The sequence below is a fragment of the Euleptes europaea genome, chromosome 9 (genome assembly GCF_029931775.1).
Source record: "Euleptes europaea isolate rEulEur1 chromosome 9, rEulEur1.hap1, whole genome shotgun sequence".
Taxonomy (NCBI): Eukaryota; Metazoa; Chordata; class Lepidosauria; order Squamata; family Sphaerodactylidae; genus Euleptes; species Euleptes europaea.
Genome location: NC_079320.1, coordinates 52,922,044 through 52,994,132, shown reverse-complemented (window position 1 = coordinate 52,994,132; position 72,089 = coordinate 52,922,044).

The window sequence follows — 72,089 nt, the reverse complement described above, 5'->3', positions numbered from 1 at the left end:
CCCCCCGCCCTGGAAGGGCCAGGGGAAGCCGGCTGCTGAGCGCTCCTGCCTCCCCCCGCCCTGGAAGGGCCAGGGGAAGCCGGCTGCCGGGCGCTCCTGCCTCTCCCCGCCCTGGAAGGGCCAGGGGAAGCCGGCTGCTGAGCGCTCCTGCCTCCCCCCGCCCTGGAAGGGCCAGGGGAAGCCGGCTGCCGAGCGCGCCTGGCTCCCTCCGCCCTGGAAGGGCCAGGGGAAGCCAGCTGCCGAGCGTGCCTGGCTCCTCTCCCCCCGCCCTGGAAGGGCCAGGGGAAGCCGGCTGCCGGGTGCTCCTGGCTCCCCCCGCCCCGGAAGCCTCCTGCGCGGGGCCCGCCGCCGCCGCCACCGCCTTCGCCGGGAGCCCTGTCAGGTAAGCCTGCGGGGGGGGAGGGGTTATAAGCCGACCCTCGGCTTATATGCGGGTGCCTAATTTTCCCCCATTTTTGGGGAGAAATTAGGCACCTCGTCTTATACGCGGGTCGGCTTATACATGGGTATATACGGTAGCAATGCAGTGCTACACTGTCAATATTCAGATGCTTGCTGAATGATGGCAATACAGGATTGAATTACTATATTGGTCTAGTGCTACAGTGCAAAAGTTGGAATTGAAAAAAAACTAAAAAGAGTACACTGCAAAAAAGGGCAGGGAAAAAGCAGCGCTGTTTGAAATGGCCAGAGTGCTTCAGAAACAGCTCATAAACAGATTTAAACAGATTCAAACAGATCCGGACCAGTATGCCATGTGAAATATTTTGCCCGAACTAGAGGGGGATATGCTGTACAACCACTCCCCCCCACATGTCCCAATGTCAGTTTCCTTGGAATCAGGCCAACAATGGATAACAACTGGTTTAGAATGGCAATGTGAAAGGGGTATGTGATCCTATGACCTGTGCCCTGAACACAACAGCTGAGTAGAAATTGTGATATATGAAGGAAGCTGCCAAACAATAGCTTTCCCATTATGCAAATGCCTTAGGAATGGGTTAGGTCTTGCTAAACCTTTTCTGAGAAAGCTGTGTAAAACCTAACATCTCCCTCTCCAACCTTTTCCTAATATATTTGCACCTCCCCCTTACTGTGTATTACACACAAAAAATGGGAAGGTCATTTTTGGTCTGTGAGTTACTTCACCAGTTTTCAATGCCAATGTAATCTATACCCAAATACAAAAGTGCACAGTCTCCCACAAACAGATAAAGGCCTGACATTTCACATATTGTCTCACCATTTTGGTGGGATTTGCAATACTAACAATAAACAGTAATGCCAACTCTGTTAAATATGGAATGGTAATTAATCCAATTTTCTCTGACTTTCAGATCTGAACCAACATCTTTCTGGAAGTACTCCCATCTCTATGAATCGTTTTATTCCCATTTTCCATTTCCCCCTGCTGTGAGGAGTAGGGGAAGTGAGAGCTGGGTGGAGAGAGTGACTCAGCAGATATGTACCTGGCAAGTATGCCATCCAACCAGAACACTTAACCATATCTGTGCCACACAGCATCAACCTGGATTAGTATCTGTCCAGACCAACTCCCACTCTTCTACATTGCTATCTCATTGCCTTGAGAAAGGCTTTCATTCTATATAACCTGAGCCTGAGCTATTAATGCTATTAAGCATTAGCCTGAAAATATTACAGATGACTTATTTGTGGCTGAAAACAGAGTGGAACAAGGACAACTTGGAAAATGTCCCATTGAAAAATGCGAAGCTGCACCAGGGCAAAAGGGGTTTGGAAGCTGACTAATGTGAGCTCCGCCCCCTGGAACACCCCAGGAATGCCTCCCTGATGCTGACAGCTGCTGCCTCTTCCGGGATTTTGCTCCTGGCGTGGCTGCGCTGGTGGTGGAGGCTGGCACAACTCCACAGCTCCCACAGTTTGTGCCGATGTGGGGTCACGCAGGCTCCTCAAGACCTTCAGCCCCCCCCTTCAGCCAGAGTCACAGTCCCAAGGACTCCTATGGGAAAAAAATGACAAGTAACTCCATTTCAATCTGTGTTTGAGCTCTTCTTGACCAGGGGATATATATATATATATATATAATTCCTGCACAAGGGAAAGTATTGTGTCAAAAGAAATAGGACTCTTCTAACAGCATCTAGTTCGTTTTATCCACAGAAATTCTTTTTTAAAAACAAGAACATTCAATTATTTATGAGCACTTATCTACAGCATAGTTTACTATTATCATCTCATCCGTTTTTACTGATAGCTAGTTTTCAGATGGGAAGAGAAGCATTCTGGTTTTAAGATGCTGAACAGGAAAACATCTGAGGGAAAATACTTGAGAGACAGTTGGGTTATGTGTGATTAATTTGTAGGCCTAACAGCTCATTCCTGAAAATGCAACGTGCAGAGTAGGGCCTTTCACCCCATAGGAAACAGCGAGGCTGCACCAGCTAAAAAGCAGGTGCAGCACCATCGTTCCCGGCGCTGGCAGCAAGGGCCGAAATGGGATAGGAAGCCGCCTACTCGGCAGCTCCTCCCCCCGGAATGCCCCCTGCGCCAGCGTGGTCTCTTGACACCGTGGCCTGCGCCACGGAGAGGCCACGCCAGTGGAGGGGGGAGGCGTGGTCCCACGGCGCTCTGCCACCAGCCTTGCTGCCAGCATAAGTGCATTTAAACATGCAATTATACACATGCTGGCGGCGAGGTCACACTGCCTCCTGAAGACTTTTGGCCTGATTTTCAGGAATGGGCTATAAGAGTAGAAGTGCACAAAGAGATCTAATTATCATCAGCATATAATTTTTGGCTCCATTGCATAAATGTACGCAATCTCTATATGACAGGAATGTATACCTTATAGTAAGACATGTTAGATTATGTTGGATATTCTGATTAGTGAAGATTCAAAAAGACCAATGATCACATTAACCTTTTGGTAACCATGTGACAAATTAATCTCTTCTGAAGTTGTATAATAAAGCAATGAAATTATCTTTCTGTGTAATAGACTAACATCAGTTTTTCTTTACTGAATGGTTTGACCGTCAAATGAACAAGTAAACTAATCAACAAAGATTTACTGCAGCATATGCATGAAGTAACAAATGCATGTAATAAAACCTTCCTTGACATTTCATCGAAGGAGTGGAGATGTGCAATTACTGCGATGATAATAAGACATTTTAAAAAGTGCTTGTAAATGTGTTCCCAAACTAATTTCAATGTCAAAATCAGTGCTCATGTTCCCTCTAACAAAATGTAAATGAACAGAAGCATCCAATTCAATCTACTGAAAGGTACTAAATTAAGGAACTCTATTTTTTCTCTACTGCTACTAATAAACCTTTAAATTTGGTGCTATCAACATAAAACCAAAGAGTAAATTAGAATTGGAAGTGAAGAGGCCCACCACTGCTAACAGGTGTGTGGCTGAATTCGTTATAATGCTTGCTGCTGCTTCAAGCTATAACTTTCCCTTTCTCAGTTAAGAAGATGGCTCCAGCATTCTTTTTTTCTTTAATTCCTCAAGTCTTGTCAAAAGGATGTTGTAGCGTTTAAGAGCTTTGAAAAACTCCAGTTATATCAAAATCAAATCCATGGGATATGTTAAACCACTATTTTAAACAGCTTTCCTCAAATATTCAAGAGCTTCACAGGGTAAGTGAAACAGGGAGAAGTCGTCCCCAATGACTGTTGTTGTGAAGTTCAGACCTTACAGATATTTTAAATTTATAATGCTATGGTCAGAGACTGACTAGGAGAGGGTTTGTTTTTTTTAAAAAAAAAAAGACAGTAAAAAGCCTATTAATATTTTTGTATTAAAATGATCATGGAGCATATTTGTGAGCATCCCCCATATCAGCCTATCACAATGGTTTTTAATTGTGTATTTGCATATGTTTTATTTGCAACAGCCATGCCAAAAAGACAATATTATATTTTTATAATTTTCTAACAGATCCAATTTTTTCAACATCCTGTTGCTAGATACTTGATTACAATTTTTTTTCTCCTGCTCAGATAATTCAGAATACCTTAAAATACATGTCCAGATCAGATTATACTTTGCTAGAATGTCATTTCTTTGGTACACTAACAGCCCATTCCTGAGCTGTAGGCGGCTAGGGACGGCAGGGAGGAGGCGCTGCTGCGCACCTCCTAACCCATTTCCTGGGCACCAAAAGCTCCCAAAAAAAGCCTTTAAAAGGCTTTTTAAATTTTAAATGGGGCTTTTCGCCCCATAGAGAACAGCAAGGCTGTGCCTGCTAAAAAGCAGGTGCAGCACTGCCGTTCTCGCTGCCAGCATGCCAGAATGCCCCCCAGAATGGCGTCATGGGACTTTACATTGGTGGGACGCTGGCAGAAGGCCCCGTTGGCATCCCAGGAGACCAGCATCCAGGCCTCCCTGCCAGCATTGGGGCCACTTACAGTGGTGTAAATAACCCAGACGCTGGTACGTGGGGGCCCAATGCTGGTGCAGCCCCTTCTTGGCCTTCTGTGGACTTTCATCCTCAGAAGTCAGAAATACACTGTAAGGATAATTAGCAATGAGGAGGGGGAAGCAAAGCAATACTTTTCAATACGAGGAAGAATATTGTTCTTCAGACCATCCTAATCTTTCCATACTGTTATAGCACAGATCTCAATCTCAGTCTTTATTAAAAAGACCAGCACAGCTCTTCACAATTTACCACTAAACCCCTTAGTATTAAGCTCTACCCACAAGTTTATACAAATAGTAAAAAAAGTTGTTTGCACTCTTTGCAAACTATATATACTATTCTTTAAAATTATTGACTTACCGTTCTCAGCAGCATCTGACGGATTCTACAGGCCGCTGCACAAAACCTAGCCGTTCCTACTGTAACCTGTGTGTTTTTGTCTATAAGCAATATTTTAGTGTACTCCTGATCTGAATGGCTGGAGTGCCAACTAAGCCAGGGGGAGATAAACTTAGAACGGACCTCTTGATATAGTGGACAGCGCAGTAGAATGTGCTCCGTGGTTTCAATTTCCTTTAGAGCACAGGGACATACCCTCTCCTCCAGGGGAACCTTTCTGTATCTCCCATTCACCACCGCCGAGGGAAGAGCTTGGCATTTGGCAATGGTGAATGCTCTCCTATATCTGAAGATCTCTAATTGGGAGAGGTAGGCAGCAGGAGTGGCTACATATCTGGATTGTTCTGCTGATAGAAAAGTCGGTGCCTTCTCTAGATCTTTTTGGCATTCCCTATCCAGTATCCTTTGTTTTATAGCTTGCCTCGCCTGATCATATCCCATTTCCAGTAGCACAGATCTAAACATTTACTGTTTCTTCCTTCCACTGCCAAATAGTAATACTTATCAACCAAAGTCAATAGTGATATATTTGGTGCTTCAAGGATCATTTTTGGAGTTATCCCATGAGCACAAGCATATGAAAAAGTTATTTCACAGCCAATCCTAAGATTTGATACTCCTGTCTCACGTAGGCATATTGTGAATTTCACCCCAAACACGTCTGACAGTACAACTTGTCCCATTTGAAGGTGTTTGTGCTGGTCTTTGACCACAATAAATAATTTAAGTCAACTCAAAGGTGTTGATCAGATGTGAGTCAATCATCTGATCTGTTTGATTTATACCAAATAGCCGTGAATGCCTGCTGAACTGGTTTCCATCAGGATTTCACAAGTCTCAACATGTGCAAAGATGCTGCTGATTTAAAATGATCAGCAGCCATTAGTATCATGGGGGAGTGGATTAAAACCCCACTCTAAGAGTCGGTTTTTAATCCCCCTCCCAATGGCTGTGTTTGGAGAAGACTGAAACATAGCAAAGTTAGACATCTCATAAGAACATAAGAAAGGCCCTGCTGGATCAGACCAAGGCCCATCAAGTCCAGCAGTCTGTTCACACAGTGGCCAACCAGGTGAACAGCCTCTGTTTGGCAGGCATTCATATTGTGAGAACATGCATGCTCAAAAAAGTCAATTACACTGTACATTGCAGAAGGAATATAGTGAGACAAACTTTCAAATGCTGACAAATAGATTGACAACCTATCAAACCATCATTAAAATTTCAGGTCCCCATTCACAACTAGTAAATAGGATGTGAGCTAAACTGGCAGGTGTTCATGAATCCCTAGTCTGGTGGAGTCACATTATCAGTTTCATAAATTTTTGGCCTCAGAAGCCCCATTCTTCTTTCTGCTCATTAACTTTGAAATCTTCCTTATATTCTAAATGTCCAGCACTAACTATACAGCTAGAAGTCACACAAGTATAATAAACATCAAATGTAACATCAGAAGAAAGCCCTCTCATTTTGGAAAAGATATGAACCTATTTAGCCAATATGTAATCTGGGACTGTTGGGAGAGGAAATAGTTTATATTGCAGCACTGTGCAGTAGCTCATCCCATTCACACATTACATTTTACAGGGTTTGTGTCTAGGTTTCCCACTCTGCCTTTCAGTCAGACATAAGCTGTTAGTTCCCCCTAGGGCTGTTGAAAAAAAAATTTCGGTACAGTTCAGCTTTGGCAAAATTCAGCCCTTTTAAATTCAGGCCGTGCCGAAGTTCGAACTCCCCTGCTTTGGATCCGCGAAATTCGGCACGAGATCCGGAGTTCGGGGGGAAATTCGCCCCCCGTGTGCCTTCACGGGGCTTCCATGAAGGCGCACGGGGAGGAAACAGATCTGCGCCTCCCAGCTGGGAGGCGCAGATCTGTTTAAAGGGCCCCCCGCACGCCTTTAGCGAAGCCCCGTGAAGGCGTGGGGGGGGGAGCCTGACGGTTATGCTGCTGTGCCAAACCCCGAATTTGCCGAATTTATTTGCCGAACACCCCAAAGTCAGGGAATTCGGCTCTCCTGTTTCCCGCCTTTTTTGGAATTCGGTTCGTCCCGAACCGGAAACTGCCGAATCGGGGGAAATTCAGCGGTTTTTCAGTTCGGGACAAACCGACTTGTCAGCCCTAGTTCCCCCTAAATTCCTATGCACACAGTGCCCCTTTCAGATGGGAAATATGGTATGGTTGCCAACATCCAGATGAAGCCTGGAGTTCTTCTAGTATTACAACTGATCTCTATACTACAGAAATCCCCCAGAGAAAATAGCAACTTTGGAGGGTGGAGTCTATGGTATCACATCCCTGCTGAGGTCATTCCCTTCCCCAGATTCCACCATCCTCAGGCTCCACTCCCAAATTGCCAATTTCCCAACCCAGAGTTGGCAACACTAGAATATGATGTACAGGTATTAGAGGCTTCAGTCTTCAGGGAAAGCCAGTGTGCTGTAGTGATTAAGAGTGATGGACTCTAATCTGGAGAACTGGGTTTGATTCCCCACTCCAACACATGAATGGCAAACTCTAATCTGGTGAACTGGATTTGTTTCCCCACTCCAACACATAAAGCCTGCTGGGTGACCTTGGGCCTTCTTCTGCCTTCCATGCCACTTTCCTGATCTGGAATGGCTCTGGAGGGTGCCAGAATGGTATAGTGGTTAAGAGCAGTGATTTGGAGGAGTGGAGCCTGATCTGGAGAACTGAGTTTGATTCCCCGCTCCTCCACATGAGCAGTGGACGCTAATCTGGTGAACTGGATTTGTTTCGCAACTCCTACACATGAAGCCAGCTGGGTGACCTTGGGCTAGTCACACTCTCAGCCCCATCTACCTCACAGGGTGTCTGTTGTGGAGAGGGGAAGGGAAGGTGATTGTAAGCCAGTTTGAAGTCTCCCTTAAGTGGTAGAGAAAGTCAGCATATAAAAACCAACTTCTCCTCCTCCTCCTCCTCCTCCTATTTATTCCAGTGGGTAAATTTGCACTGAAAAAAGTACATGACAAATGCTTGTTTTAATGGAAGTGAAGAATCAGGTATCCATTCCCTGCCATGAACCTTCTTGAACAGGGGATGTCTTGTTTTTAGCAGCAATTTGGAGCTCAAGAGCCCTTAAACAATCACTGGATCTGTGCTAATTGTCCACTGATGAGAGATTCTTAAAGTTGCGGAATAAATATCACTCCTTTTGATATATACAATTACAAATCTCCTACATCTAATAATCAAAAGTGTATAAGCTTCAGATGGGCTAAAATAGATAAGATCCTGTGTATACACTTAAAAATCAGTGTTGTGGATAATAACTAATTTGGAATCTTTGCAATTTCATGTATGTATTTATATATTTATATATAATTGCCTCTGTTCTGTTGAGTTTATTTTGCTTTTCTTCACTATTCTCAAAGGTTCTGTCCTAAACAATATCCTCTTTTTTCCCCAGGTTTGTGCATAAATCATATGCTGAAATATAAATCTGTGTCTGTAGTTGTTCTGCTCTCAGATTGTAAAAATGGGAGGCAATTTTGAAGTCTGTGTACTTAAAACAGAATTTACAGTGCATGCATTTGAGGTGCATCTGTAGATCATGCGCCACTACTTATCTGCTTGTTCTGGCTGTACACGATGAATTATTAAAATGTACTTGAAAGCATGTAGCCATTTATAAGATAGGTCTTGCTATGGAGAAGAACTGATAAAAAGAACTGAGACAAAACAAGTGACCTTGTCACAACACAGGCTGAAAGCATTTACACTACAGAGAGGTCCATTGGCTGCAATGCTCCTTTCCTTATCCCAGTATAACTTTCCGAACTTCACTGATCCTGATGGCCTTGATTTCTTTAGCTGGCTAAAGAAGGTGTCTTGATTTATGCCGAGATAAAAGAAGCTTTAAAAAAAAATAGGATAAAGAAGGTTTTAAAATAATTTTCAGGTAATGTGATTTGTGTGTAGATCCCTTATGGAAGCACAAGGTTTCACACAATCCTCACCAATTGTACTGGGATTCCTGCCAGTCAAAGTGGCCTGAACCAAATCCAAGTTTTCCTAAGCCTAAACATTTAATTTTGGTGATATATAGAATTTTATCTCACTTTATGTGTTTGATTCCTTTCTAAGTATTTAGGTCTCTCTGCACAATGAAGTATTTGTTCCTTGCAATATCACAGCTTATTTCATTAATCACCATTGCAGCTGAAACCATGTATGTCTCATTACCACATAAGCCAAACTGACGCCTCAAGAAGCTACTGATTGAGATGTCCATGCAATTATTGTCTGGTTGTGAGTCTACTAGTGGCCTCTTCTTGCATTTTCTCCAGGGGTAGCATGGGAGCCAGAAAGTGTCTGAACCATGCCTATCATTGTACTCCTAACCTCAAAAGTCTGCACAACTCTTATGCCAACTTGTCATCTTGTGCATGGCTGGAAGGGATTCCTAAGGAAAACAAAGTGTATGTGGCACAGGGAAAATCAAAACTTTACAATTGAAAATGGCAGGTGTGACAGCGTACATATCTAGCCCACAGCTATGAAATCTCTCTACAGCCATAGATTATAGATCTCTCTCTCTCTGTGTGTGTGTGTGTGTGTGTGTGTGTGCCTCTATCAGTTGTTCTATCTCCTTCTATCTTCTCTAAACACTAGAAGCATAATAATTGTCATGTACTCTTTGAATTAATGAATGTACAGCTTCAGTCATTATTCTTCACCCTTCTAAAGTTCCTCATTATGATTTATTTTCCCAATGATTTTTTTCCCCTTCAACATTATTAAAGATAAAATTCAAATTAAAAGTGCTGGCATTTCCACCACTGACTAACACAATCCTGACCTTGCTAGAGAGAGATGTCTTGCTGGAAATATGTAACTTTTGTTTCCCAGCTATTCCCTCCGGATGTTGTTACTTTTCAATATATTTTATCTGCAGCACTTGCATTTACAATATAGAATAAAATAAAGAACAAGGTTCTGATAAATCCCACTAGACCACTCTTTCCTCTGAAGGACAGATTATGGCTGAGGAAAGCTCTTCATATTTCTAAACAACATGCAAAATATATTTCTGTTGCTCAAATTTTCTGTTGTAAAACATTTAATAATTCTCACCATAATGTGAGATTTCCTAGTATTATCATTTATTACTCCTCTTTTTTTTTCCTCCTTTGCCTGTCCTCTCCTACCTCTCTGGACAAAAGTGCTCATATTAAGAAACATGATTTTTAAAAAAATCTAGCACAGTGTTTTTTTTCTGATATGATTAAAACTGTGAATGTGAACTGGACAGATAAGAGGATTAAACAACTAACAAATGCCTATAGGCATCTACACTAACACGGTGGCTTATAGAATTATGTATGAGGGTCCTTGTGTAAACCTAAGAGCACAATTTACCCTTTCATTCTATTTCCTAACCATATGCAGTTGAGATATGCTCTTCAGAGGACACACATGGCTCTGGAAGGGTGAGTTGTGAAATGGATCTTTGTATAGAATCCTGAGGGCCCAAGCTACATATTACATGGAAGATCTGTGATATGTTCTACTGGAAATTTTATTTTAAAGTTAACCTTTCTCCCCATTTTCCTGATCCAAATCTCCCTACTAAGCTGCTGCTACTCTTGCTATGGAAAAAACAAGGTGCCTGCAGGCTAGGGCTGCCAGGTGTCCCACTTTGGCGGGTGACTTCCTGCCAGCAGCCCTATTCATCCTGCCACTGCTTGCTGGGCTAGTGGGGGGAAATGGGAGAATGGGGGTGCACATTGGTGATGCCATGATGTCATCGGTGCAACTCTAAAAGCTAATTCCCTCCTCCCCAATGATCTCCCACCACTTGGCAACCCATGCAGACCCTTTCGAAAGTTCTGGGAGACTCTGGGCTAGATGTTCATTTGAAGACACTGTTCTTCCTGGCTGTATCTCATGTCAATGTCTTTTTTACTCTAAACTGGGGGAACTAGATGTGCATATAATATTTTCAAACCCATCTGTATTTGACATCAAATTTAAAGGCAGCATCTTGTTAAGATTTTATGTCCTTAAAAATAGCAAGACAAAAACAATTAGATTCCCTTGCAAAGCATGGCACTTTCTGATTGTTTAGCAGCTTTTGAACCTCAAGTTTTAATAAAGGTGTTTAGGGAGGGAAAGTTGCCTATCAAGAATTTGAGCTGAGCCAGAAAGAGTTCCGTCTTTGACTGAGGGGGTCTGAAGGGGTCTGAAGGGGTCTGAAGGGGTCTGAAGGGGTCTGAAGGGGTCTGAAGGGGTCTGAAGTAGTCTTCAGATTCCTTGGGAGCTAGAGTAAGTGGCAGCAGGGTATGGACTTCCAAAGAGTTCTGAATAGGGCTGTCGATTCGGTTCGTCCTGAACTGAAAAACAGCCAAATTCCCCCCGATTCGGCGGTTTTTAGTTCGGGACAAACCAAACTAAAAAAAAGGCGGGAAATGGGGGAGCTGAATTTGCCGAATAAATAAATTCAGCATATTCGGGGTTCCCCCCCCTGCGCGCCTTCACGGGGCTTCCATGAAGGCGCGCGGGGGGGCCTTTAAACAGATGTGCGCCTCCTGGCCGGGAGGCACAGATCTGTTCCACCAGCTTCTCCGCTAGTGAAAAAGGGAGGGTGAGGAGCACTTTGACCACTAAAACATCTATTCTGGGGATCGTGTGACCTTTGAACCAGTGTGGTGTAGTGGTTAAGAATAGTGGACTCTAATCTGGAGAACCAGGTGTGATTCCCCACTCCTCCGCATGATGCCTTCTGGGTGACCATGGGCCAGTCACAGTTCTCTCAGAACTCTCTCAGCCCTAACTACCTCACAAGGTGCCTGCTGTGGGGAGAGGAAGGGAATGTGATTGTAAGCCACTTTGAGACTCCTTAAAGTAGAGAAAAGCAAGGCATAAAAACCTACTTTTCATCATCATAGACAAAAGCCATCTGGAATGGAGGTTGTAGTAAGACAGGGAATTGAGCAAGATGGTATGAAAAAAAGTGGCTGAACCCAACAAATTTGTGTGGCTGGTTCCACTTTCCTAGGCAATGGGGGACTGGAGAGATGGGGGCAACAAGGACTCAGTGGCAGCAGGTATGAGCATTGCAGTGACATTGTTTAATCAGAAGAGTTTGACTAAAAATACAATTCATGTGTTTTTTCTTTTCATTTTCACTTTCTGCTAGACCAGGGGTCGGCAAACTCATTACTCAAAAGAGCCAAATATCAACAGTACGATTGAGATTTCTTTTGAGAGCCAAATTTCTTAAACTTAAACTATATAGGTAGGTACACTGTTTATTAACTTAATAAACTTTAATTAAAGTTTTAAGTCTTAATTAAACTATAGGTACACTGAATAAAACTTGATATCATACTTAATAGTGATCTTATTTATTGATAAAAATGAAATTGTAAGTCCCTGCCATTTCCCCCTACCCGTCTGGAGGCCTCGTCTGGAGGCCTGGTCTACAGCCATAAAAGCCTATTGGTAGACCTGGCCTCTGGCTGAGTCCCATTGGGAGGCCAGGTCTACCCACTGGCTTTCTTGGCGGTAGACCTGGCCTCCGGAGGCCCATAGAAGCCAATTGGTAGACCTGGCCTCTGAAGGAGGACTTTTTCCCCTCCTCGGAGTCCAGGTCTACTGCCAAGAAAGCCAGTGGGTAGACATGGCCTCCCAATGGGACTCAGCTGGAGGCCAGGTCTACCAAAGGAAGCCCGCTCCCCCAACAGCTGATAGGCGGGTGAGGGGGGCAGGAACCACCAAGCCACCAGCCCAGCAATCGTTCGGCTAGAGGGGAGGGGAGGCTTTAGCCTCCCAACCATTGAGAGCAAGGGAAAGGGGGACCTGGCCATTCTCCACGGCAGGGGGGGGGAGAGACAGCGCGCCCGCTCGCCTGCTCTCTCGCGCTCACTCTCTCTCTCTCAAGCATGCCGGCTCCGCAGCCCAGCTGCTGGTGCGAGAGCAGGGGCTCCCAACCAAGTTCAGAGAGCCGCACTCAACGGGCCAAAGAGCCGCATGCAGCTCGGGAGCCGCAGTTTGCAGACCCCTGTGCTAGACTACCTCAGTGCAGCAAGTTAAAGCACAAGAAGGAGCAAGATTTCATGCATTTCAGAAATTTTTGCCTACAAATGACCCTATCCCCCAATTGCAGAGCATGGAACAAGAGGAAAAGCTCACAAGCCAACTCTATACCACCTGTCAATATAAGCAGCCATTTTCTATCAGTTACACTATATGTATTCTTAAAATGAGAGACTAGAAGTGCATTATTGAAACAGTCAATAAGAATTCTGAAGACATTGGTAAAAAATATTGGGTAGGAATACCCCCCACTCCCAAGTAATGGATAATCTGCTGTATCAAGCCTATTGGTGATCCACCAGCCTCACATCAATAGTTAATGTGATGAATGAAATTAAATGATAAATGAAAATAGTAGAGATTTTAGCTTTTTCCTGATGAAAATCAATTTTGTGTTCAACCATGGAGACAATCTTATATGTGAAACGTTCGATACTAAAACAACCCTTATTCCTTTTATTCAAAATGAGAAGCAACTTCAAATGCTACACTAACCAATAATTGTTAAAGAGTAAAATATATCCTTTCTGAAAATTATGATTATCTGCTTAGAAACATTCATATTGTGAGTAGCAATGCAAGCAGTAATGGGTTTAATCAAGAGATTAATTAACTACAGCTTTATTGGATCCATTCGTGAAGTCCCATTTTTAATTAGTAAGGGCAAATTTTAATCATTGTGGCTTGTTTTGAGGCTTTTTGTGTTACTCTGATATGGAATGAAAAAGAAAATATTCATGAAAATATTCTTGCTTTGTCCAGTAATTTTTTAAGAACTATAGTAAAAATATAGTGTGCAGTTTGGGTCAACCACTAATGTCCTTTTTGGAGCTGAACAACTTTCAGCAGAATATAGTAGAACTTCAAAAAGAGCTTTGGTGTTGGGAATGAGCAGAACTGACAACACCCCCATTTTCCCATTGCTTAGATTCTGCTGCTTCTGTCTTCCTTCTCCCTCCCTCTTTCCCACCAAGAACAATTAATTCTAGCATGGATAATTTGAATTTCTTAATATCTTTTAGCTGTATGTTGTAATTGAATCAAAAGAAGAATACCTAATTGTGTGGTTTTGCTATTTGTAAATCAGATGACAAGTTCATTAGTGTCATGCTGAACTGTTGAAGATCAACTTGCTGTCAGAAACATTAGCACTGCATTTTATTATAAAATGTTGGGGGGATAGAATTTCATGCCACAAGATATTTAGAAACTGTATTATATGACATAATATAAACAGAGTGGGGATGTGAAAACTTGCTGCATTTACAGTGAAGTTATTATAATTTTTCTCAGGTCAGGGTTAGATGCACAGAGTTAAACCATTTTAACCTCTCATTTTTATTGCTCATAAAAGCAAAAAAAAAATCAATGTTTAGCATAAATCCACCTTCTCCAAATAGGATTTCTGGTATAAAATGAATTAAGGTAATGTGACAATTATTTAAATCACTGTTTTTTAAAAAAAAACTTCACTAATTACCTTTGAGAAGTCAGTTTTGATGAAAAAGATCTTATTTTGAAAAGTAATAACTGGCAGATTAAATTATTGATAGATCTCAATGCAAGAGATCTTATTACAGAAAGATTTGGCCTACATGTGCAAAAAGAAAAACATATCTGTGTGACAAAATAACCTCTGAGCCATTATAGAACCCTTTTACTTAGCAATGAGTGGCTGATTTATTTATTTCATCCTGAAATTTCTTCATTTGTCAAATTTTGGTAACTTAAAAGAATATCATATATTATACCTTTATACTGAACAAGTTCCATATTCCGTATTTTTCGCTCCATAACACGCACCTGACCATAAGACACACCTAGTTTTTAGAGGAGGAAAACAAGAAAAAATCTGAGTCGCTCTCCTCCTCCGTGGAAGCCAGGGTCTCTCACTCTGACTGACGCCAGCTAGAGGACTCCTGACCGCTCTCCTCCTCGGCCTCTGCTCTGTTGTTCCGGTGCACCCAGCCAGCTCTGTGTGGCCCCGCCCGCCTCCCAGCTGGCCGTCGGGGCGGGGAACGCCTGCTCCCGTCGTTCCGGCGCGCCCAGCCGGCTCTGTGCGGCCCCGCCCGCCTCCCAGCTGGCCGTCGGGGTGGGGAACGCCTGCTCCCGTTGTTCTGGCACGCCCAGCCGGCTCTGTGCGGCCCCGCCCGCCTCCCAGCTGGCCGTCGGGGCGGGGAACGCCTGCTCCAGTCGTTCCGGCGTGCCTAGCAGGTTGGTCTTCCCCGGCTTCTGCGGGCCGTCCGGCCTGCTCGGCTCCTGCCCCAGATGGACCGGGCTAGGGTCCGTCTCGGGACACACATTCACTCCATAAGATGCACAGACATTTCCCCTCACTTTTGAGGAGGAAAAAAGCGTGTCTTATGGAGCGAAAAATACGGTAATCTTACTGACTGAATGCTATTGTTTCGTGGCTGAATAACTGGCTTCTAGGACAAATGTTGCCCATATTCCTGAGTTAATTTCCTTGCCATTTCTCCTTTTACATCCCTTTCCTGCTGCCTGCTCCCACCACTGCCTACTTAGCAGGGTGATGTCCTGGGAGACAAAAAAAAAAAAACTGTGTCCTTGCAGCTCAAATGAGACAGAAAGAGGAATAGTAAGATTGTAGGGCTGGCAGTGTTACCCTATGCAGGCAGTCTCCATTTAAACTGGGGGAATTAGCTGGAGACAGAGAACAAGAGGGCAGTAACTGGGATCTGTAACCTATGTATACCAGGATCGTCCCTGGTGAGAATTCTTAAATGATCAGGTGGTTGTATACTTGAAACTGGTTTTATTAAAGGATAAAATAATTAAAAAAAACATATTTCAAGCAATCTTATTTTGAAATGTAATAACTGGCAGATTACATACACACGCAAAGCATACAAGAGTTAACTTAGAGAAAAAGGAGGAAGTTGGATAGGGTTTCAGGGAAGGGTGATAGTTACCAGTTTTGAAGGGAAAGCAGAGTCGAGGAGGAAAACAACCAGCATTTCCAGGAGCAAAAGGAAGATCCCACACACAAGTGGAGGTGAGTGCATGGATCCAACACACACACACACACTATAAATGGCCAAAGGACCAATATTTATACCCCAAAATGGGTACTGGGGCAGTATGGGGTAAGTGGCAGGAAAGCCAGAGACAAAGAATTTATTGTTTTCCCGGGGTTCCAACAAAAGGATAAGAGAGGCTTGGTGGGTTGTCAGGACCCATGAGAATGCCTGGGCTATTCTCTTGAATACTGATTAATTGCAGGGATGGGTGCAGATACGGTAAGTAATGGTCTGCTTGAGCACTAACTAATCACCTTAGGGTGACACAACAGGAATTAGCTAGCCCCATTGTCCAGTCAGGCACATCTTAAGGGCCAGAGGAAAAGTTCAGCTGCCAACCTCCTCCCTGCCCAGGCTTGACACACAAGATGGATCCCAAAACCCTCTGAGAGGCATCCATTTTGTGGGGAGCAGTGTCGTGCTTTTATGTGAGTTTTTGGCCCCCATGCTTCCATGGCACTCCTTAACAGGAGGAGGGGTCCAATTGCTTACAGCAGGACTTAGCACCCATCTACAGTGGCTAGCGGCTATACAGGTTTTCCTGACATTCCATAAGGTGCAATGCTGTTTGGCCAGGTGGGAACACTGACTTGTTCCCTGCTACCAGGCCACAGGTGAGGAACCAGTTTTAGGCTCAAGTACCAATTTGTTCTGTACTCCTTACTTTGCCGCTCTAGAAGAAGAAGAGTTGTTTTTTTATATGTCAACTTTTTCTACCACTTAAGAAAGAATCAAACCGGCTTACAATCACCTTCCCTTCCCCTCCCCACAAAAGACACCCAGTGCAGTAGGTGGGGTTGAGAGAGTGTGACTAGCCCAAGGTCACCCAGCTGGCTTTGTGTGTAGGAGTGGGGAAACAAATCCAGTTCACCGGATTAGCCTCTGCTGCTCATGTGGAGGAGTGGGGAATCAAACCTGGTTCTCCAGAGCTCCAAACCTCTGCTTTTAACCACTACACCATGCTGCCTCTCTAGCTAGCTTGAAGATTCCCCGATACCTGCTCTGATGCCTATCCCTGCTGCACTAAGTCAACAGTTGTCACAATGTTCATGGTTTCGCTTTCTCTTCAAACTCAGGTGTTCTGTTATCAAACTTTATGGAAAAAACCGATTCAAAACAAATTGTATCCCCTCTACTTGCAGCTCATCCAACAGCTTAGATGTGAGCCCTTGGCCCAGAGAGGCCCATGCACAGACTCCTATATGGCAGGGAATGGATGAGAGTACACTTTGCATACCCTGCCTGCTCCACTAGCCACTCACACAGTGATGCTTGTTCAAATGTGATTTAACCAAGTGCCTATGTGCTCCACTTGTTAGGTCATGTCATAAGGTTGGGAACTGATCTCATAATACGAAACATATGCATGTTGGATTTTGTCCCATTTGAACATTATGCCACCACAACTTGGGTGCTTGGGGCTGTCACTGTCACACTGAGTTAATGGGAGCTAACTAAGACATGTTCTCATTCTCGCCCATTTCACCGCATGACATTGTCTGATCTTGTCCAAGTGGCTCTCTGGCCAACCCTCGACAGGGCCTTGACATCTCTGATGTACAAGAATGGCATGCCCTGTCAAGAGACAGGGTATTCTGTAGTGTGGTATATGATCTTTAATGACATCATACACTTAAGTTTTTTCAGACAAACCTGGACCACTTGACTGCCAAATTCACAGATGTCAGCATATAATACAAGTGGCTTTAAAAAAATCTGTAAAGTATTGTCCTTGAAAATATTTTAGGGGAATAAAAGGCTGATCTTGCGAATGCAAAATGCTATGATTGATAATGCGAACCATGGGAGGTCCACTCATTTGCAGCGTTACAATAGAACTATTGTTCAGCATGCTGTACTTGAAGATGCATATTCTCAGAACAATTCTTTTTGGCACAATGTTTAAAGGTTAATTGACTAACTGGGTTCAAAATCTTTCCTGTGCCAAAAATGGAAAGTAGCTCATGGATTGTTTCTTTTGCTTTGGAAATGTCTGAAGACTCTACCTAGTTTAATTCTGCTGACAAATTGCTTCAGGAATGAATTGGACACATTGTATTAAGATACCTGCATTCTATTAAATCACAAAGCATGTTAATGTAAACAATGATTCCTTTAACAACTTCGATAATGAAGTTTCAACAGACAGAAAATGAAAGAAATATTCCAGACATGGTAATGAACACATGAAGCTGCCTTATACTGAATCAGACCCTTGGTCCAGCAAAGTCAGTATTGTCGACTCAGACCGGCAGCAGCTCTCCAGGGTCTCAGGCAGAGGTCTTTCACATCACCTGCTTGCCTAGTCCCTTTAACTGGCGATGCCAGGGATTGAATTTGGGACCTTCTTCTGCATGCCAAGCAGATGCTCTACCACTGAGCCACTGCCCCTCCCCAATGGTTAGTACTTGGATAGGAGGCCACCAAGGAAGTCCTGGATTGTTATGTGGAGGACGGTAATGGCAAACCACTTCTGGTGATTCTTTTGTATCCCAACACCCCTTATTGTAACAATAATATTAGCTGCTCATATACTCCCCATACAATGTTTTGACTGGGGACCAGATTCTAACATTTGGCAGTGTCTTTCCCCGAGGAGCAGAAGGTTTGCTTTGTAAGTCAGTTCTACAGTAGGTGCAGAAAGGGAAGAAAAACTAAAGGCAAAGGGTCCCCGCCCTGCATATTTAGAATCATCGGTGCAGCAGATGATCATATTACCTGTGTTTGTTAAATGAACCTTTGATTACAGAAGTGTTGCCATGAAAACTGCAGTGACATATCTCAAGGAATATCATGTCAATAATGTCATTTTAAAATGTTACAATGGTGGTAACAGAATCTTTAGATTCACTTTTAAGATGATGCCATTCTAAAACTGTGATTATTCTCCAAGGAGCTGTCTATGACTTTATATGGTCCTGGTGAGTATTATATACGATACATGTATTCCATGTCAATCATGTACTATTTCCACCCCTGAGAAAACTTGCTGTCATGATGAATAAAAGGATTATGGAACTGGTATCTACCGCTACTGAAGTATCAATGTGTTATGTGTGTGTGTGAGAGAGAAGAGAGGATTCATACAAAGTATAGCCAGATTCAATTCCAGTGTTTCCTGTTTTGAATACACTTCTTCGATATGATTACTGGAGTCACACGGTTTAATTCCCGGACAACACACTTTTCTTTCAGTCATTTTTTCCCCTTTGAAGTTACAGAAATCTACAATATACCTTCTGGCTTATATTTTTGTTCTATCTAACGAGGATCATGCCTAGACACTCCTGTGGCACTACACAGACTCTTAGCTGAATTTATAACTATGCTAGATAGTAAATAAAAGAAAGTTGGGGCAAGACCTTGCAAGCTGTAGGAACTTTCTCCCTTTCATTTTGATTTTAATTTTCTTTCTTCTTCAGCAAAGAAAAAGTCTGCTTTTATATTTGTTTTGTAGCAAAAGGATTCAAAGTACTGTTTCTTTTATAGGTCCACTTTTAATAAGTGTTAGTTATTTCTTGGATTTCAATTCCTTAAATAATAATCAGCAAAAAAAATATAAATCTCTCTTTCTTTTTCTATCCCTCTTAAGAGCTAGTTCTTAGTTTTTGACTCCTCAGTTGAGTAAATTAACTAGTTTACTTCAGATGAAATCACTGAATAGCCAAGGATTTTGGTTTAAATGGCTTAAATCAGAATGCAGGGTTGAAAAAGATTACAACACGAACTATGGGTTTGCTTTAGGTATGAACCCAACAATGTACAAATGACTTGTGGAGAATGCCTTTAGACTATTCTGTATGGCTTTGACTGTAAGAGAAAAGCTTATTCTTGTTAATAGTACCTCATAGCCAGCCAGCCTTGTGATGTGGGGCTGCTGTATTTCGAGGTGGAAATTCTATGAAATAAATTAAAAATCAGTGATACTTTCATAACCATTAAAAAGTTTATCCTCCTGCCAAGCCCAAGTGAATGTGAGTGTCTATGAATTCATAGTTCAAAAGTTTATAAACTGGATAGGAGCTTTTATTTTTTTTAAATTCAGATTCTTGTATCTACTATTATTTATAATCGCCTTCTAAAGGTACCTCTGGCCTTTAAGGGCCTACTGTGCCATATTCAGAGGATTTCAGTGTTATACAGCATATTAAGATTGATAGAGATCTTGAAAAATTCATTCTCACTGCAAAGAAATTATAACTGGGCTGAGCTGGAGAGGTCACTGTAGAGATTAGAGTTTTGAGCCTTATTCATTTTCTGGGTGGGGAAGTCTAGCTGCCACTGTTTGTTTTTTTAACTATAAATGTTGATATTCTAACAAGACTCTGAAAATCTGAACAATCTCAGAGCTGTTGAAAACATTCCTTTGAGAAAGGTGCTCAAGCAAGTTTTGGCATGTCAGTTCCAAACAATTTTGAATGAAACATATTAGCTGGAGTGCTGGACCCATTTCGATTTGGTTTCAGACATGTTTTTAGATAGAAATAGCTTTGGTCACCCTTTCCTTTATTTCCTTTATTCTGTTCTTTATGCTCATGGATCAACAAGTCATGAGCAAAACAAATTCACCCTGATGTTGTTGCTTTGCTGAGATCATTGTGTGATTTTTGGTACCATTATGCATACTATCTTCCTGGATCAGCTGACTGAATTAGGTTTCAGGGGGAATGCATTCCAAATGCTTCCAGTTCTTTTTAGCTGGAATTTCAAAAGGTGATGCTAATGTTTCACTTGTTGGCATTTATGCTATGAAGTCTTTTGGGGTTCTATTTTGTCCCCATGCTCTTCAACATTGACATGAAGCCGACAAGGGACATCGTCCAGAAGTATAGGGTTAAAAGTTAGTGATATGCTAATGGAACAACAATATAACATATTTATTTATCAACACTATTTATAGTTCGCCTTCCTCACTGGGACCCAAGGCGGCTTACACAGAGTGAATCAATATAATCAACACAATGGGACATTCAATGAACAATGCAATAGGATTTGGGTTGTAGAACCAACCAGAAATCTAAAAAAAACCCAAAAAACAAACAAACATTGAAGCAAAGCATAAGTGTTAACATGATACGTTAAATGATGCAAAATTACACAACAGGAGACAACCCACAGCAAACTATACTCAGTCCCCAATAATTTATCTAAGTCACTTGAAGCCTTTTGTAACAGTGCTATCCTATTGCCTGTGTAGAAAAGTGCTCTTGAACAGTTTTGCATAGTTTGCAGAAAGCCAAGAGAGTGGAAGCCTTCCTGAATTCCTCAGGCAGACCATTCCACAAGGTAGGGGTCACAATAGAGAAGGCACATGTATGGGCAGATGTTGATTTTTCTCATTTGCAGGTTGGCACCTGTAGAAGGCCCTGCTCAAATAATCAAAGCTGTCATGGTCAACCACAGGGGGTGAGGTGGTCTTGGTTCAAAATGGACTGGACAAAGGCTAATACATTGAAGCTCAATCCATAAAAGACTGATTACCTTTGATTGGTAATACAACTGATCATGGAGTTGGGATTCAGCCTACTCTGAATAGAGTTGTACTCCCCTTTAAGGCAGAGTCACATTTTGAGAAAGCAGTTTTATTTCTCTGAAGTATTTAAGCAGTATGAGAAGTTCAAGAGTGATTTAAAAAATAGCAATAAAGGTGCTCAAATTTAAAGCTATTAAAGTTCAAACACTGATGAAAGTTAAATCTTTTATCCCGAAGACTAAATACTGCAGCTGCTAAAAGTAAGCCTTCACTACTTTGAAGCAGAAAAAGTAGGCTGTGTATTTTCACATGCAAACCGTTTTCTGTAATTTTCTACAGGATTAGCAATGCAGTCTTAAACAGAGATGCACAATTCTAAATTAGTTGAAATCAATAGGCTTAGAAGGGTATTAATGTCATTTAGGATTGCACTGTAAAACTATTAACAATTACAGTTTAAAAATGAAATATATTGATTCATCATTGAGACACAATAATTTTATGAGAACAGAAGGGTATAAATATTTAAGTAAGTAAACAAACAGCTACCACAAATGGGCAACTTCTGGAGTTCATAAGCAAAATTGATTCATGAAACCATGGGTTGGATCCTATGTTTCCATTCTACTAAAAGCAGAGCCTACCACTGGAACGAAAAGCTCTTCCACCAGCACAAAACTTTGTGCTTGAGGAAAACTCTGCTGATAGTGGAACGAAAGCACATGATCTAACCCAATGTCTCTGGCAAGATGTGTCACAGAGGGAGAAGTTTTAAAAACCACTTTTACTATGCCTCTTGCAATGTTTCACTCCTAGAACTTTCACTAGTAGCCTGGGCTACTAGTAGGGTTGCCAGCTCCGGGTTGGGAAATACCTGGAGATTTTGAGGGTGGATTCTAAGGAGGGTGGGTTTGAGGAGGGACTTTGAGGAGGGGAGGGACATAGAGTCCACTTCCAAAGCAGCCATTTTCTCCAGGTTAATTGATCTATGTTGGCTGGAGATCAGTTGTAATAGCGGGAGATCTCCACCTGGAGGTTGGTAACCCTAGTTATTAGTAAAGAGTCTACTTGGAGCACTGGCTTGCCCTATCTAAGAATTTTTAAAGAACAAGTTTTTAAATTTGTACTGTGTGTTAATCTGGATCCATGCACACATACCTGGGTGTAAGCCTTCCAAGCCATAAAGAATAAAAATACATAGGATTGAGCTGTATAAACTTCCTTGGAAACCTCCCTTCCTTTGGAAAACTGCACAAAGTCCTGACCCATTTAATGTGCAAATAAATTTTGCATGCTGAAGCAAACACTCCCATCTATAAGAATTTGCAAGAGTATGACTACTTGGTGAATCATTTGACACAGTGTGAACCAAAATTATCAGTTAGAAGTGAACATTTCCTGAAGCACTGGCTGATATTCATGCAGCCTCAGACTGTCAGTAATGGATTGCTATCAGCCAGTACAAAGAGTTCACTATACAGAATTATGTTCTGTCTGTCCTTGGTCTCACTGTGTTATATCTACAGCATCTTTTTTTCCATTGTGTTCTTCAGAAGGTCATTTAAAGCTCTTTTACACCACAAGTTGATGGGGAAATCTAAAATATTATGATCTCTAGGCATTTTTATGTCCCAGTGTTCAAAAATAAGATGAGAGTCAACAACAAAGGTTAAATTCAAACAATCAGAGACTTTTACTCCCTCAAGATCAAGCAACATTTTCGATAATTTTTACTTCCAAAATGAAATATAATAAGAAGGTCAGCCTGCATCTACTTGCAAATGTATTGTTTCTTTATGATCTTCGCTTTCAGTAGGGTTGCCAGGTCCCTCTTTGACACTGGTGGGAGGTGTTTTGGGTGGAGCCTGAGGAGGGCAGGGTTTGGGGAGGGGAGGGACTTCAAGGTCATTTTCTTCAGGTGAATGGATCTCTATCATCTGGAGATCAGTTGTAATAGCAGGAGATCTCCAGCTAGTACCTGGAGGTTGGCAACTCTAGCTTTCAGCAATAGCGAAAAAGTTATTAGACCCAATTCACACAACCATTGAGAGTGTGGCTGGCCACTCTTCCACCTATTTTGGATTGCATCTGACGAAAAATGCTCCTGTTTATAAAAAGCTTGCACCACCAACAAATGTGCTAGTCTTTCAGCTGCCAAGTCTGCTGCTTTTCACTGCAAGAGACTAACATAAGGATCCATTTGCTGCTATACTCCAATTTTACAGCTATACATCATGATATTGGTGCCTTGTACCCATTAGGGGGCTAGAAACTATATGTTTCATCAGCTGAGTGATCAAGGTAGAAGGAAAACCAGTAAAAAAATCTGTTGTTTCCATGAAGGTCTGCCAAATTGATGTTAAAGGTCATTTGGTGATATAGACTGAATCAATGATAAATATGGGTGAACCAAAGGAAATTTCTCAGATTAACTAAAGGAGTTTGATACTCAGATTATTGGTATTTACCAACAGATGTTATACAGAGACCTCTGGAAAGGTGGCATGTTTCACCTTTCCTTGTAAAAGGCAAACACATAGACAGGAATACAGACAGAGACTGTAAATGGCCCAGATAACTTTTTATTCAAAGAATTTCATCTAAAAGAATGAAGAGGAGTTAAATAGTAGATTTCTTAAAAGACTTCTATGTTCATAATGTTAAAAAGTCATACAAGCCAGTTTTCAAGTTTCATATTAAAATTATGTAGTGAGATGCAGGGAACAACAATCAATTCAAAGAACAATAATTTCCAAATAACAAACCAGGTATGTTCTTAAGGGAAGTGGAATTCATGGCATAAACACCAAGGATTGGTTTGCCTCATGTCTTCCCTTGGAGACAAGGAAGTCATGAGACATTTGAAGCAGCCAAAAAGGAAGCATGATTTTGCTACTTGTATTGTGGTCATGCTTCCTATATGCAGGCTTTTCTGTTGGCTGCTGAGGAGGATGGTTGGTACCTTCATTGCTGTTGAATGGTTGGAGCTGACTTCAAGATTGGAAGTGACCTTTTACACTGTTAGTGGTGTTGAGTTTGGGGTGTTTCACTAAGTGTATGTCAGTGATGTGTTGAGGGTATGCTTGTGTGAGCTAGTAGATTTTGTGTAAATGCTTAGTGTACCTTTAAGAATAGGTGATTGCTAGTTTGGTTGCCTGTTGCAGCAGTATGCCATGTGACACTGTTTTCCCTTCACTATTGGTAGGATTGCCAACCTCCAGGTAGTGGCTGAAGATCTCCTGCTATTGTAACTGATCTCCAGGCAACAGAGATCAGTTCCCTTGGATAAAATGGCTGCTTTGGCAATTGGACTCTCCCCTCTCTAAACCTCTCCCTCCTCAGGCGCCACCCCTAAAATCTCCAGGTATTACCCAACTTGGAGCTGGCAACCCTAACTATTGGGCAGTTCTTTTTTCTCTCTCTGTTATTGCTTGCCACTATGGCATTTCCCCCTCCCTGTTCTCAAGAGGTATTCATGCTCACAACACTGGGAAAAGCTGTAGTCTTTTCACTGGATTTTTCTTAGAAGCTTCAGCTCTTCGTGTGCATCCTGCTAAGTCCTAATGACCTTCCTATTTTTAACCCAGTGTATTCATCATAGGAATGGTAAGGTTGTCTGGATGTTTTTATTTAGGCTTTTTTACTTGCATGTTTGCAGTTGTGAATGAAGTTTCATTTATAAGGAAGAGCCGTGTTGACTGTCTTGCAAATGAGGCCATACCTCGGGCCCAAGAATATGTGGTTTTAGGTACCACTGAGGATCCCCTACTGGCCAGTGTGGGCACTCAGGGCATTCATCAGAATCTTGGGCTATGGCCTACATTGCCTATTTCAACATCAAGGTGAGTCATCTTTGATGCAATACCAGTTTGGGGCTGTTACCCAGCAGATACTGGTGGCCAAAGGGCTGCCTGCATGGGACTTTGGGGCCCATCCATTAAGAATAAAAGCCACATCCACCTCTGCTAGGCTGGGAATGCTGGGACAGGTGATTCAGCAAATTAGTAGCTGGCAGTTACAGGCTTTTAAGAATTAAATTAGATCAGCTAATTTTTTGCTTGAGTGAACATATCAAGAAGCCTGATCAGGGTGCTGGTGGTAGGCCATTTCTTTGTCTTCTGTGAGAGCAAGGGAGAAGCTTCCTGCTAGATAGGATCACAGTTGGGCCTCTATCCCATGGCTAGCATCCAATGGTGGGGCCTTCAGAGTATGTTATGGAACCAGCTCCTTCCTGCCCTCCACCAGGTCTTAGGGCAGGTGTGGCAGCTATGGGGTGAGAGACAGAGGAAGTCTCTGAGGCAACTGCCTTTTAGACTAAAGAATGCCCAGTTCCCCACTCTTGCCTCTTCTATAGGTTCTTTAAACCCCAACCGCCCATGTTGTGAGGTAGATAGAAATTACTTTTTCCTAGGTATTTGACTGGACAGACAAGACATAGGTGGAGATGAACAATAAAGGTTAACTTAACAGAAAATAGAGTAGTTAACAGAGTAACAGTCATGTGTGGATGACTTCCCTATATAAAATAAAACTGATTCTCAAGTAAAGTAAATAAACCCTGAAGGGATTCCTCTTTCTTTGTTCAGATTACCTTAGCAGTTTCAAGAGTTCTCTTTTCCACACAGAGCATCTTTTCACAGAACCTATACACACCATTTAGGAATAATGGGCAGTTAACAGGATGCTTATTTGTCACACTAAAATGAGCTTTTCTCTCTAAGCCAGCCCCCAAACTCTACTAAAAGCCAAATAAAATCATGGCTAAGCTGACACTCCTTTCCAGAGCCAAGAAATCCCTATCCAAAGGGTGGGGGGTGTTCTTCACCCTTCTTAAACTGAGGCTGGCTCAGTTTAAGAAGGGTGAAGAACTCCAGTGGAAGGGTGAAGAACTCCAGTGGAAGGGTGAAGAACTCCAGTGGAGTTTCATGGGCTCTGATTGGCTGACAATCACTAGGTTTTTCATGAGGCCAAAATCACAAGGATTGGTTCAGAGCCCTGGAGGAGAGGTGGGATTCACGTCCTGCATGTGGATAAAAATGAGCTGCCGCAACAGAAAGGAATGGCACTAATCCAGGGCCATGACCATTTGGTCTGATTTTCTTCAGAAGAAGATTTGGAGGGGAGCCCTGAAGCCCGCTCGGATCAAGTGCCCAAGGGCCAAGATTAATAGTTTGGTGCACAGGGTAATTTTGGATGGTGGAGGTGCCTGCATATCACACGACTACATGAGATATGATATGCCTTACCTGTATAGGGAAGATGGCATGCATCTTTCTCCAGCAGGATATGATGTCTACATCAAGGCCTGTCGGACATTGTAGTCAGCAGGTGGGGCAAGGGGTATTAAGCTAGGCTAACCCCCTTGTATGACAGGGATAGGGATGATGGGCAAACACCTTGAGGCATCAGCAGTGATGGAAGAGGTGTCTGGAAGAGTGCATCACTGGCCATTCAGCAGGGGGCGGCTGGGAAGGAGAGCCCTTGGTGCTGAGCAACATATTTCTGAACCTGGTAGTGCCTGTGAGGTGCATCGGGGGAGGGGCTGGGGTTGGGCAACTTTCAGCACATTTTGTGCAGGCAATCAAAAATGAGGCCAGGGGAAGATGTAGGCCGAATTTCTAATCAGGGTGGGTCTGTTCAACAAAGGTAGCCATTACCAGGCTGCCTAGCACAAACCACCCATTGAAATATGTTAGAATATTTAATGACATGATGTAGATCTGCATGATTAATTATTTAAATAAACTAGTTGAACCATTGCTGTTATCTCGTGTTTTCATTGGTGGGTGCCTGGGGCAAAAGACTGATAAAACGCTGATACTTATTCACATGAAGATACATCAGAAAAGTTCTTTGCTCCATACCAATTTCAAGGTCTAATTCTAGGAGGATCATGCAATTTCATGTTGTCTTGCAACAGTTATATCTTCGATCAGTGCATTTTTTTGCCTTCTTCACAGTAGTTTCTGCAAGACCAGCTAGAATAATCTTACATTGGAAAACAGTATCTTCAGCTTAAAAAGAACCTGTTTTATTACATAAACAATAGGAGGCTGTATGCTGATAGAGACTCCAATTTCCAGCAAGCAAAGCCAGAAACTTCTGGCTTTAGTTCAATCAGGAGGTCACAGACCTTTAATATCTAGTAATTATGAATAAACGCCAAAGGGACACAAATCCAGATCCACACTCCACAGAGACCAGTCAGTCTTATAATTCACTTGCTAAAATGAGCATACTGTAAACATTGCATCAGAAAATGGGGCTGTGCTTTGTTAATAAAAAAAAGTTATGATTTTCTATAACAATAATATAAGCTAAGTGACCACAGATGAATACAAAATGTGTTTATATGAAATGGAGTCTTATATAGATACACAAAAGTGATAGGGCAGACATTCTGAAAAGGATCACTTGTTACTTTTAGAACTTTACCTAGATAGTCTAACTGATCTGAGAGTTAGCACATTATTTTATTATTGTTATTTTATTAAACTTCTATTATTATATTTTATTAAACATCTCCTGTTCTGGCTGGGGTAGCATTCCATCCAAAAGACTAAGTCTTTGGTTCAGTGCTTCTGGGTCTCATGTTGTTCTTGGAATCTAAAGTGGTAGATATGACCAAGGGACTTTTTATTAGAATCACAACAGATCTCCCAGCTACAGAGCTCAGTTCCCCCCTAGGGTTGCCATAAGGACATAAGAAAGGCTCTGCTGGATAAGACCAAGGCCCATCAAGTCCAGCAGTCTGTTCACACAGTGGCCAACCAGGTGCCTCTAGGAAGCCACTAACAAGATGAGTGCAGCAGCACCATCCTGCCTGTGTTCCACCGCACCAAAAATAATAGGCATGCTCCTCTGATACTAGAGAATAGGTATGCAGCATGACTAATATCCATTCTAATTAACAGCCATGAATACCCCTCTCCTCCATGAATATGTCCACTCCCCTCTTAAAGCCCTCCAAGCTGGCAGCCATCACCACATCCTGGGGCAGGGAGTTCCACAATTTAACTATGTGATGTATGAAAAAATACTTCCTTTTATCTGTTTTGAATCTCTCACCCTCCAGCTTTAGGAGATGACCTCGTGGTCTAGTATTATGGGAGAGGGAGAAAAACTTCCCCCTGTCCACTCTCTCCAAACCCTGCATAATTTTATAGACCTCTATCATGTCTCCCCTCAGCCGCCTTCTTTCCAAGCTAAACAGCCCTAAGCGTCTTAATCGCTCCCCATAGGACAGTTGCTCTAGTCCCCTAATCATTTTGGTTGCTCTTTTCTGCACCTTCTCAAGCTCTGTAATATCCTTTTTTAGGTGTGGTGACCAGAACTGTACACAGTATTCCAAGTGTGGTCTCACCATAGATTTGTACAAGGGCAGTATGATAACAGCAGTTTTATTCTCTATTCCTCGTCTAATTACGGTATAGCCAGCATGGAATTTGCCTTTTTTACAGCAGCCGCACACTGGGTTGACATCTTCATTGAGCTATCCACTATCACCCCAAGATCCCTTTCTTGGTCTGTCACTGCCAGCACAGATCCCATCAGCGTATATGTGAAGTTGGGTTTTTTTGTCCCAATATGCATCACTTTACACTTACTCACATTGAATCTCATTTGCCATTTTAATGCCCATTCTTCCAGTATGCAGAGATCCTTCTGGAGCTCTTCACAGTCCGATTTTGTTTTAACCACCCTAAATAATTTGGTGTCATCTGCCAACTTGGCTACGTCACTGCCAGCTCCAGGTTGGGGAAATTCCTGGAGATTTGGGGGTTGAGCCTTGGGAGGGTGAGGTTCAGGGAAGGAAGTGACTTCCACGGGGTCTAATGCAATAGAGTCCACCCTCCTCAGCGGAACTGAGCTCTGTCATCTGGAGAACACTTGTAATTCTGGGTGATCTCCAGACCTCAGCTGGAGGTTAACAACCCTAGTTCCCCTGGAGGAAATGGCTGCTTTGGAAGGTAGAATCTATGGCATCATACCCTTCTGAGGTCCTCCCCTCCTCAAACCCCACATCTATTGAGTGCAGAGCATATTTCTCCCCTGACAACCCAAATATCAGGTTCTGTTATCCAGTTGTGAACATTGGCTTTATCAGTCTGCTCTATAATAATATCTAATTTTCTGTACTGGAAAAATAAAAGTATTTGAATAAACATTCCTTTATACACATCCTTGGAAACTGAAAAAGAAATGCCATCCACAAAGTCCCCTTAAGTAGTGGGCTAATTATTGTATACACAGACCATAGTTGGATTAACTAAGCTATTTAAGCGCATGAATTATTCTCTACTTTAAACTTATGGCTAATAATGATCTAAAGTACTTTGTTGGATCAGGTCCCAGTCTCAAATTACTACCATGCTGGCAAGATGACTCCTAAAGTGCAGATTAAATAATCAGAGGTCTGCTGGCAATTCATACAGCTAAACAAGTACTACCATCCAGGAACAATTTGGGAATGTCCAAGCAGAAGATTCCAAACTGGCACTATCTGGTGCTAAGAATCTTGCAAAGTGGATGTACAGAATTGTTTGAATGATGAGAGGAATTTTAGATATACATTAACTCTTATGAGACTATATTCCATTCTTCATCCTGCAAAAAACAATAACACTAACTTCATTTAGTTTTCCATAATCACTAACATTCAATAGCTTTCACACCAAGAATGGGAAAACAATTCCTCAGTTCCTGCACAGCTTTCCCACTGTTTGTCCATACTGCCAGCAATGAGGTATTGTGGTGGTTCTTGTGCTTGTGTGCACACTGACACAGTCCTATACTGTCCCATTTAAGTGAAAATAGATAGATTTTATGAGGGTCTAACTTGTCCTTGCTTAGGCAGGAGAACACTGTTGAATTATGGAATACAAAACTTAAAAGATAATTTAGACTTGTTTACATTAAGATTTGTCTGGAAAAGATTTGGTATATGAAAGCTTTACTTACTAATTAAAAGCCTAATGATGTTTTATCATGTCTTTAATGTTGCCAAGACAACTAAAGGCATATTTTCCCTCACTACTAACAAAAGATATCAAGAAAGGCTGCAAACAAAAGCAAGATAATACTAATTGAATACCTAAAAATAAAAAGTAATAACATATTATAGCTCATCTTACTCTGTTATTACCCCACATGTTATAGGAATTAATGTTTTATTGCATATTACTACAACAGTGGGTATTATTTAAATAACCTATGGTGCTTTCTGCAAAAAAGCTGCCTTCTGACTCAACACAAATAAATTAGGGGGGATTTATTATGAATCAATGGAACAACAATCTCTCTAGTTCATTCCGTGTGTAATTACACTTTCTTTAGAAGTGCCAAAGAAAGGATTTAAATTTATCACTGCTCATTAAACCTGCAAAGGACTGTGTTAATTGGATGTCAACCTTCCTAATTCACTTACATGTTCCCTGACAATAAACAGCATATGATTTAAACCAAACTTTACACAAACTTGAAATATTTACTGACTTCCCAAAGTTTGTAGCCTGCAGGTAAATTATAGGTATTCAGAACAATTCCCTCAAAGAAAAATGTTAAAGCAACAAAACAATCCATATGATTCTTTCACACCAAAGCAAGAATTAGTGCAACATTTTAATGCAAGGGTATCACCATAAATGTGCTGGAAGGCCCAACTTCCCTTCCAACATGTTGGCACATGCATAATTTCTCCCCAACAATCAGTGGTAGAATCATAGGATCATAGAGTTGGAAGGGTCATCTAGTCCAACCCCCTGCACAATGCAGGAAATTCACAACTACCTCCCCCCCACACCCCCAGTGACCCCGTCACCATGCCCAGAAGATGGCCAAGATGCCCTCCCTCTCATGATCTGCCTTAGGTCATACAATCAGCATTGCAGACAGATGGCCATCTAGTCTCTGCTTAAAAACCTCCAGGGAAGGAGAGCTCACCACCTCCCAAAGTAGTTTGTCATTTAAAAACAATATTGCCATGCAACTCCAGCGTGCTAGCCTTTCACATCTGGGGAGAGAATATAGCTCAGTGTTTGAGCACATGGCTTTGCAAAGCCCTGAGTTCAATCTGAGGTAGCAAGGAGGGAAATGGTCTTTGCCCTGAACTTTAGAGACATGTTCACCATTGAAGCAGGTGAGACAGAAAACAACAGTTTTATACTGACCTCCTTGCCTTGAGGATAAATCCTACATTTCTTCCACAGACCCACAGACATTCTTAACCAGGGCAATAAAGCCCCCTAAAACCTTTGGAGCCATTAATAATTTTCAGGGACAAATGGGGAGCATTCAGGACTGTAAGGTTTTATGCATCTGAACTGATTCTCCCCTCTTGGAAAGGATTATGATGGCCAGGGAATGATAGTTTTATACTGACCTCCTTGCCCTGAGGATAAAATCCTAGATTTCTTCCACAGACCCACATCAAATAAAACTGAAACCTAACATTAGAGGTTGGGTGATGGCAATCAGGCACAAAGGTCTCATTGAACACCTGAGATCTGTGTACAGTATGCATGTATTGTAAATATATAGTGATTCCCGGTAGCTCTAAGAATCACAAGGAACCATATGGTAAGAACTTTTTGTAAGTAGACATTTTTAATTTTTCTCCTCCTGCCATTTCCAGCAGCAGTGGGCAACAGGACCTGGGGGCATAGGGTTGCCAGGTCCCTCTTTGCCAACGGCGGGAGGATTTTGGGACGGAGTCTGAGGAGGGCGAGGTTTAGGGAGAGGAGGGACTTCAATGCCATAGAGCCCGATTGCCAAAGTGCCCATTTTCTCCAGGTGAACTGATCTCTATCAGCTGGAGATAGTAGGAGATCTCCAGCTACTATCTGGAGGTTGGCAACCCTACGGGGGCAGGGCCCGAGTTCAACAGAGGCAGTCTGACCATTAATCTTACCAGGACAATTCCTTGTGGAGCTCTGCCCTGGAAGGGGCCATCAGTCATGCCTGTCAAGCAGAGGCATCTACAAAGAGACAGAATGCAAGGAGAAAAAAAGTGGCCAGACAAGGGGATGGGTTAGGGGAGGTGGCCCTGCCCAAACAGAAGGGCTGCCCACGATGTCCTTCCTTGGCAGATTCCTCCACTGGGCTTCTCTGGCAGCTGCAGCCTAATCCAGTTTGTCACATGAAAGTGATGCGGAAAATTCACCTCATTGTGACTACCAAGTCAAAATGTGAAATAAATGAGATCAGTGCTGTCTTAATGTTAGTTGATCCATTATCAGTGTGACTGGTTATTCTACAGATGATTACTAGAAAGTTGAATAATTTGCTATGTGCAATTGGCGCTCAATGAAAAAATGACTGCTTTTGTCAGTTTCTAACAATGCCAATCACCTTTTGGAGAAGAATGACATCAAAGATTCAACCAGCTCAAAAGGTGATCAGTGCTGAAAATCACTTTGGTGGTATGCATGGGATTTAGGAGCACATGTGTCCAAATGCTGAGTTGTCAGATTTTAATACTTGCAGATTTGGGATTGAAAGAAAAATCTAAGTATGCAAATGCTAACTTTTACTTCTTCAAAGGCCTATCACCAAAAATAATATTTATCCTTATTTGGGGTACAAATACATGAAACTTACCAGGCTGTTTTCAAACATATTTCAAAGCATATTGACTAGAAATGATATATTGTCCTGCTTTTTCCGCTATCAACACAGTGGATATGTGACACTCAATATTCATTCATTTTGAATAATATTGTCTTCCTGTGGAATGTATATGAATGAGGAAAGGGAACAATAATTCAGTCAGCCATCACAGAAAACTCATGCTCAGGACATAAAATAAAATAATAGATTAATGCATGTCTATAGATAGTGCTCAGAGTATCAAGAAAGATAAAAGAATGTATGTTAACATGGAAGAATCAATTACTTCAGAAGGTCAACTGAGCCTTGAGAAAACTCATCGAAAAATAAATAAAACCTGGTATTTCAGACACTACCAACTGTCCATGCAAGTAGTAACATTTTCTTCTATATATTTACATTTTTAAAATTCACACATTCATTGTTCTGCAAGAGTAATAGAACTCTGAAGTGTTATGCAGATGGCAGAATAAAAACTACAAAAACAAATGATCTCGTTTTCAGACTGTAAAGCCCACACGTAAGAAAGGAAAATAATTCTTCAGTCATTGTGTCAACAAAGCAATACAAAATATCAAGCAAAGAAATAAACCACTTCTCTCTTTCTAGACATTGTATTCAATCAAGGAACATGGTGACCCACCTAATATAAAAACAATATAAATGATTTAGTAACAAGTTGCAGAAAGGAAGATATTTTTATTGGGAATAAATAAGAATGATAAGATTACTCTAATAGCTATGTCATTTGAGTCTGGGTGCACTGGTGAAATGTGAGCCTTGGGTCATATACCATTTGAGAAGTCCTCATGTGATGGAGGAGAGGTTAGATGCTCTTCTACTCCACCAAGAACATAAAAAAATGATGTAGGGCCTCCACACCAACCTCTACCATATGGAGGCCCTACTCACACTGTGGTCCTTTATGTATGGGTACTTTGACTCATGTTCGCCCCAGGACTGACTCGGTTGTTGTTTTCTGTCCCTCAGAGTTGACCTTGCGCCCACACTTTTCTCGAATTTTCCCAATGCTGTTTTGCCACAGATTTAAAGTCTGCTCTGAGATCAAATCAGTTCAAATTGTAGCTATTTGTGTGCATAAGGTATTCGGTTTCCCCCCTCCTCCTCCAGCTGAGCCACAGGGCAGGGAGGAAGCGAGTGTTGCATGGTCTCCATTGAAATACATTACAGCACAAAAACAGTTGCAAAGAAAATGTGGGAAGGATTTTCCATTAAGGTCACTTGGCCCAGATAGACTGATCTTGCACTGGGTTGACACCCCCCATAGTGGAATAATGGTTCCAGGGAACAGAACCTGTGCTCTGGGACTGGAACGACAGCCCCCAGAGTGGAATGACACCCTCTGGGAGTAGCAGAAGTGTTCTGGGACTGGAATGACAGCCCCAGAGTGGAATGATAGTGCCCTCTAGGGGCTTTAAATCGAGTGCCAGAGTAGTCTAACTAGGCCAAGTGACCTTAATGGAAAATCTGTTCCTCATTTTCTTTGCAACTGTTTTTGTGCTGTAATGTATTTCAATGGAGTCCATGCAAGTCAATTTGCAATCCTGGCTCCCATGATCTTCAATGGGCCTTCCCATTGTTTCCAGTAAGCAATCCTGTTCTTCCTTTTAGTACATCTCTTTGCAGACTACAGCCAATTACAAAGCCACGTTTTCAAGAGGCAGGGACTCAGATGCTCTGGATTTGTGCTGGTGATTCTGCAGCACTAAAACTTACTCCTGATACTCCAGGAATTTATCAGGACAAACAACTACCATGCATAGGATTTTGAGAATTCAGATCAGAAAAGTGTTGGTCAACGGAGCTTCGAATCCAAGGTAAAATTCCCATGCATAAAAGACCTGTGGCTTCAAAAATCATGAGAGTAGAGCCTCTAGTCAGAAAACCATTCCCTGTAAGTATGTTGGGTGTGTGTGAACATGGTGTTGATGGGTGATCTTTCACAGGTAAGTTGCCTTGATTAAGTTTTTAAAAAATGCCCACAAAAAATCAGAGTTCCAGGGGGCCATAAAGGGCCATTTTCAAAGACCATTATATAGCTTGAAAATTATTTTGGAATAGAGGTCTTGGATCACACATTATTGAGTCTATGTAGTAGGGTGGGGGTGGGGTCATCTGCTCTATTCTCCATCATAATGTATTTATTCCCGTACCCTGCCCATTCCACCAGGAAGATGCCATGATGAAAAAGCCACAGGCTCTGACAGGGGAAGAATAAACATTTTTGGCGGAGAGAGGGGATGGTATGACAACACACAATACAATAGGAGTATTGTGTCTAGATCAAGGGAAGTAATACTACTACTGTATTCTGCATTGGTCAGACCTCACTTGGAATACTGTGTCCAGTTTTGGGCTCCACAATTTAAGAAGGATGTTGACAAGTTGGAGCATGTCCAGAGGAGGGCGACCAGAATGGTCAAAGGTCTGGAATCCATGCCCTATGAGGAGAGACTTAGGGAGTTGGGTTTGTTTAGTTTGGAGAAGAGAAGGTTGAGGGGAGGCATGATAGCCATGTTTAAATATTTGGATGTCATGTTGAAGAGGTAACTAGCTTGTTCTCTGTTGCTTCAGAGACTAGGACACGGAGTAATGGATTTAAACTAAGAGAAAAGCGATTCCACCTAAACATTAAGAAAAACTTCCTGACAGCGAGGGCTGTTCGAGGGTGGAATGCACTGCCTCGGAGGGTGGTGGAGTTTCCGTCTTTGGAGGTCTTTAAGCAGAGGCTGGATGGCCATCTGTCAGGAGTGCTTTGATTGTGGGATCCTGCATGGTGGGGGGAGGGTTGGGGTCACTGGGGATGTGGGGGGGAGGTAGTTGTTAATTTCTTACATTGGGCAGGGGGTTGGACTAGATGACCCTGGTGGTCCCTTCCAACTCTGATTCTATTATTCTAACACTGACTGAGAGAATAGAACTGCTGTGCAAGTTCATAGAGGTGACGTCTGTCACTAAAAATGTGTAAACTGGGACTGAGATGTTTATGAGTTGCCCGAGTCTCAATATGTTATAAAAAAATAAAGTCAGAGGCTTTCTTTACTAAGAGTCCATGTTCTGAATTTTCCATGAACATAGGGATCTTTTAACCAAATTTTCACAGGGTAGCAGTCAACAGGTGCAATAAATAATATATTGCCAACTAATTCCTAGTGTTTCTCAAACAAGCCAGTTCTTTCTCAGGGGAAAAAATTAAAATATGGAAGCAGTCTTTTAGTCCAAATGATTTCATTAGCTTAGCCAAGTTCGCAGGTAGCAACTCCTTTGTGAATGGTGAAACTGAGCAGGCAGCTATTCTCATAAGTTCTTTATTATTGAACAAGTTGATTAATTTTGGTGTAATTTGGAAGAGAACAAATCAGACTTAGAAAGTCACTTCCATATTTTCATTTCCCCCCTGAGAAAGATCTGCTGTGTTTGAAACTTGGCAATTATTTCACACACTTATTCGTTTATACAATGCCTTTTCCCCCTTCTCCTGTATGTCGTATTTGGAGGCTTTTTATTAACCCAAAGACTACTGAGACTGAAGCTTCAATTGTTATAAATGCCTACATTCACTGAAATCTGGACACTTAAGTCAGAGAATCACATGATCTCAAAATCTATGAACCCAAGTTCACATCTTATCAGTCCATGTGCACATATCATCAGCACTTTGACTGGAGTTTCCCTTGGCTGAAGAGATCAGCTGTCGTTCCCTTGCAAAAAGAGATTGTCTCTTTGACATCAGGAATAATAAAACAAGCTCAATTTGTCTACACTGTTCTCTTGGATCCAGCTTATTTATTCTGTGAGCCTGATGCAGATAAACACACACAGTGTTCCCCTATATGTGAAGGCATCTGTATTCAGTATAGTTGTGTGGGTGTTTGTGGGTTTGTGTCTCTGTGAGCAGGAGCATGCTAAGACTATAATGAGAGGGGCAAGAACCAGTATGCCCTGCTGGGTTATGTGGGTATATTATAGCTTTGGCTCAGGACCTTGGAGTACAGAAGCATTTCCACTTCTTACTTTTCACCTGAAATTACTTTTTAAATAAGTACTTTAAGAAATATAGCATTGTCTATACAAGTTGGCAGAGAGATAAATCTGATGCACATCTGCAGCAACTGGCAATTTTGTTCATTTTTCTTTTTTAAAAATTAATGTCATTTTTCTCCACTGTTTTTCACAATGAAAGATTTCAGTGGGGGAAAAAGGACGAAGCTTTTCCTACAGAATCATTTCAGTAAGAATTGATCTCTTATAAAATGCCTATCATTTACTGTTCCTCCCCCAATGAATCCAAGTACCAATTCTTTCATCAGGAGACAGAAGCTATAACTAAGATTACAATATAGAACATAAGCATACACAATATTTATTTTTATTTGCTTAAAACATTTGTATGACAATCCAATTAGTGCAAAAAATAAAAGGCAGCATACAATAAAAAGACATTAAAAATCAACTTTAAAAACCAGTATATATATAGTCAGATAATGGTGTACTCAAAGTAGTGTATACATTCATGTAACTATCTGTTCTTGAAATTCATTCAAAGAGTTTACTGGTTTCAGTTTTATTGTGGTAGCAGCAAAGAGAAATTTGAAGCAATGTGAAAACCTTAAAAACTTCCTTTATACTTCTTCACAATATTAATTCCTCTTAGGAAAACCAGGATAATGTTTGCAGAACTAATTCTCATCAAAATAATGATCTACTTGGGTGAGTGGATTACAAAGGGTAACTTGAATACATAGTTATTGGGTTTAAATGTAGGAGAATACTATTTGTGAGTGATGCGCAGAGTTGCTGGTAGAAGTAGAGATATAAAAATCACATTTACATTTACTCTACAGGTTATGCGATGAATGCTGAAAAATTGTACATATATTGTTCCGAGACTCCTCTACAGCTTTCTCTTTAAGCTGCAAATTCTCTCTGCGGTACTTAGTCTCATCTGATTAAAAACCAATATCACTATGAAATTAGCTTTTGTTCTGCAAGTAAACTAGAGCAGTCATTTTTCAAAAGCTTGTGCTGTATTATTAGTTAGAAATTGTCAATGCTCTGGAGATATGCCACACTATTGTTACTGGATGTCAGTCATTGGGATGATAATGAGAAGCAAGAAATTGAAAATGGTGGGAAAAAAGAGAGGAAATGCTTAAGAATCAACTAGCATTATTGTGGTTAGAAAACTAGGAGCATTTTCAAATGCGGTCTATTGTTGGGAAGATTACAAAGGCAAAATATATGAGGATTTATAACCCTGACAAAATTAGCACATTATTCAAATCCATGCCATGTATAAAGGCAAAGTTAATGTTTTTGCACTGGGAAAAGGTGGAAAATAATGAGGATGTTATCCAGCTTCAGAACTGATGTTGTTTTCTAGGGAAAAGAAACATAAAGATTGTAAATCATTCAGTACTCTCAATAATACAGTAATCAATGTATATCCAGGTGGTATTTGCCTGTAGGGATAGGCCATAGTTAGGACACTTTCAGTGGCCTTTGACTTTACTAAGTGGGTGGTTCAAAGGGACAAAAGTATTTGTAATGCAGCAAGTGAGGAAGCCATCCATACCACCAATATTCATTTCTAAAATGGTAATAATCCCCTAGCCAATACGTATTCAGGTACTAGCCACAATCCCCTTTCCTGTGACACACATTCAGAGTAAGGGCAATGTGATGCATTGCTTTCACTCTAAATTGATTTCATTTGCCCTCGGTGATATCATCCTACAGCCATATTTGACTTGATTTGTGGAATTGTGATATCATCAAGCTTATATCACGATCTCTGATTGTCCAGAATCCATGGACACTAACAAAAAACGAAGTTAAAGAAACAGCAACAGAAGTAATGACAGTCTGTCTAGCTGGGTACTCGAGCACCGATAGGAACCTTGGAGCTCAAGGTGGTCTGCGTCCTGAGCGTGTTTTGAACCAGTCATGAGAATCAGGATGCTTCCAGAAACCTGCCAAAAGATGACTGGAAAAGTCACCTTGCAGAATAGCAATCATACTGTATTTGATTATATTTAATGATCTAGTTATCCAAGACTATCAAAGCAGAGCGTCCCTGAGAAACTCATACAAGGTCTAATTTCATGTTTGCTTTAATGTTGACATAGTCACAGACAGAACTGCTCTGCCCAACTTGAGCATTTATTTGCTCATTACTAAAAAGGGTTTGGGGGGTGACTAGTAACTTTCAGAATCTATAACTCTCTACTGAGGCCCAAAGCCATACAGATATTTATTGAAATTTTGCTTCCTGTCATGTCATCTCTTGTGAGGAGAACCCTCCTTCCATTACTGTGATGATTTCTGGATTCATGCATCCTCTTCACTACAACTCCATCCTAAGCTTAGCGTGGTGACTAAGCCCCTTTCTGAGATACACAGTATTATTGCCAAGATATGCCACTGGCAAGACAACCCAGTGTCATACCAGAACCACATAGGTGTGACTGCTATGCCAGTACACAACTGGGCAGCTTTATCGGAGTAGGATTTCATTGGCTTTCTAAACTCATCAAGCTCTTGATACACCTTAGATGCTGGTGCAATTTGATGACACTAAAATTTTATGGTAGCTTTGATTGAGCTTTACAGGGCCCATGAAAGGGAAAAAACAACTGCATTCCCACACCTTGACCACTGCCTCAAGCACTGGTGCAATTTAGGAGCAGCCCCCCCCACACACACACACACACACTATAGCCCTGTCCACAAGTCACAGTGAATGCTTGTATAATTCATGTAGGGCTGTCGATTCAGTTCGTCCCAAACTGAAAAACAGCCGAATTTCCCCCGATTCGGCGGTTTTCAGTTCGGATGGAACTGAATTTAAAAAAGGTGGGAAATGACGAGCCGAATTCGGTGAGTTCGAGCAATTGCCGAAAAAATTTGGCAAATTCGGGGGCTCCGAATCAGCAGCATAACCGTCAGTTAGTAAGCAACTGGCAGCATTCTCTCGCGGCCAATGGTGGCCAAGCAGGGTCTTCTTCTGGCCAATCAGTCATGGCTGAGTGTGTGAGCCCAGCTGCTGCATGGCCCAGGGAAAGAAAGAGAGAGTGTCTGTTTGTGTAAGAGAGATCCCCGTGGGGGGGTGCACATTCACGCCTTTCCGCAGCTCTGGGGGGCATGTTTGGAGGTAGAGGTCCCACACTTTCAGTGTAGCTTGAGGGGACCCTTCTTGCAAGAACCCCCAGGTTTTGTGAAGATTGGGTCAGGGGGGCCCAATTTATGGGGCCCGGAAAGGGTCCCCCATCTGCCTATTGCAATAAAACCATTACAAACACATTTGCACCTTTCCGCAGCTCTGGGGGCATTTTTGGAGGTAGAGGTCCCATACTTTCAGTGTAGCTTGAGGGGACCCTTCTTGCAAGAACCCCCATGTTTGTGAATATTGGGTCAGGGGGCCCCAAGTTATGGGGCCTGGAAGGGGTCCCCCCCATCTGCCCATCGGAATAAAGTACGGCGTTGGGCCGAACCATTACCCCAGCCTGGGGGTCTGGTTGCCTCGGCAGTTGGGTTGTACCATTACCTCGGCCCAGGGGTCTGACTAAAAGGCAATTAATCCCAAATTATGGGGTCCCCCCCATCCACCCATTGGAATGAATGGGAGCAGGCAATCCTTAATGTGCATCTAGAGAGCGGCAAATCCAAGGCAAAACCTCCCATGCATAAAATGGCCAGAGAGTATGTGTGTGTGAGTCTGCTAGAATCGTATTGGATTACTCCTGAGTCCTGACTCCCAGTCCCTGTTTCTGATGGAAGAGAAGAAGACATCCACAGTAAGACCCATTTGGGGGCTTTTCTCTATAATTCTCTTTAATTTTTTTCTTGTGTGTGTGTATGTGGGGGGGAGATTCTCTGTGTGTGTGAGAGAGAGAGGGGGGAAGCCAAAGGGGAGTGGGTTTACCTGTTCTGCTGGGGGTGGGCTTTATTGCCTCTGTGTGTGACTGTGCTATCTACTGTTTTCACCGGTTGCCATCTTCGTGTGGAGTTAACTGTGGGTCAGTGAGTCTCTCTCTGGCTGGTTCCTATTGTTTCCAATGGGCTGTGCAGCAGATCCTGTTGTTTCGAATGGGCTAGCCTGTCATTCGTTTTAGTACATCCCCTGTAATGTATTTCAGTGGAGTCAATGCAAGTCAACTGACATTCCCCTCTCCCATTATCTTCAATGGGCTGGACAGCCTCTCCCATTGCTTCCAATTGGCTGACTTGTCATTCGTTTTAGTACATCCCTTTTAATGGCTTTATTTCGATGGTCAGATGGGGGGACACCTTCCAGGCCCCATAACTCGGGGCCCCCTGACCCAATCTTCACAAAACTTGGGGTTCTTGCAAGAAGGGTCCCCTCAAGCTACACTGAAAGTGTGGGACCTCTACCTCCAAAAATGCCCCCCCCCAGAGCCACAGAAAGGCGTGAATGTGTTTGTAATGGCTTTATTGCAATGGGCAGATTGGGGGGATCCCTTCTGGGCTACATATCTCGGGGGCTCCTGACCCAATCTTCACAAAGCTTGGGGGTTCTTGCAAGAAGGGTCCCCTCAAGCTACACTGAAAGTTTGGGACCTCTACCTCCAGACATGCCCCCCTGGAGCCGCGGAAAGGCGCGAATTTGTTTTTAATGGCTTTATTCGGCCGAATTTTTCCCCAAACTCCCAACTTAGTGCCTAATTCCATGGATCCAAATCGGGGGAGTTCAGACTTCGGCATTTCCTAAATCAAAACAGGCCAAATTTTGCCAAATCTGAATTTTAATGAAAAAAATTTTCAACAGCCCTAAATCCATGTACAGTATTCACTTGAGTTTTCTTTATTGAGTTACATTCAAGGCATGTACAGCTGAATCTTTTGATACAAACCTCATATTTATCCAGGTTCTGGTCCCAGGTTTCATTTACAAAGTGGATGCACATTGGCTCTTTCTTACCAACATCTGCATCTATATGCATGATATATGTAACATGTGAGCCAGGCTTATATAAACTGCAGCCAGGACACCCAAAACTCAGACGATATGGTGCACAGCATGGGGCTATATCTCTTTGGCCCATGTTGTGCACACACAGAGCATAGAGTCTTGTATTTTGGTGGTGGCAATGGCATATAAGGACACTTAGCATTTATCACAAACAGCGAAGGGAGAGCACAAATGTCGTTGCATTTGCCTAATACTATTCAGAATCTTTACAAGTACTCTATCCCAGGACACAGACCCCAAAGGGGGAGTCCTGCTCTCCCAACGGAAGGTGCAAGGACAGTGTACCCATACAGGTAAACAAGGGATGGGGAATCCCAGCCCCCAATGAGACTGCCACAACCATTTACCCCTGCCCTCATGTTTTTTTTTCCAGTGAAAAGAAATGTGTTCAGGTGATGGCAATACTCATCCAGATAACATTGCTCTTAATTGGCTCAATTTTGTCTCAGTGGTGTGGCCTGCAGCCAAGACCAATTAATTACCTAGCATTGTGGCATCATCATGTTGATTACAAGATTCCCAATTTGGATCATCCACATAATTGTTCCCAGGAAGAAATTGTGGGATCGTCGTGGTGGTACTGAAGCAACAGCAGACAGAAGGTAAGAAACAATGGCAGTGAATAGCAATGAAAAAAGGTAAACACTTGTGTTAGACAAATTATTTATTAGAAGTGTTATTTCAGGAATAATTTTGCCCTAAGTTTTCAGCTTGAAAAATAAATGTACAGCCTATCATTCAGCACAGCCTAATTTAAAAAACAATGTCTCTTCCCACCTGTTACAAATAGGTTTTATTTTTGCTTTATGACAAATGTATTTTGCTTTAAAAGAATACAAACCAATATGTTTCCCTGACTCACTATGTAAACTGCATGTAAATGCATTCTGCAGCGGGATTATTTTTCAAAAATGATTACTTGTAGTTATGTTCAAGATGATAAATCATCCGTAATGTGACAATTGGTTGTGAAAATTAACTGGCTATCATCTCATCATCAATAAAGGTTCTATGAGCCAAAGTGTCTCAGCACTAGGAAGCATAGCTGTGTTGATCAATATTTGCTCACTGGTACATATCCTTTCCTTCACCACTTCCTCAAAGCAAAATTTGAAGGTTTCCATAGTTCTTCCAAAAGATTTATTAGCTTATCTTTCACAGCCCAGTGCGAGTTTGATTAGTTTTTGAGCGGATGAGGGTTAAATAACAAACAGGCTTGTTCAAATATTTTTATGGGTCCAATCATACCTCCTGAAATATAGACCAGGTATACATTATTTATGTGATAATAGTCAGGGTCACACCGCCAAGCCGTTTCTGAGAGCCTCGCTCAACAATAATAAAAAAGAGGCATTAAATAATTCAGATGTCATTGAAGAAAAATTGGAGGACTTGTTGGATAAATATCAAAGCAATCTAAATCTAGTGTGTATAGAAGACATATCGGGCAACGGCGAGGGCATGGTTATTATTTTGCAAACATTTTACTTGCACTGCATAGTTTGAGACACCACTGACTGTGAAATGAAAGGCCTTCCACTTAAAAATGTCCCTCACCCCCATTCCACCATTTCCATTTTTTACCCACAATCTTTATCCTTCCATTCCAAATGACTAAAACATTCTGCCACACTTTTGCCTTTGACGTAGGAGGAGGGATCCATTACCCCTATGCACTTTGGAGGATTTGCAATGCAGTTCAATAAAATACTGCTCCAGTTGAATCACTGTGTTAATCCAGTACAATAATGCTAATGTAAATGAACTATATTTTCCATAGCTCTGCAATAAAAAGTATGATCCAGACCTCCTTAATAGAATTGCAACAGAAAAGCAGATACAGAACGTGTTGAAGTGCTTGATAATCATTTTCTCTGCTGAAATATCAAAACCTTTCATAGCAGCAAATGAAGAATGCCTCGTTGCATATATTTCCAAAAACCTATAGGAAAGCCACCCTGTTTGTCACTGTGTCTAATTGTAAATTTGCTGGTCCTCATGTCAATGAGGAACACAGCAAAATCACAGATACAGAAGGGATCTTCAACCTACTCAGGGGACTCCCCATATATGCATAAAACCGTTATGCTGAAAATTACCCAAAAGAAACGGGAGGGGGAATCCCAAAACAGCCTGATGAGGAGTAAATACGTCCCAGGAGAATGGGAGTTTGATCACACTGGAGTGTCATTTAAAGAAAAAAAGGAGGGAAGGAAAAATAAAACTGCTTAAGTCCCAGACAGCTTATAGGATCCTGGGGAAAATTCACAGGGGTGAGGCAGAATTTCCAATTATTACCTCTGTTTAGGGATGCTCAGCTTGGCTTGTAAACACAGGCTTTTTAATGATTAGTTTGATAATTCATTGATCTATTTGTGGGTGTTCAGCAGGTTGTTTCACTTTATTTCTTGCTCACCATCCAATACAGTGCAATGGGCTTTTCAAACATGCATGTTCTCATTCAGCCTGATTGAGCTCTACTACCCCCCCCCCAATCCTTGCTGCATAACTGCTCCACTCAGCAGGCAAGTTTAAATAGACAATTAAATTACTTACAAATCATATAAATCAGCCATCAATAAATGCTGCTTCAATAAAATCCTACCCTTCGATGTCTGTCTACGTAGTCCTTAGAGACACTAAGGGCTGCTGATCAGTTTGAATCACCAGCATCTTTATGCAGTTTCGGGAGAGCCAGTTTTGCAGGTGTACACAGCTGCTCAGGATGAACACCACCTTCAAACATTGTACATTCAATAGTTAAATATGTAGCAAAATTCACAGCATTCCGACCCCTGTCATACATTGCACCCTGGCCTAGCCCCCTGGCCACCTCAGGTGCCTCCCCCATAGGATTGCCAGCTCCCTCTTCTCCACTGGTGGTAGGTATTTTGGGCAGAGCCTGAGGAGGGTGGGGTGTAGGGGGGAGGGACTTCAATGCCATAGAGTCCAATTGCCAAAGCGGCCATTTTCTCCAGGGGAACTGATCTCTATCAGCTGGAGATCAGTTGTAATAGCAGGAGATCTCCAGTTAATATCTGGATGTTGGCAACCCTACTCCCCCATGGCTTCAAAAGGGACAGAGGAGGGAGCTTTTGGACACTGGGTTCTCTTTCTTTCCCCTGCCTACCCTTGCACAGCCTGGGCTAGGCAGACAGCTTCTCCTCTTCAGCCCTCTTCCCTGTCCCTTTTAAATGCTGAGCTCCCACCAGTGCATGCCTCATTGTGCCTAGTCTCCTCTTGGAAGAACAATTAGCTACTTCATGGAAGGAGGGAAGTCAATATGCTCATAGGCACAGCCAGCCCCTGCCCCCTGCTCCCTGCTGAGCTGCCTCCAATTAGCTGTGAGTCAGGCAGCAGCTTTTGAAAAAGACCACTTGCTGCATTGATCAGCATGAAGGGAGTGGAAGGTCTTAAAGGGATCACTCACAGTAGCAGCAACCCATAGTCATAGTGAGGGTCTGCCATGCCTCTGACACCCCTTTGCAAGATTCTTTGTGGAGTCCTGATTGTTCTACCAAGTTTTCCCCTCCCAAATATAAGGCAGTGGTGTCCCATTCTAAAAATACCATTCTGTGTGCCTTTATCTCTTTCATTTTTAACACTGAAACCATGAAGGATAATAAATAACTTTTCAATTTATTTCACAACCCCTCTCTTTCAGCCATATAATCATAGAATTAGAAGGGGCCATATAGGCCATCTAATCCAACCCCCAGTTTAAAGCAGGATCAGCCTAGAGCATCCCTGACACATGTTTGTCTGGCCTCTGCTTAAAGACTGCCAGTGAAAGAGAGCTCACCACCTCCCTAGGTATCTGATTCCACTGCTGAACAACTCTTACTGTAAAAAAAATTTTCCTAATATCCAGCCGGTACTTGAAATTTACACGCATTATTGCCAGTCCTATCCTCTGCTGCCAACCTGAACACCTCGCTGCCCTCCTCTAAGTGACAGCCCTTCAAATACTTAAAGAGAGCAATCATGTCCCACCTCAACCTCCTTTTCCCCTGACTAAATATTCCCAAGTCCCTCAGTCTTCCCTCGTAGGGGTTGGTCTCCAGGCCCCTGATCATCCTTGTTTATTCCAGGTGCAGCCTGACCAATGCAGTGTACAGTGGTACTATGGCATCTTGCAATCTGGCTGTTGATTAACCCCAAGATTAACCTCAAGACTAACCTCTGTTGATTAACCCCAAGACTACATTAGTTTTTTTTTTTTTTTTTTTTTTTTTGTGGCTGCATCAAACTGGCTGCTCATATGGTCCACCCATACCCCAAGATCCTGTTCACATACACAGCTACCCAGAAGCGTATCCCCCATCCAATATGCATGTTCCTCATTTTTGTTACCCAGGTGTAGGACTCGGCACTTATCCTTGTTGAATTGCATCTTGTTCACATCCACCCACTTTTCCAGCGAGTTCAGATCTCGTTGAATTCTATCTCTATCTTCTGGGGCGTTCACTGCAACTCCCAATTTGATGTCATCTGCCAATTTAATGAGTAGTCCCTCCACCCCCTCATCCAGATCATTTATAAAAATGTTGAAAAGTATCAGACTCAAAACCAAGCCCTGTGGCACCCCACTGGATAACTCTCTCCATTCAGATGAAATGCCATTGACAACTACTCCTTGAGTGCAGTTCTCCAACCAGTTCCTTATCCACCTAACTATCCTAGAATCCAGTCCACAGTCCTCTAGTTTACCCATCAGAATATCATGGTGAACCCTGTCAAAAGCTTTACTGAAATCCAGGTAACATTGACAGTATTCTCTTGATCCAGTAAGCTTGTCACTTTATCAAAGAAGGAAAGGAGGTTTGTCTGGCAGGACCTGTTGGGGACAAATCAGTACTGACTTCTCCAGATCTCTAAGTTGTCCTTCAGATGCTAGCAGACTGATTTCTTTTAAATCTGTTCCAGTATCTTCCCTGGGACAGAGGTCAAACTGACTGGGGAAATTTGTACTCATCCAATGCAGCCAGGTGCTTCTCAACTACCTCTCTGCCCATGTCAACCAGCAGCCCCGATGCTTGTTCTCTTCTTCAGGGGAAAAACCTGAGGAATTTCCAAAATGATCTTGAAAAACTATTAACTTCTTAATTCCTTCTTGCTATTTTAAGTTTGTTGTCACAACATCCAAGTGGAGTAATGGAACTCAAATTAACCACTGTTCAGAATATGGCAGGCTTGACGAAGAACAAATGACAGTAAAGGCTTGGTTGTCTTTTTTAATAATTGGCAGACCCTTTGAGAGTATCATGTGTGTTTGTACTATTCTGTACATATTATTCAACAAGCTAGAGCATTCTGATGATCCTCAGAAATATCCTTGGAATGCTGCAAAAGAGAAAAAGTCAGAAGGTCTGTTTTCACAGAGCTGTAGTCTAATCTACACCCCTGTTAAATTGCCAATACAGGTTAATGCCATCTTAACCCTGCTGAAAGTAGCTTAACTCGCTTAACTAGCTTCTGCTTCAAATTATACAAAAAATGCAGATGTGAGGAGGGACAGGATAAAAATCTAACAAATAATTAAATTAAATAAATAAATTGAGCTTCTATTTTTGAGTAAGAGACAAAATCTACTCCTGTGATAAGAAATTTAAATTCCAAGGTCATTTGAAAATTACACAGCTCACCAAGGTAGAGGTTGGGTTTTCCCTTTGCATGGAAAAACAGAAATGAGGCAGATAATAAAAGTAACTATGTTTAGAATAATTAATCAAATGTGTGTGTGTGTGTGTGTGTGTGTGTGTGTGTGTGTTAAGTGCCGTCAAGTTGCTTCCGACTCATGGCGACCCTATGAATGAAAGTCCTCCAAAATGTCCTATCTTTGACAGCCCTGCTCAGATCCTGCAAACTGAAGGCCGTGGCTTCCTTTATTGAGTCAATCCATCTCTTGTTGGGTCTTCCTCTTTTCCTGCTGCCCTCAACTTTTCCTAGCATGACTGTCTTTTCCAGTGACTCTTGTTGTCTCATGACGTGACCAAATCACATACAGGCCATTGAATTAACTATTTTATTTATTTGTTTATTATTCAACTTATATTCTGCCTCTCCCCAACAAGTCGGGCTCAAGGCAGGTTACATCAGTATAATCAACGTATAAAATCAGTTTAAACAACGCTGATACACAAAAGACACACAATACATTATTAAAACTAATAAAACAACAGTTCATATAATACCATTCAATCTGAGATCAGATGTAAATCCGTAGTAAGCAACAATTCATATAATATCAATCATTCCAAGATCACATGTAAACCCTTAGTCAGGACTGAGAGAGAGGTGAGTAGGCAAGATAAAAGTCAGGCTAGATATATCAGTGCCAGAGCAGGGAGGCCAGTTTTGATGGATACCGTTGCTGTCCTCAACCATAGGCTTGGTGGAATATTTCTGTCTTGCAGGCCCTGCGGAACTGAGCTAAGACCCGCAGGGCCCTAGTCTCATTCAAAGAGAGTTCCACCAGGCTGGGGCCGGAGCCGAAATAGCTCTGGCTCTGGTCGAGGACAGCCAAATACTTCTCAGGCTAGGGAACACTACCAAGTTGTTATTTAACAAGCATAATGCCCTCTGGGGGTGTATCTGGAGAGGGGCCCTGCAGGTATGATGGTCCCAGGCCGTTTAGGGCCTTAAAAGGTCAAAATCAGAACCTTGAACCTGATCCACCATTCAACTGGGAGTCAGTGCAGCTGGCGGAGCACAGGTCTAATATAGGCTCTCCAGAGGGTCCTTATGAAAATCCTTGCCACTGTGTTTTGGACCAATTGGAGCTTCCAGATCAGGCCCAAGGGTAGCCCTGTTGGTGCCCTGAGTTACAGTAGTCTAGCCTCGAGGTGACCGTTGCATGGATCACTGCAGCAAGGTCATCCCGGGACAGATAGGGCACCAGCAGCTTAGCCTGGTGCAGATGGAAAAAAGCGGCCTTGGTTACCCATGTGACCTTGGCCTTCATATTTCTAGTTAGGGTCTATCAAGCAAGGATATGAAACTATGGTTTGGTTTATTAAGCAGTTTGTCTTAGCCGTGGTTTTGCATGACATATCAATGTGTGGACACCCTGCCTTAACTGAGTCTTGTTCCCTGGTATCATCACTGTGTATTGCCCAGCTGCAGACCCAGAGCAAAGATGATGAAACCATCATTTGTTTTGGCAAAACAGGACTTTAAACCAGGACTTTAAACTAGGAAAGCTTGAAGAAGTTGGGTATGTTTAGGTCACCATTTAGCTCACTGAGAGGTGATATGATAACCATCTTCAAGTATTTGAAGGACTGTCAAATAGAGGATGATGCTGAGTTGTTTTCTGTTGCCCCAGAAGTTCAGACCTGAACCAACAGGTAGAAATTAAATCAAAAGAGTTTCCGCCTAAACATCAGGAAGAATTTTCTAATAGTTAGAGTGGTTCCTCAGTGGAACAGGCTTCCTCAGGAGTTGTTGGGTTCTCCTTCCCTGGAGGTATTTAAGCAGAGACTAGATGGCCATCTGTCAGCAGTGCAGATTCTATGAACTTAGGCAGATCATGAGAGGGAGGGCAGGAAGGCGTGCATCAATGTATGGCTCTCGTGGCCCTTTCTTGCATGCCCAGGGTAGTGTCGATCGCCACTTTGGGGTCAGGAAGCAACTTACCTCCAGGCAAGACTGGCCAGGGATCCTGGAGGGTGGTTTTTGGTTTTTTTGGCCATCTTCTGAGTGTAGAATAGGGTCACTGGGGGTGTGGGGAGGGAGGTAGCTGTGAATTTCCTGCATTGTGCAGGGGGTTGTACTAGATGACCCTGGTGGTCTCTTCCAACTCTATGATTCTATGACTTTAAACCATGTTTTAAACCAACTGTTATTTCCCATAGGTTGGATCCAGCTAGTAATTACATGCCACCCCCTGGACCCTCACCTTGTACTGTTCCTGCCAGTCTAGTAGGCTTCAAAGAGAGTGCCTCTGCAGCCATAATGAAACCAAGGCAAGTGGCAGCAGCAGGGGTATAGGGAGGAACTTCCTTGTGTCACCTTTGCAACTGCTAGCAAGGTCTGGAAAGTATATTTCTCCCCAGACCTCCCTACATTACTATTATGGTATAAAGCAAGCTCCCCTTGGCAGAATATGGAAAAAAGATGCCATCTTGGAGAGGAGGGTCTGTGGGATAGTGGAAAGTGTAGGTGAGATTGCCTATGTGTGCATTTGTATTCCTATGATTTGGTGTGAGGAAAGAGTAAGCGGGTGTGATGCTACTTTCATTGCTGACAGATTTCAGCTTCCCTGCCCATATTTAATGATAAATGACTTGCTGACAAAGGGAAACCTTGCCCTGTGGCTGATACTGCAAGGTAACTGGTTATCCACTGTGTGAGAAGGGATGCTGGACTATATGGACCACTTGTCTGATGCAGCAGAACTCTTCTTATGCTCTTATGTTCTCAAGGCAGTTTGGGATAACAAGTAGTTTGAATGGAAGAATAGAGATGCTGCGGCCATAGTTTGACAACACAAACCAAAACTGAATGCTCATGTAAGCTGATCCTGGTTTCACAAACTAGCTACAGTCAAAATCAACTATTGTTTTTGTGCTATGTCTGAACCAAGCTTGAGAGTCAGTTTCACATCTGCATTTTGCCATTCCCTGCAATGTGCACAGCCAGCCTAGGTTATGGATCGAGTTAAAAAGCACCACAGTGGAAGGTTCCATAATTAGTGTGGCATACTTCCAATCTACTTCTCCCCAGACAAGGAAATTGCTTTTACATGCATTTCATCTTCATTCAAATCTTCCTTTTCACATTCATTTACAGCTATTCTCCAGTGCACAATTCACAGTAATATTAAAATCCCAGCCATCGGTATAAAATCTTAACGTATATTTGAAACCATACCTTCCTGTCAATATTCTGTAAAAATTCCCATCGGGTAGATCAATCAAACTTTCAATCACAGCTTTGCATTATTAAATCAGCTATCCATGTGTGTGTCAAGAACTGTCAATATCTAATAGGAATTCTATATTAACCTAAGCCATGAAGGGGTCACTGCTTTCTGGAGAGTAGATTTCTGGATGGCAGAATACTCATGGGGTCTTGAAAGCCCTGCTAAAACTACTAACTTGCATTCCACTTGCTCAGTTATGACATACCCACATATCAATCAAACACATAAAATCATTAGTTCAATTTTGGTCCAAGACATAACATTTATTCCAAGCATTCTATTTCATTCATCATGAGGCTTCCCTACCCCATTAACTAAGCACAAGAAATAGTTGCATGATTTTTGCTTTTACTCTTTTTGACACTTTTAACTCACCTTTCTCCAAAAAGCAGGTTATATGTTATTTGAAACCATAAGAAAACAGATATAAAATCACAGGAGTTGACACATATCCCCAGATGTTAAATCCCAACTAAGACCCTCTGGATATGGTCAATAAGGAAATATTCAGACCATTCCAATACATTCCAATATCAACCACCAAGTATTTTAACATAATCACATAGTCCAGTGCTGTTTTTGTCCCAGAGCCAGGCCTGAAATTAGATTGACAAGGATCAAGGGCAGATGTATCATTCAGAAAACCCTAGAGTTGTGCCACAAAAACTATCTCAGTCACCTTCTCCAAGGAGTGCAGATATGATACAGGGTGATAATTAGCCACCTCGTTTTTATTCAAAAATGGTTTCTCAGCTACATATAGATAGCCTCTTGCATGGCCTAGGAAACACCTCTTGTGTCAAAGAACATACCAGCAGTTCTCTCATCTTCTTGCAAGTTTTTAACAACCAAGATGGGCAGGAATCAAAACTACACGTTGTAACCTTCACATAACCCAAAATTATATAGGCATTGGTCAGGGAAACCAAGGCAATACTATCTATAAGTGGGTCAGATGTTGTCCAGGCACCTTTATTACCTGAGTTTCTACACTACTGGCATCTAAGCTGAAGATGACTTGAGAGACTATCAGCCAAAAAAACCCCCCACAAAAACTGTGCAAAGGTATCACATCAAATATCAAATATCAGGCACTGTCAGATTTGGCCTATATTTTCAGCCAACAACTCTCTTGACATTTCCTACTTTCTACATGTACTGAGCCCCTAACAATCTAGGTCAAATCTACCGTGGCCATAAAATTCTCAGTTGACCTATACAATGTGGCTTCAGCATTAACTACCTCCTGAAAATAAGTCTGGGCATCTGCAACACCAGCCCTGAGACCACTATCACCAGCTCAGACAGGGTCCCACTGGTGAGCTAAATGGTGATCTGAAAAAAAGCCCAATCTGTCCCGGGAACCCAGTGCAAGGAAAATACAGTCAATGCAGGTAAATGGTTGGACTGTAAACCTCCAGATGTAGAAAGAGTCATGGGAAATAATGAAAACCAACCCTCTCTGTCCTCAAGGACCACATAACCTGCTAGAATAAACTGTAACAAACAGACCATATTATTCTCCCCAAGCCAAATCTTGATCCCAAAGCCAGATCTCTCCTCCTCTAACATGCCTGATAGGAAGACAATCTCATTTCAGACAAACTTGCATTGCACATCATCAAGGTCAAAGTGGAGGTCATTATGGGAACTCTTCCAGCCACATTTATCAAGATAGGACAGCCAACACCTCTTCCACAGCCATACATCCCAGCTCCCTGCTGTTCCGGAATGTTATTCTTGGTCTCACTGTCATTGCACAGAAGGACCAAAAAAATGAAGAGCTTTACCATCACCACCCCCCATGCCAGAGGCTATAGACAGGTGAAAAATGAAATGGAAGTCACTGTCTCAGTGGGAGCCTGCATTAAAAATCTCAGCAGCTGCCACTAATTCTACCAGGGAGACAGGTCAGATTGCCTTTCCTCTCCCCACATGATGCTTCTCTCTTGTTGATTACCTCCAGATGCCTCCAATAGAGATATGTAATGCAGAAGATACTGGCAGGACATCACTTTATGCAGATCTCTTAAGGCAGCTGATGAAATAGGTGACGATGCGTTTGTTTCTATTTCTCCCACAGTGAGCCATGTATACAATTGGATCAAAATTCTTCAGTAGCTTTCATCTTACCTGCTTTTTCAACTGAGTGTATTTCCTAGAATTTTGAGTTATATCATAGTGGTTTATATCATTGCCTTTCAAACCTGAGGCCATGGGGTATCACACAAGGTATTGTTTTAAAAATATTGTCGAAGGCTTTCACGGTCAGAGTTCATTGGTTCTTGTAGGTTATCCGGGCTGTGTAACCGTGGTCTTGGAATTTTCTTTCCTGACGTTTCGCCAGCAACTGTGGCAGGCATCTTCAGAGTAGTAACACTGAAGGACAGTGTCTCTCAGTGTCAAGGGTGTAGGAAGAGTAATATATAGTCAGAAAGGGGTTGGGTTTGAGCTGAGTATTGTCCTGCAAAAGTATTGTCCTGTAAGTATCAAGATAATGTGCTAATGAGGGTATGGTATGTTAATATGGAACCATATTAACATACCATACCCTCATTAGCACATTATCTTGATACTTACAGGACAATACTTTTGCAGGACAATACTCAGCTCAAACCCAACCCCTTTCTGACTATATATTACTCTTCCTACACCCTTGACACTGAGAGACACTGTCCTTCAGTGTTACTACTCTGAAGATGCCTGCCACAGTTGCTGGCGAAACGTCAGGAAAGAAAATTCCAAGACCACGGTTACACAGCCCGGATAACCTACAAGAACCAAGGTATTGTTTTATTTCGCTGTCCATTTGGGCCAAGCACACTGAAAAATCCAGCCAATCTCTGCAAAAAATCCCAGGTAGAATGAAAATGAGGAAATGAAAAGAACAGATAGGACTTTAGCAAGGATAGGGAAGAGAACAAAAAGAAAAGCTTCAAGAAAATGAGCAAATTTTTACTCTTATTTTCACTCCTGTGATTTAATTTATTTCCATCTTTTTTTCTTCTAGTTCCAACATCGCATTCCCCACCTCTTCAGTTACTTGGGAGTTTAGGTTACCATTGGCATATGTCTAATTAAAGCCCCTTGCTGGGACGCTTCAACAGAGCAGCTTGAAATTGAAATGCCAGCCAGATATTCCATGATAAATTAATTGAGAGAACTGATTAAAACACAATTACTCTGTTCTTCGTCCAAGTTCCAAGTTGTCCTTCTATATGAATACAGTAAGTTACAGGGTTTTTTTCTCCCGTGACAGAAAATCTATGTAGAGGAGATTGTTCTGGAAATTATTATGAGGATTCTCCCTATAAAATGATGAACCAGGAAAATGTGAAGTCTTTATCAAGCATTAAACTTGGGAGCATATACAAAGAAACCCCCCCCCAAAAAAAGCAGAAGCTTTTTTGTCAGTTAAAAACAAGCCCTCAGAATCTCCTCCCTTATTCATGAGTGAGGGATACGCTTGCTGCCTCAAAACATGGGCAGCAAAGACCAACACACTGTGCAGAAGTACTCAGTTCAGAGGGGCTGTTTCATGGATTTGACAGGGTTCCCCATGATGTTCTGATGGGTACAGAATTTTATAAAATGTACACATTTTTCAATATCATTTTTGTACCAGTTGCATAGAAATTACATACAATATATAGATGGAATTTAAATGGTTTACAAAACTAAATGAATAAGGAACACCAACAATGAAAATGGGTGGAATGACCACAGCAAAGTATGGAATTTAAAAAATATTAAGAGGACATATTCATACAGTCCTAGTCTTCTTGGAACATGGCAACTCCAAGTTTAATTTACTTAAAACTTCCCCTCATACAGTTCACAGATAATACACATTTAGGCATATTGGTTATTAACAAACATTTCAATAAGAAATGGAATCTTGTGTTTCAGGAGACACTCAAAAATTTGAAAGTGGTATAAATATCCCTAGGATCAATGAAATACATAGAGCTACATTATATAGAGCATTAGAAGATTTATATCATTGCTATGAGTAATTTCATTAGTTATGAAGACCTTTATTTTAAATGATTTCCCTCAGTCTGCCATTTGCTGAGCCCTGTGATATCATGGAATGTTTACAATATTCTAACTTCACAGGAAATGGGTGAAGTTTTAAAGGAAATGGGTGTGCCTCTACATGTGATCATTTTGATGCGCAACCAGTACTCTGGACAAGAGGCCACAGTTAGAACAGAATATGGAGAAATGGAATGATTTCCAATTGGCAAAGGTGTCAGACAAGGATGTATTTTATCTCCCTATCTCTTCAATCTGTATGCAGAACATATAATTAGGAAAGCTGGATTAGATTTAGATGAAGGTGGAGTGAAAATTGGAGGGAGAAACATTAATAATTTGAGATATGCCGATGACACTACATTATTGGCAGAAAACAGTGAAGATATGAAACGACTACTGAGGTTGAGGGCAGCAGGAAAAGAGGAAGACCCAACAAGAGATGGACTGACTCAATAAAGGAAGCCACAGTCCTCAATCTGCAAGATCTGAGCAAGGCTGTCAAAGATAGGAAATTTGGGAGGACTTTCATTTATAGGGTCACCATGAGTCGGAAGCAACTTGATGGCACTTAACACACACAACACACAACTTCACAGGTATAAAGAGCTTGGGGTTATTGATGTGAAGGAATGAGAAGAGACACAGAGGATGGAATATCTCTGATGTTTTCTCTGTTTTTTTCCAGTGGTGCTTGTGTCACCTCATAGGATCTAATTAGATGAGACATTGAACACAAGCTGGGTTGGGGGAAACCCCAGCCCACCTTGTGTTTAACATGTGACCTAGTGCTCACCTTAAAAATACTGGGAGCAGGGACAAATTGGCTCCCAAACACAGCACATCAGTGGAATGGGCTTCATCCTTCCCTCCTTTCTACCCTGCCGACTTTCACTAACAGAAAAGGGCTGTGAGAGGGGGGCTGTCTTACTGTCCGTTCCACAAGTCCTCCCAGGAGACACAATGGAACGGGCAGTAAGATAAACAGCTTGCCCCCCCCCAGCTCTTTTCTGCTAGTAAAAGCACGAGGGGACGGGGAGGGGGGAATGATGAAGCCTTCCACCACACCATGCTTGGGAGCTGATTTGCCCCCCCACACACACTATTTTTAAGGCGAGTGTTAGCTCACAATCACACATTAAATGCCCAACCCAACTCATGTTTAACATCTCGTCTAATCAGACCCTTGGTGGCTGGCATTGCTATGAGAGGATTGAACAGATCAGAAAAGTGCTTCAGCATGCTTGTGTCTACTATTGGTGGGAAGAGAGGCAAGGATAGCTAAGTTTATAATAAGCCAAGTACAAAAACATTTTCTGTAGATTTTCATGGTCTTTTGATGATTGCTGTAACTTCCTTAAACTGACTGAAATTTGGAGTGTTACATGCAGCGAAGGTTAAAATAGTTATTTATAAATTACAGCGTATTTGAATTTCAAAAGCTGATGCTCTAATGTTTCCTGTTCCCTGATTATAAATGCTATTTTGTTATGTCAGCATTTCATGGATTTTATTTTTCTTTTTAATCGGGAACATGACAGTTTCTGTATTGCATGAATACTTTAAGAAAAATGAAAGTGAATGGCAGATAATTAAGGCCTCAACCCTTACTTGGACAAATCAGTACTAAGCTAATGATCAGGATTGCTCACATGAATAAGGTCACAGCCTACTCTTTGAAGACGTGATGGGCTGCCATGGGAAAACCTGCATTTTTGAGCGTCCTTGACTGCCATAAACTAAGAGACTCATGGAAGACATCTGTGGTTTACAATCTCAGGCTATGCTGCACAAACAGATTGCCCAGCATGTTTCCGATATCCCCAAGTGATTGGAAACAGAGTGCTGGAGCAGAATTATCCACAAAGTAAGTGCAGTGGTAGATTTGTTAATGAAGGCAGAACAGAGAAGTGTGAACCTAATGCAAGACACAGAGAAAGAAAGAGGAGCACTCTTAGATCCCAGTTGGGAAAATGATTGCCACCTCTTTCCTTTCTGACAGATGAATAGAACTAGGAAAAACTCCACAAACTTGTCTTTCTGGTGCCCTCTTCTCTTTGAAGACAGGAGTAGACAACAATGTGCATGCAGAGATTCTGGTTTGCAATGACTTGTCCAACTCAATCATGATTTTAATTTTTTTGTAAAATTAGTTTTAAGGAAGATAGGCAGCTTGAAAAGAATCAATTTACAGCTACACAACGCTGAAACAAGACAGGACTATGAGACTGATAGCAGATAAATGGATAAGAGTAAGGTGGAGTGATACAGGCATTGTGCTACATTTTCATCCAGCTGTTGGTTACTAGTAAACAGGTTGTGCATGTGCTTCACAGGCCTGCAGAACCTGTTTGATCAGAGTTATCAGAAGGGCAACTTGAAATAAGTGTATATATTATGAGCAATGACACCTTTGCCATGCTATGTTAGACTCTTTGAAATACATTGCCTGTCTCCTTCCTCTGTAAATCTGGGGTAGTAACAATACAAAAGTTTGTGTAACTGGCATTTTTTGTTTTTCATACATGTAACGCAGAATGGATTTGCAGATCACACAGATGCAGCAATAGAATGATTCACACGTACTTCATGATATATCTAATTCCAAACCAGTCCATGGAGTGTGGATTAATAAATTAACAAAATGGAGCTAGGGGCATACAGGAGGGATTTCTCTACAAACCTGAAGGAAATCCTAAATTTTCAGAAAAATCTGAAATCTCAAAAAATGCATTGGGCAATTAAAACTCCCCCAGATAATAGAAATAACACTTGTAGCTTTAAGAAAAGAATGACCCCTGAGCTTTCACTTGCCATTTTGATGGTTGCTAATCAACCACAACAATATTGCTGAGCCTTCCAAGCCTTAGAGAGGGGTTGTTGCAGGAGACAGGTGAGGAGGAAGCTGCACTCTGCAGACAGAAATCCTTTTTGTCTCTGGAAATTACCAGTGCATTCAAGCCAATAACAAAAAAATAAATAAATCCAACGTAAAGTAAAACTCCAACATTTATGTTTGACTGGAAAATTCTACTGTTGAAACCAGAGGTTTCTCTAAAATATATGGTTGGAATACAAATTTGCCTCGCTCATAATACATATGATGAATTGAGCAGTGTGTTTCACAAGTTCTTCACGGACACAGACTATAAAAGGAGATTCTATGCATGCATATTTTCAGACTGACCTGATTGCGTTGTAAGTGTGTGTGTGTGTGTGTGTGTGTGTGTAAAGTGCCTTCAAGTCACAGCCGACTTATGGCGACCCCTTTTTTGGGGTTTTCATGGCAAGAGACTAACAGAGGTGGTTTGCCAGTGCCTTCCTCTGCACAGCAACCCTGGTATTCCTTGGTGGTCTCCCATCCAAATACTAACCAGGGCCGACCCTGCTTAGCTTCTGAGATCTGACGAGATCAGGCTAGCCTGGGCCATCCAGGTCAGGGCTGTTGTAAGTACATTAAATTATTTAATGCTGCTCTCTTAATCTGTATGAAACTTTTGTTGAAATTCTTGATGGCTGATGGGAAACGTACAGTGCAAATCTAAACAGAGGTCACACCCGTCTGAGCCCATTGACTTCAATGGATGTACGAGGTTGTAAGTCTAATTAGGATTGCACTATAAATTTCCCAAAAGACAACTAGAATTTCAACAAAAGTTTCAGATAACAACATTAAGGACGCTTAGTATGCACATGCACAAAACTGCTTTCATGTTACCCTCTTACACTAATGAAAATCTCAGTGACTGCAGAAAACAATGTGAGTAGTTCACCCACTCAAGCAGCATTTGGTCCACAATCTTCTTTATTTGAAGCAATTCTCTTGACAGTTTTATGTGATTGTTGTCTCCTATCTAGATCTAATGGTGTATCTATTTTGGAACTGGGACAGCTGAATTTCAAAGTAGCTCTCCTCTCCACTACGCTTCTGCTGGGAATTTTAATGCCTAGGGTAATATGACAAGATGCACACATGCAGCAGCATCAACATGCATGTGCCAACACAGAAGCAGAAGGAAATTATTAGGAACAGATTCATGTTTCTTTTTCTGCCAAAGAAACTCATAACACCAAGCTTATCGTGAAAGAAACTGAAGCATTCCTCCATTGCCAACTGAAATTCATAAAACTTGATAGATCACTCTGCTGTTTCACCGTTGCCAAACAATTACAGCGGAAGAATTAATTCACAGTGTACTGTTACCATGCTGCACTCATACCAGCACCAGCACTGGCTGACCAAGTAATCAGCTGACACCAGTCCATACTGTCATTCACATCTGTTCCAAAACACTATAGCAGAATACTGGTTCTTCATGACCCAGCCCATACCTTCTTCACCACTGAAAGGTGTTTCCTGATGTGTCAACACATGCTGTAGAGTTCAATACAACTGAAAATCTTCCTTCCTTTCTTTTCGTTTTTATTTTTCATTCTTATGAAAAAAAATTCTTCTTTTCCCATTGAAACAGCATATTTTTTATTTAAAGTCTGTTTGCAGCATACATGCCTAGGGTTGCCAGGTTCCTCTTCGCCACTGGCAGGAGGTTTTGAGGGCGGAGCCTGAGGAGGGGAGGGTTTGAGGAGGGGAGGGACTTCAATGCCATAGAGTCCAATTTCCAAAGCGGCCATTTTCTCCAGGTGAACCGATCTCTATTGGCTGGAGATCAGTTGTAAATAGCAGGATATCTCCAGCTATTACCTGGAGGTTGGCAACCCTATACATGCCCAAGAATCATGATCAATCACAGGTTCTTGGGACATGTGTCCAAAGTTGGGGACATATATCAGTCCTCCATCCCTTATGTGCTTACTATTATCTGCAGAACACAAATACTATTGGGCTGTAGCATGAATTATAAAATAGCTCTCAAGTTTCAGATTATTGGAGATTATATTTTGGAGGTTGTGGTCACTGATTTCTCCCAGCTTTGTTCCCTGTTGAGGCAACAGAGGACTGGGAGATGTTATGATAAAAAAACGATTTGTTCTTAACTGACTCTTAATCAATTAACCATAAACAATTAGTGCCTAAGGACTGCAGCATGAAAAATGATCCATTGCAAGAGGATTACCTGCGCAGCAGTAAGATTGACAATGGTATGAACAGAGGCTAATACACTTTCACAGATTCCTTAGTGCATTTATGCAAAAAGCATTACATATAACATGGGTGTCAAACATAAGGCCCAAGGGCCAGATCCAGCCTCTTGAGAGCCCTTATCTGGCCTGTGAGAAATTTTGAATTTCATTAAATTTTAAATTTTGAATTTCATTCAAAAATGAATGAAATTACTTCGTCTAGAATTAACGGCAAGTTTCTCATTAGGATCTTGCTGTTTCCTATTTTTCTAATTACAAAAAATTGTGCTAATCCGTTTTCGTCAGGTTAGATCTCATTTGAGACCTGAATTTTCTCAGTGAAGCACATTCGCTTTATCTGAATGACCTCAATTTAAAACTAGAGGTGCGGGGAAATCATTTCTGGCTTTACTTCTACGTAATGACCTCCCCTAAGATTCTCATATAAAACAAAAGCAGTTTGCAAATATGTATTGAGCCATGGAATAAAGAGACATAAATGGTGCTGTCGTTCACAGCATCAAGAAGTTTAAAATGTGTGAAAAACACATCATAAATTTACTCCTGCAAAGCAGGGATAGGATTTTGTTTGTCATATGTTCATCTGTTCAAGTCCCCATGTGCCTGCAGAACACCGCGCTATGTCAGCAGGGGGGGAAATCTACACTGGTTTATCAATGCCCTGGCACTAGGATGCCATTACTAGTGTATCCTACTGACTGTACAAAAAGCAAAAGTAAGCAGAGGCATGATTAGGAAGCAGGGGAATTGTGGATGAATCCTGAGATTGCTCAAAGCGTATTCCCAAATTCTGTGATGGAAAATCACTACACATAAAAAAGAAGTGGAATAAATTAAGCCATTTTGTTGTATATCAATAGACAGCCCAAGATAAATATCCTCCCATTCATTCCTAGTTTTGCTGTCTCTGGGTCTTTGCATTTGTTACCAGAACACCCTTGTAATGGTGATTCCAGCATCTCCCTATAGAAGGAACAGAAACTCCATCTTTTGTTTCACATTGCAGTGCTTCCTAGTAGGGCTGTCAAAAAAACAAAATTTGGTACAGTTCGGATTCGGCCGAATTTGGCCCTTGTGGGTTCGGTACGTGCCGAAGTCCGAACTCCCCCACTTCGGATCCGTTCAATTCGGCAGGAATTCAAAATTCGGAAAAAAAATTCGGCCGAATAAAGCCATTAAAAACACAATCGCGCCTTTTCGCGGCTCTGGGGGGGCATTTTTGGGCTTAGAGGTCCCAAACTTTCAGCAGAGCTTCAAAGGACGTATATTGAAAGACTCCCCAAGTTTTGTAAAGATTGGGTCAGGGGGGGCTGAGATATGGGCCCTGAAAGGGGTCCCCCCACCCTTAATGTGCATCTCTCAGCAGAGCTTGCCGCCCACGCACATAGCTCCTAGCCCCGACAAACAGTTGATGAGAGCAAGGGCAGGGCAGGTGCTAAGAACTTTGCAAAGCAACACAACTGAAAAGCAACACCTTTGCAAACATGCAAAGGGCGGGGCAGGTGTGAAGAATTTTGCAAAACAATACAACTGCAAAGCAACACAAGCACGCAATGCAACACCTTTGCAACAGTGCAAAGCAACACCTGACACCTGGGAGTTTGCATACCATGGAAAGGGACAGAGGCAGCTAGCTATGCATAATGAGCAGGAGGGGTGGAATTTCTCCTTTTGCATTGAACTTGGGACCAGGCAGATGCATTCTTTAAGTCACCATTTGAAAACCAGTTTTGAGCAAGCATCAAAATAACATAACTGATCTTATGAATGAGGAAAAACCTGAAGAATAAAAATGAAGCCCCCCCTCAAACCAGGGAGAGAGAGACTGGAGGGGGAACACACACCCCAGACAGAACCGGCAAAAGCCCCCTTTGGCTTCCCCCCCACCCACAGAAACTGCTCCCTCCCCCCCACACACACACACAGACTCTGCTTTCCCCCCACACACACACACAGAAAAGAAAAATTATAGATTAAAGCCCCCAAAGGGGTCTTACTGTGGCTGTCTTCTGTTCCAGCAGGAGGGGCTGGGAGGCTGGGTAATCCAATATGATTCCATTTGTATCCAATATGAGATCCATATGTATGCATCTCTCGAGGGTGATCCATTCATCCCAATAGGGAAAAGGGGAAAACCCATATCTCGGGGGGCCCTGACCCAATGTTTACAAAACTTGGGTGGTCTCTTAAAAAGCCTTGTCTGAAGCTCCGCTGAAAGTTTGGGGTCGGCACACCCAAAAATGCGCCCCCTGCAGCCACGGAAAGAAAAAAGGGGGAGCCGATATTTCAGCCCCCACTGAACCCATCTTTACAAAACTTGGGTGGTCTCTTAAGAGGGATTGTCTGAAGCTATGATAAAAGTTTGGGGGCTGCACCCCCAAAAAAGCGCCCCCTGCAGCCACGAAAATGGAAAAGGGGGGAGAGGAAAAAGGGGTGGAGCCCATATCTCGGGACCCCCTGACCCAATGTTTACAAAACTTGGGGGGTATCTTAAGAAGCCTTGTCTGATGCTCCGCTGAAAGTTTGGGGTTGGCACACCCAAAAATGCGCCCTCTGCAGCCATGGAAAGAAAAAAGGGGGGAGCCCATATCTCGGGACCCCCTGACCCAATGTTTACAAAACTTGGGTGGTCTCTTAAGAAAACTTGTCTGAATATCCCCTGAAAGTTTGGGGTCTGTACCCCAAAAATGCGCCCCCTGCAGCCACGGAAAGGAGCGAATGTGCACAAGCACCCCCTCACACACACATGAGGATTTCCCTCTATCTTTTTCCCCGGCCGGCCGCACATCAGCTGATTCCTCCAGTACTCAATCCTGACTGCTTACTGACGGCCCCGAATTGGCCAAATTTATTCGCAAACTCCCGAACTCGCTGAATTCGCCCCCCGCCCCAGTTGCCCGCCAGTTTTGAGTTCGGTTCCTCCCGAACTAAAAACCGCCGAATCAAGGGAAATTCGGCTGATTTTCAGTTCGGGCCGAACCGAATTGACAGCCCTACTTCCTAGTGCTGTCCTTCTGAACACCTCCAAAGGAGCAGCCATATTAATCTGTTATAGCAAAGTTACACATGAGTCAAGTAGCACCTTGTGTGTGTGTGTGTGTGTGTGTGTGTGTGTGTGTGTGTAAAGTGCTGTCAAGTTGCAGCTGACTTACGGCAACCCCAGCAAGGGGCTTTCAAGGAAAGTAGGAAGTAGAGGTGGTTTGGCATTGTATTCCTAGGCAGAGTCTTCCTTGGAGGTCTCCCTTCCAAGTACCGATCCTGCTTAGCTTCCAAGATCTGATGAGATCAGGCTGGCTTCCCTCCAAGTAGCACCTTAAAGACTAACTAAAAAAACCCCTTTTGTTTTCCACGCTTACTTGTGCACATGGCTTTCTCTCTTTAAAAAATGTTTCTTCCACCAGGCTACTGCATTGTTTAGAGTAGGTTCTGCATAGCCTGGAGCCAGGGCACCTTCTCCCATATGTACCTATGCACCAATTAATATCATCGGATACCCCAGTGTTCTAATGATAGATGGATAGAGTTGCCAAGTGCCCGGTGGTGGCGGGTAAAATCCCACCCATCCACCGGGCTGCCCGCCGACCAACTGAGGGCTGGCAGGCAATGCGCGCACGCACACACACATGCTGCATGTGCATCACTTTTGGGTTTACCCGGAAGCAATGTGGACGTTCTGGCAACCTCGGCTGGAAACCATAGAGATTCAGCCAAGATCGCTAGAGTGTCCGCATCGCTTCTGAGTAAACCCAGAAGTGATGTAGGCACGTCGCACAAGGTGTGTGCGCTTGCTGTGCCAGGCGCACGCATCACACATCGCGCACCGCAGCCCCGCAAAGCTCTCGCCGGTGGAGCTATGGGGCCTGGCAAGCCTATAGATGGATGCACGCTGAAGACTGAGTCTTTTTAGTAGTGGCACCTACATTTGGGAACTCCCTCCTCACAAAAACGTCTCTGAAACTAAGTTTATATTCTTTTAAGCACTAGGTAAAGTCGTTTTTTAATTTTTTCTAGCCTTTTAAGCCCTCCAAGATTTTTAACTACACTATCCTACTGTAATGATTCTATGCTTTTTAAAAAACCTCTTTTCATGTAGTTTCTTGAATTAATTAATATCAATATAAACACAACCCATGATGATCGGCCTCTTGTGCTTATTGATGTAATCTGTTTTTGTTAAACATCTACTGTGTTCTTTGGATCATTTTTATTGTTTCTATCATTATATCATTGCTTGTTGAAAGTATGTTTTAAGGACAGGCAGGGTAAAATTGTTTTCGATAAGTAAATATAGCAGGAAAGTATTTGCATTGGACTCTTCTCATTGGAAGTCCATTGATTCTTCATGCACACATTTTATTCACCAGACCAAGGAACAACAGGCTGCCTGCCTGTTTCCCTTCCCATGCATGGTTGCTTGGCAAAAGGTTGCTGTCTGCAAGGTGTCTATGCTGTCAGGGGCTTTAAATCCATTCCTACAGAGACTTTGGGGTTTGTCTCTTTTTGGTATCAGGAGCTATACTTTTACCCAATGTATAATTTCTCCAGCTTGGTGTAGTGGTTAAGAGCAGTGGTTTGGAGTGGTAGACTCTGATCTGGAGAACCCGGTTCAATTCCCCACTCCTCCACATGAGCATGGATGCTAATCTGATGAACCGGGTTGGTTTCTCCTCTGCTCCACATGAAGCCAGCTGGGTGACCTTGGGCTAGTCACACTCAGCCCCACTTACCTCACAGGGTGTCTGTTGTGGGGAGGGGAAGGGAAGGTGATTGTAAGCCGGTTTGATTCCGCCTTAAGTGGTAGAGAACGTAGGCATATAAAAACCAACTCTTCTTCTCCACTGGGGATGGCTCTCTGGCCTGCCCAGTTTTGACTTATGCGCCCCCCCCAGTAGGTTTGTATGATGAGGTGTGTGTTGATGGGACCCTTCTTTGCAAGGGTATTACAGAGGCGTTGTTGAGGATCAAACTTATGATTGATGGGTAAGTAGTGATGGATGGGTAGGAGGGAAGGCAGCATGGTACAGCCCGATCTCGTCAGATCTCGGAAGCTAAGCAGGGTCAGCCCTGGTTAGTATTTGTATGGGAGACCACCAAGGAATACCAGGGTTGCTATGCAGAGGAAGGCACTGGCAAACCACCTCTGTTAGTCTCTTGCCATGAAAACCCCATAAGGGGTTGCCATAAGTCAGCTGCGACTTGACGGCATTTAAACACACACACAGTGATTGATGTTTGGTGTGTCTGTCAGGGTGGTTTCTCTGTTTCTTTTATCCTGATAGTGCTTCTGCAGCTGCTTAAACATAGACTTGTGAAAGAGGAAAGAAACAAAAGAACTCATGCTGTGCTTGTCATGTTCTGTACTAGGGCTTACAACAAGCCAGGCAAAGATATTTTGATCAGGAAAATAACAAAATAGGGAAGAGGTAATCCCCTCTGGCCCCAATTAGTATTACCCTCCCCTTGTGGCTTTTTGTGAGTTAGAGAATCTGATCACAAACTGCCGATATTACATGCCATTTGGCCCTAATCATAACCTCTCGTACAAGTTTGTTGTGAGGATAAATGACAGGCACCATGTTTGCTGCCCTTGAAGGAAAAAATAGGACAAAATGTAATGAATACACCAGTGCTCTTCTATTTGGATTGAGCCAAGGCAGAGTCCCCTCAGAAGGCTGCTCAACTCATTGAATAGGGAAGGAGGTCTCCATGTTTCTTATCTCTGGACAGCAGCTGACCAGACTGGGCCATCTATTCGCTTCAGCCATGAGTTAGAAAAGCAGGTTTCATTTGAGTTTGCACCAATACATCACTTCTAAGGGGAGCACTTTGTATGATCAGTTTAAAACTCCTGGATTTCCTGGATTAAACAAGATCCCATCTGTTGTGTCCCTTAGTGGCAAACCAGAGTTAACTTGCATATGTGAAATAGCTCCAAACAGTAGAGAGAGCCATATTGCAATTAACATAATTCATTTCTAAAGAAACAGGAAGATGATTGTCAACAGGATGTTGCATATTAACAGTACACCGATAGTATCTACAAATTCAGCCACAACTGAACAACAGATTACACAGAAGGTGGGGAGGATTGAGAGAAATAAATAAATGCACTATAGGAGCTTCAGATTTTTACCGCCTATTATTTAGCTTAAAAGCTAATGTTTATGCTGAATTTTTGTATTTCCATTTTGTCTCCTAGGTGCATTACATGCTATAAGAAATTGCCCTTTTGGAGCTCCTCTCAGTTGGTCAAGGAAATATGCAGCATAAGCTAAATATTCTAAATTTTATCCAACCAGGCAAAGCCTTTGCTCTTAGGGACAGATGTTTAGGATGAAAAGGAAAAAAAAACAAGATTGCCTCAGCACCGTTGCTTATCTCATAAAGCCAGAGCTTCAACTAAGATGATTTGGGAAGTATTGGGTGGGGGGGTCTAGAAAGATTAGAAAGTCAGAAATGGACTTTGTGGATTAATGTAAGCTTGATTTCCCACCCACCACCACTTTACCTTCAGTTAGTTGGAGAAATGTAACAAAGTAACAGGCCTCCTGTTTGCATATTGGGATGAGCCATATACAGGAGGGGGTGGCAGAAGGAGTAATGAGAGGGGATTCTTCAGATAGGCTTTCCTTGCAGGGAGAAATGTGACACAGTGAATTTCATGAGTGTTATTCCTTCCTGCACAGCCAATGGCTGTAGCTGTTAGTGTAGTTTTAGTGGCAAAAAGTCCAAGCAACAGCTTTCAGATTTCGCTAACCAGGCCAACTGAAAGCCCAAAGCTATAGCATGATCCATGATCAAAAAAATTAATTACAAGACCCATCAAGGCCAGCTGCAGTTGTGATGATCATTTAGTTCATGCAGTTCAAGAGATCTCATTAGGCATTATGTCATAAATTACATAACTATTGGTGTTGTTCAATGAAGTGTTTTAACTCTGCACTGATATGGGCTGGATCAAGATAATTTAACATGCTGCCTGGTCAAGACCATCACGTGGTTCACTTCACAGACCCACTGAGGCACTTTTTATTCAAGCATTCTAAGAGTATAAAAGCGGTTTTTCACACTGTATCCATTTTGCTTGAAGCAAACGCGTTGCATCCACGCCCAGCACTCTTTCCCCACAGACTTTTATATCATGCCCTGGGAATGTGCTGGTTGCTTCTCTGGCTGGGTCCTGTAATCAATCACTCTCCAGCTGTAGTTCCTGGCATGCGTGCTTCCTGGTGTACTGGGGACTTGGGGCTCAGAGGCTGATCCACTGCCCTGAGGTCAGGGGGTACCTCTGAGCTAGCAGGCTGCTGTGTCTCTGGGAGTGCCTGTCCTTGGTCTTCAAACTGGGCATCTGGAGTCAGCTGTGCTTTGCTTTCACAGGCCGCCTCCTCCTCCTCAGAGTCCTCGCTGGCACTAAGACCAGGCTGGGCCATGACGGGGGGGGGGGGTGACATTTGGTTACTGGGATAGCGTAGTTTGGGAGAAATACTATTTTGTTGTTTTGGGTTCTGTGTGGATTCATCTCAGGTTGATTTTGATTTTGATCTTCTTACTTTCCTTTCTTGTGCCCCTGAGAAGTTTGTTTCTTGTATTGTTGTTATTTTTAATTTTCATTCAGTTTATTTTTCTTGGTTTGTTGACTTTTCTGATTGACCTTAGTTAGTGAGTTACTTGTATGTCACCTTTTTCTACATTGGTGATTTTGGTTAATATCACATTGTTCATTACTTAGGTTTGGATAGGTATGCTTCTTTTGCTTTTGTAAGGTTACTCTGCAAAGAGAGGCTGTGCAGTCTCCCCACTCCCAACAAACCAATTGCAATGGGACATGAGCTTGCCTCATTTAAAAACTGGTCTTATTTCTCCACAAGACAGACACTCAGGGTTTTTTTTTCTTGCAGTTACAAAGTGTGGTAAAACAAAACACCATTCCAGAAAACCAGTGGCCATTTTTACATCATATGCAGAGAGGATGCCAAAGTGAACCTTATTTAAGGGGCTGTAAAATTGGATTTATTTGTCCAATTCTCTTGTACCTTGGGGAGTCTTTAGAATACAGGCTGAACTAGGTCCCCTGATATTTTGATAGCATGTAGTGGAAAAAATTCAGCTTGTGAAATTTTGCCCGTTGTTACGCATGGAAATCCAATCCCATCTTAATGAAAAAGGAAATAGAATCCAACAAGTCTTCAGGATATAACAAGATTGTTGAGAATTTTGAAAATGGATACACCATCCCTTTCTTAAATTAAGATACAGAATTAAAACAATTATTTCCCAGTGCACAACCCTTCTCTCTCTCTCTCCCCCTCCTTCTCACCCATCTCTGGACATCTAATGTAGAATCTGCAGCTCTTTAGAAGCATTTCTCTGTTTCATCCTATATTTTTGTAAATGCATACTATAAAAACACCTTAAATCTCCAGTGCACTCTCCTCCAAGGAAGTCTAATCCAAGTGAATAATGCCCCTGAAACTTCTCACAATGAAGAGAAGTGGAAAGCAATGAAGAGAAATGGAAATGGAAGCGTTCCCGACATATAACATTTTTGAGAATTCTAAAAACTGATACACCATCCCTTTCTTAAATCAATTATTTTCCTAGTGTACAACCCTTCTCTCACTCTCTCTCTTTCTTATCAACCTCTGGAGATCTAATGTAGAATCTGCAGCTCTTTAGAAGCATTTCTCTGTTTCATCCTATACATTTGTAAATGCATATTGTAAAAATATGCTCCTTAGAGTACACTCAGCAAATCACAACTCTCCCTGTATGATATGCACAATTGCTAAAGGATACTTCCTAATATCACACAATCAGGTATTCACTTAAAACATCTTAAAACATGAGAGGGAGGGCATCTTGGCCATCTTCTGGGCATGGAGTAGGGGTCACTGGGGGTGTGGGGGGTAGGTAGTTGTGAATTTCCTGCATTGTGCAGGGGGTTGGACTAGATAACCCTGATGGGTCCTTCCAACTCTATGATTCTATGATCTTATGGACACAGCCCAAAATATAAAATGTAAAGTGGTCCCCAAAAAAACAAACTATTCAGTAGATAGTTAAATGATTTGTAGTTTATTCCACATGGCAAAAGAACATGATGTTTCCATCCTGCATCGTTATATCCAAAACAATCATTTGCGTTGTTGCAGTTGACTTGATTGAGTTTTTGACTACGCACTCAACATTTTCATTTAAAGCTGGAGCATAAAAAGATTTGAGGAAGGGATTAAAGTCTTTAGCCTTGACGAGAGCTCTGAAGGTTATTTATCATCTTAACTCATGTGAAACTCAAGCATCTATAAATCTCTCAATAAATTCACAAGCACTAAGAGTGGCAGTCGGCAACGTAAAACCACCCAGGCTTTTGCTTGCCGTGATGAATTGCACACTCAAAGTCCGCATTTAATACTTCCATTGCTTAGGCACTGAATACTACAGAACTGGCATAGTTCACTATAACCCAGTGTGTGGCCTATAAAATCTACTACCATTTTACATTTATAACTTTTTGTAGAAAAGAATAAGATTATTCAGACATTTCTGGAGTTAATTTTCTCAATATAATATTTCCTACATGTACATACTATTTGGCAGAAGAATTTTTGGTTTCATGTGCAAGTACAATGCCTAAGCCAAGGACATCCACGTTTTCCCAGTAATCCAGTCTGGGAGGCAATGACAGGCAACAGCCAGCCTTACTCCATTAAGAACATAAGAAAGGCCATGCTGGACCAGACCAAGGTCCAGCAAGTCCAGCAGTCTGTTCACACAGTGGCCAACCAGGTGCCCCTACGAAGCCCACGAGCAAGACAACTGCAGCAGCACCATCCTGCATGTATTCCACAGCACCTAAGATAATAGGCATGCTCCTCTGATACTGGAGATAATAAGTATGCATCATGACTAGTATCCATTTTTTTTACTAGTAGACATGAATAGCCCTCTCCTCCACAAACATGTCCACTCCCCTCTTAAAGCCTTCCAAGCTGGCAGCCATCACCACATCCTGGGGCAGGGAGTTCCACAATTTAACTATGTGTTGTGTGAAGAAATACTTCCTTTTATCTGTTTTGAATCTGTCACCCTCCAGCTTCAGCAGATGACCCTGCGTTCTAGTATGAGAGAGGGAGAAAAGTTTCTCCCTGTCCACTCTCTCTATACCATGCATAATTTTATAGACCTCTATCATGTCTCCGCCTTCTTTCCAAGCTAAACAACCCTAAGCGTTTTAGCCGCTCCTCATAGGGCAGTTGCTCTAGTCCCCTGATCATTTTGGTCTTTTCTCCCACATCACCGACCTCAGTGCAGCCAGCACCCCGGAGTCTTGCCTTGGCAGCTTGGGCAAAAAAAAGTGTTGTGACTTGTGAACCAAGGGCTGACAACCCACCCACAGAGCTTTGGGGGCAGGGCCAAGTGCCATGCCATGCTGCAATGTCACTTCCAGCTGCATGATAGGAAGAGACCTTAAGTAGCTGTGATGCTCTAGCAAACCCCCCCCCCCAAACTCTGTGATTTTACTACAGAGCTTTTGAGGATTGCTAGAGTGTCACTATGATGTACGATGTCACTTCCAGTGACATGATTATAAGTGCCATGGCCAATGAAAGTCCATATAGGATGCCAAACATATATAGCATCTTATTCAGCAAAGTAATTTTTAAACTTTCACAATTGTAAACACTTTCACAATTATAGCCATAAAGTCCTCAATACATAATTTCCAACAATCACAATCCAAAATGTGCAATAAACAACAGTAATATCAGCAATTGATACTTTGTTGAATAAGATGTTATATAAGTTTGGCATCCTATACGGACTTTCATTGTTCATACACTTAGTATAGGGGTGTTTTTGATTTGATATAAGTGCTATGGCAGCATTGCCATGATGGCTCCTCCATTTCTCCCACTGTTGCACAAGGTAGTGTAGGGGGACCAGTAGCAGGGAGACAGGAGGTTTATAGTGGATGACCTGGTCCCCATAGTGGAGAACTGGCCTTGAAAGCCAAAATAAATTTCATGTTCGACACAATGCCCAGGGTTCATTTGGCTCTGCATGTAAGGGTTTTCTTCCCCAGAACATTTTGTGATACTATGTAATCTCATTCTGAAGAAGTGAGCTGTGGCTCACGAAAGCTCATACCCTACCAGAAAATATTTTTGTTAGTCTTTAAGGTGCTACTGGACTCTTGCCCTTTTCTACTACTGCCGACAGACTAACACGGCTACCCACTGTGAATTATGTAATCTCAGACAATGTCAAGAGATGACCTCTACTTTCTTTCTCTCAGGCTCAACTTTGGCCAGCACACACTCTCTCCTCTGACTATCCTTCCCTTAGCTCTCACTTGCTTCTGAGCCTCTTTTCCTCGCTAAAGCTTTCTCATTCCTTCTCTATTGTTTGTACTTAAGCTCTAAAATGAGAGAGAAACTCTGGGGCTCAGATCTGCCTAGCAGTCATCCCTTCTGGGATTCCCCTTGAACTGAGTGTATCTATTCACCACGGAAGGACAGCGCAGCACATACCCTCTATTATTTCACAGATGATAGTAGGAATCACTGATTGAGCCCCCGCCCTGCCTCATAAAAAGATAAGGGGTGGAACAAGAGCTGGTATCTTATTATTTATTCACATATCTAAATATTTATACCCTCTTCTTCTCTCCTATGGCTGTCATTTATTACACACGTAATCATGGCTGAAATCTTATGCAGTTTTTTTTTGGAGAAAACCATATATTACTGACCTGGATGGTCCAGGCTAGCCCAATCTCATCAGATCTTCAAAGCTAAGCAGGTTCAGCTCTGGTTAGTACTTGGATGGGAGACCACCAAGGAAGCCCAGGGTTGCTACTCAGAGGCAGGTAATGGAAAACCAGTTGCCTTAGTCTCTTGCCTTGAAAACTCTATGGGGGCGCCATAAGTTGGCTGCAACTTGACAGCACTTTCCACCATCAAATCCTATTGAACTCAGTGGATTTATAAGGAGTATATCTGGGGACATTTCTAC